General features: G+C 35.8%; 1 protein-coding gene across 1 annotated transcript; it reads left to right on the top strand.

The window, feature by feature from the left end:
• The first annotated feature begins 4,514 nt into the window (after positions 1 to 4,514).
• Positions 4,515 to 12,222, top strand: RAD51AP2 (RAD51 associated protein 2). The gene is made up of 3 exons (XM_058550688.1): positions 4,515 to 7,785; positions 8,403 to 8,486; positions 12,104 to 12,222. The coding sequence occupies exons 1-3, from the start codon at positions 4,515 to 4,517 to the stop codon at positions 12,220 to 12,222; spliced, it is 3,474 nt and encodes a 1,157-aa protein (XP_058406671.1).
• The last annotated feature ends 59,867 nt before the right edge of the window (positions 12,223 to 72,089 follow it).

Below are 72,089 nucleotides of genomic sequence, written 5' to 3' on the forward strand. Positions count from 1 at the left end.
AGACGCTTGCTTTTATTTCAGCAGTAAAGCATCTTTTAATTGATGCAAAAATTTATCAGACCATCAAATAGATGTTGTAAATAGCTGAACATTCCCACCTGGTTTTCCAACACTGAGGGCTCAGGAAAAAGGTGATTTTTGACTAGCTAAACATGCAGAAAATATAATAGTCCATTAATGAGGTAAGATTTAGAAGTAAAAGAATGGGAGCAGATAAAACTGTGGGTGTCTAAAGATACAAGATGGCTGTAAACTTTGGAGTCACTTCAGAAGACTTTAAGTAAGGCTTGCCATTACACTTTAGGCAAAGAAACCAGCACATGCCCAACACTGAAACTATGAAAGGGCCTTATATATTTATGGCGAGAAGTTTAGCGCTGCAAGAAAGCAAAGTTGTGTTGTGGAGGTAGACACAGAAGCTGAAAAAACAGTTTGAAGATGAACCATGAGGAACTTTGTATGCCAAAATAAAGACTGTATTTTGTTCTCTAAGTATCAAAGAGTCAAAAGAAGTTCTTAAGTAAGGAAGTAACAAAATGGTTAATATTTTAAGAGGAAAAGTTTTGTAGAAGTGTTGGGTAGAAATTGAGGGAGACTAGTAAAAGATCAGTTTATTACAATATTCTCAGCAAGAGATGGTGAGGGCCTGACATAAAGCTGAAACATTATGGGTAAAGAATAGAGGATTAATTTCAGGGTCATACTTGATGTAGCATCAACAAGATTTGATGAATATCTACACAGGGGTTGGATGTTGGAGAAAGACAGTGAAAAAGAGAAAAAGTTAAGAATAACACTAAGAGTTTCTAGTTTAGGAGGCTGAGTAGATAATGATGTTGTTGATGAAGATTGAGAATAAGGAGGTGGTTTACAGTTTAAAGTATTTGCACATACATTGTCTCATTTGAGATTATATTTATTTTATAAATTATCATTATTGCTCTGCTGAAAGGTTAATTGCGTATGCAGATATACACAGCATCATGGTTTTCTGAAATATTTTTCCACCTAGTGCTTGTTAGTGACTTGATGAAAAGTGCTATTTGTGTTATTTATAACCATTTTTATTTTAAATATTTTTAGTAAGTGATGATATTTTCCCCTCTAACGCCTTCATTTGGTTTAAATATTTCGTTAGTGGTTCTTATTAAGTATTTAAAATATATTTGTTTATCTTGTCAGTCTGAAAAAAAGTTTTAGGTTTTGAGTATTTATTCACCATTTACATGATTGATTAAAAGCCATAAAAGAGAAAAACTGCCGTGGCAAATATCTGATCCTACCATGAAACTTAAGTGATGTTAAAACCAGGAATATTTAAAGTCAGCGTTTGGCTTTTATGGTGGTATGGTCTCAAGCAAGTCTCTATTTTAACATATAAAACCAAAACCAAAATAAGAAACTTAAAACACTCTCAAGACACAACTAAATCCATTTGGATTGGTAAAGGTATAGTAACAGTAATATTATTCCATTTTTTCTCATTAAATGAGATACTTAGCGTGAGGCACTGGGGATGTGAAAATGAATAAATCTTTGCCCCCATTAACACAGAGTCTAGTGGAAGGAATGTAAACAACTCAATACAATAAGGTGTTTTAAGTATTACAATACAGTTGAAAATAAAGTTCTATAGGAACACAGATGAGGAGGTGAGTAATTATGCCCGGGGATTGGATAGAGAAGATTTCACAGTGGAAGTAACTTTGGGGTAGGATCCTTTAAGGCTGAATAGGAATTTATCAGGTGGTAAAAGAGAAGGAGATTGAGAACATGTATGGAAAGGCAAGCAAATTACAGTCTGATGTAGGCAGCATGGGGCACATTGCAAAAAAAGACGAAGCTGAAAAAATTAAGGTAGGACCTAGTTGTGAAGATCTGCTGTACCATGCTAAGGACATTGGACTTGAGGCATCCTGAGGTACTTACTGAGCGAATATCTGATTTAACTCTAACAGGGGCTTGTGTCTTATTTTCAATATGGGGTTTATCTCATGAACCCATTCATTCTGATCTGAACTGTAATAAGACACCAAGCTGACAGGAATGACACGTGCTGCCCTTAAAGCTCGGTTTGCTGTTGTTAAAGGAGGTAGGAGCTTTCAAAGGAAGGGCAGGTAAAATGATTTAGAAAAATGTGGCATTCGAAAGGAGCTTTGAAGAGTAGGTTAGAATTTGAACAAGTTTCATTTTATATTTTGATTATGATGAGTTGAAGATACAACGTTTTGCATTTCTCACTTATAACTAGTCTATTTTCAAGGTAGCATTTAAAAAATAAAGCAAAAAACACATAAATAGTAGTTTCAATAGGCATTGATTGAAATGATGGTGGTCATTAGGGTAATGTTTAAATAAGTGCAAGAAAAGACGACTTTTTGTCTTTTCATTGCCATAAGTTTCTTCAGGATAGAAAAAAATAAAAACAATAACCCTATACATTTCTGTATACCTAACAGTGCCCTATACATAGTCTTCAAACAATTGTTTAATTAAATTGAATACTTCTGAATTTTATTTGAATTCTAGTCCTTAAACAATGCATAGTTTTAAAATAACGGTGTAATGGAGATCTAAAACATAGCGTGTTCTTGGGCAAACTAGCAAGATGAAGAAACAGTCAAACGCCAAGTTGCAGATCAATCTAGAACCTCAAAGCTATGGCATTTACTTTACAGATAGAAATCTTGTTCCTACTATCATATTAGTGCACCAATTTCATCCACCTTAGCTTTGCAAGTCAGTCCTTATGGGCTGATCACAAGCCCAGAACAGATTGCATTAGAATGGAATGTAGAATTGTGGAAACTCTAGGATGAAAAAGCAGTGGAACTTAAGATATATAGAAGTAGCACTTTGAGAACTCACTGATGCATACTCTGAACCACTGCCACATTCTTATTTATAGTGTTGATGAAGTGCTTATACTGCAAGGCTTTCTTCAAATTTAAGTAAACATTTCTCTGGAGGAATTTACAAGCTAAAGTAATAGCAAATGCCCAGAATTGGAATTACAATATATCTAGGAGTATTTACAAGACAGGAGGCTGATGAACATCTTATTACCTAAAGTACTATGCCAGTCATATCTTGCCATTTATGCTCCTATGGGTTCTGAGATTAGGATTTCAGTCACATATTATTGTAGTTCTTATAAATTTTTATTGGGGAACATACGACTTAACTTTGAAACAATCACCAAGGGGATTGAGGTTTTTTATTTCTGAGCAGTAATTACATATTTCTTAATAAACATGTATATAATAATAATACACGTTTTGAAAATCACTTTCTTCTTTATGATCATGGAATTCATAAGAATCAAAATTGACTGGAAATAAAAAATTATCTGCATTTTTTCAAAGCAGAGGGAAAAGAAAAATAACATTTACAAAATTTATTAGGTATGAGTCAGAACTGTATTATTATTTATGCTTACAATAAATGGAATAGTTGAAACATATAATTTTTTTTTGTGTGTGTGTGTGTGAGGAGATCAGCCCTGAGCTAACATCCGCCAATCCTCCTCCTTTTTTGCTGAAGAAGACAGCCCTGGGCTAACATCCGTGCCCATCTTCCTCCACTTTATATGGGACGCCGCCACAGCATGGCTTACCAAGCAGTGCGTCCGTGCGCGCCTGGGATCCGAACCAGCGAACCCCCGGCCGCCGCAGCGGAGCGCGCGCACTTAACCGCTTGCGCCACTGGGCCGGCCCCGAAACATATAATTTTTATCTTTGAGTAATTTTATCCACAATTATGAGGAAGGAAGTCCCACAGCTCATATGAAAACTATTTTTCTACAGTCATAAAGTGAAGATTAATAATTATCTGGATAATAATTTCCACACACTTTTTCCTGAAATATTCAGATTGTTAACTACTAGTGCTTTCTTCCCCCCAAACACACTTCCTAGTAAGTGGAAATCTGATTTTAAATGCCACTGGGATGATTAAGAGCATTTAAAAAAAAGTTTTTCCAGTCACAGAGATTCGGTGCTTACAAAACTACACGATTTTGCTGGACAAGACGCTCGAGAGCAACTGAGGAAAAGGAGAAACCGCTTCTGAGGAAAACACAGAATTTTAGAATTTAAAAAATAAAGCTGTTTCCATTCACAAATTTTAAAAAAAGAGAGATTCTGACTTTTCTTCTTAATTCTACCTGAGGGAAGAAAATATTTAGACCAGCTACAGTCGTGGCATTAGCGGGAGGCGCTAAAAATAGACAAAGTAACGGCCCCAGGCGCTCTGCGCTGTGAGGGAGAAACTACCCCGGGATCCAGTGGGGTGGGGGCGGGGTGGGGGTGGGGGCAGGGCTGAGGGAGGGGCGGAGAGGGGCGTGGTTGGGGCGTGTCCAGGGCGGGGATTTCCCTGAGGCTGGGGCGGAGGTCGGAGTCAAGAGGCGTGTCAGGGGCGTAGCCAGGGCGGGTCGGGGGGGGGGCGGAGCCGCCTGAGCCTGTTGAGACTGGAGCCTGGCTGAAAGCTCGGACAGATCCCCTGCGTTCGCTGTCATGTCGCTCACGCACCCCACGCCGCGCGTTGCCGAGCTCTGGGAGCCTCCCTCCCCTTTACTGCCTCCTGAGGACCCTGATTCTCAACCACCCAGTAGTAAGCGGCTCCGTCTTGAGGAGCCTGGCGGTGTCTCTGAGGCAGGGTGGAGGCTGCCTTTGGTGCCTCGCTTGTCTAAGGTGGAGAAAGTCTGGGAGTTGTCGCCCAGGCCCTTCACAGTGCCCCGTGTTTCAGCGAATGCGATTTTTGATAACTCCACAGACTCGTGTGTGGAGAAATCAGTCAGTGGGAAGCAGCTGCGTAATCTGGGATGCCAAAAGAGCAAATCTGAGATGAAGAGTTGTTCGCAGTCTCTTCCCTCACAAAGTTTTGATTCTGGTTTGACGGCTTCCAGAAGGTCTTCTGAACCAGGACCGTACGTCAGAGAGGTTTTCAGCGTGCACTGCGGTGACAGAGCCCAAGCAGCGGCTGGTCAGCTTCTGCCCAACGCCTCTAGACGCGATGTGCATGGAGTTAAAAACGAGGATGGAGAACGATGTTTAGTTCAAGGGAGAGACGATAGTCAGAAAGACAATAGTTATATAAAACAGACAGAAAATCTATTTTTAGATGTTACCTTCTATAAGGAAAGGAAATCAACATTTCATGAAATTAAGAACAGATGTAAAGCTGACAGAGTTATGCCATCAAATAAGAAAGAAAATAACATTTCAGCATCTACACTAAAAATATCAAAATCTCAAAACCAGCCCAGCACGGAAATTGTCAAACCCAGCTATTTTGGAGATAGCAGCACAATAAGTATCCCTGAGTTCCCAACTGATTTAAATAGCAAAATGTCCTCTGTCTATTTAAAGGAAATAGCAAAGAAAAGGAATGACAAAAATGAGGCATATGTTAGAAATTTCACAAACATTTACTGGTCCCGAAATAGACCTGATGTTAAGAAGCAAAAGTTACAGAATGATAAAAAAATTGTGGATGCAGAAAATGTTTTTTCTGAATGTTCTGAAGGTAACCACCAGTCACTCAGCAACCAAGATATTTGCGTGAAAAAAAAAAACTTGATCAGTTTAAACTACTATAACCACAGTAGTATCAAGTCTGATGTAAGAGACTCTGAAAAGAATTGCACTATAATACTAGAAAATACAAATTGGGAAGAAGCAGAAACATGCTTGGACAGTTACATATCTACCAGATTGGAAAAATCTCAAAGGTCAAACCGTAATATTAGACATATTTTGAGAAACAGCGAAAATTATTGGATTAGAGATAATTACAAGACTAAATGTGAAAATATGAAAAAAACTGGAGAAAAAGGGAATTTGCTACAATTATTAGAAATAGATCTTTTAAGCAAAGAAGATTATTACGATACAAAAACCATGAATATACATGAAGAACAATCAAAGCTTCTCATGAGAGGAACATTGGGTAACCAAAAAGCTGTAATAAAATTTTTTTGGTTAAATGGTAAAGGAGAAAACAATAATGTACTACAATCGAGATATACTACACAAAAAAACTGTCGCTTGAGCAACATTTTTGAAAGTTGCATCCCAGAAATTTTTTATTTCCACAAAAGTATATCAGGAAATCAAAAAGATAACAGTATTTTAACCTGGTATGAAATTTTGAAGCGTCAAAAGCAAATTGATGTTCAAAATCTAATAATTAGGAAGATGAATGTCAATAGAAAAAATATTTTAAGCCTTTATTTACAAACCAGTGTTTCAGACCCTCTAAATATCATATTGAAAGCCAACATAGCTTCTTTGCTCAATAACTTTGCTTCTTTAACAAGAATTGAAAATGATTCTAAATTAGAAGAGGGATTTATTTTCAAAAGGATAGTGTATTTGAATTATTCAAAAAATATTTTAGTGGAAAATCATACTGTATATCTAGTAAGGACTTTAACTTTTTCAAGATTATTGGAAAATAATATGAAACCTATGTTAGAGAAAAGAAGGCTATTTAAAAATGGACAAGTTTTTGAACAGTCTAAGAAAAAAACCATCAATTCCTTCCGTAAGACAACTAAAAATATGCATTTTCCGATTTTTGAAACATATGAAAAAATTCTTGTGTTAATGGACTTTGATGACATGGATGAAATTTCTTTGACAAAAGAAATTATTTACGAGAATAAGAGTTGTCCTGAACATCTCATAAACATGGAAAATTGGGCTCACTGTAGTATTAATATTGTTAAAACACATGTTAAGTCTAGTCCTCAACTAATACAGAACAACAGTATATATACTAATGAAAAATTTTGTGAAATAAATCTGCGCAACCAAGATGTCGATACTGAAAGAAAACAGGAGCATAATAAGATCAGTAGCTTTAATTTAAAGTGCATATTTGAAGATTTCTTCAGTATTGGGCAACAGGCCATACCGACAAGGCATGACACAAAACATAGTGAACAAACCAATCCCATGATTATAACTCCCATGCTAAATTTTGGAAACTTGCTAAGCAAAATTGAAGGAAAAAAGCATGACTTAATTTTGAAGGAGGAAGTAAAAGTCACAGCACAAAGTTTAACAAACAGTTGGCAAGTTCATAAAGATATTAAGAAAGAAAAGGAAGAGAAAAATAGTTTTTATTCAATGGATGGCATGTTTTCTATGCAACCAGTTTCATTAATGAGTAAGAAAGTAAATGTGGAAGAAACTAAATATATTAACCAAAATAACATAGCTGACAGAAATGAATATGAGAGTATTTTGCAAGGAAATGAGTTAGCTAATTCAAAGCATTTTCATCCAAAGAATGACTCTACAGAATGTGTTAATCATCACTTTGAAACTGATTTGAGTGTAGGGAACAATGAATGTTTTCAGAACTTAACTTCCAAGTGTTTATCAACAGAAGCTCTGACAATAGTAAAAGATTTTGAGATGAAGAGTAAATTTGATTTAGTACTTGAAGAACTTCGTATGTTTCATGAAATTAGTAGGGAAAATGAAATTCTAAACACTGTGGAAACAAACAATGGGCAAGAAAATTACTTTGGAGAAAATAATGATGTTGAGGAGGTAAAAAGAGAGATAAAAAAAGATTTGAAAATGGTTACAGTCAAGAAAATATGTGCATCTTCTTCGTTCTGTGATACTATAGCAGGTCCTGATATGCATAAAAGACACCAAAGTTTATTTAAATGGAAAACAGTATCCCAAAATTGGGAACAGGAAGTTTCTAATGAATATTGCTGTCCAAGAAAATCAGAGGAAGGATTACTCTATTCTACTTCTGAGGAAGGTATGAAATTAGTTTTAAAATGTTCTTTCTTGGGGCCCGCCTGGTGGTGCAAGCGGTTAAGTGCATGCACTCTGCTGCAGCGGCCCCGGGTTCGCTGGTTCAGATCCCGGGTGTGCATCACCGCACAGACTGTCAAGCCATGCTGTGGCAGCGTCCCATATAAAGTGGAGGAAGATAGGCATGGATGTTAGCCCAGGGCCAGTCTTCCTCAGCAAAAAAAAAAAAAAAAGAGGAAGATTGGCAGATGTTAGCTCAGGGCCAATCTTCCTCACACACACACAAAATTGTTCTTTCTCATGATAGAAAAAATTGCTGCTTTTTTTTGTGTGTGTATGTAGGCCAAAGATATAATTTTGGCAAAGAAGAAGATAAAGTGTAAGACACTATTTATTGATACACATTATTTTCCTATAAAGGGCTGTTCAAACATTGAATAACATACTGAAGTTGGAGGTAACATGTGATGAAACTTTTAAAAGGAGCTTTGAAGAGTCCTTCATCATTTCTAAATATTAGGAGCCAATGGGAAAAAATAGTTCTGAAAAAATAATTTGTTTATAGTATTAACATTTTATATAAAAGTTATTTTGCTATAACAGATTGATCTTTATTTTCAGACTGTGAAAAGCTTTCACCTGAAAGACCTGCTTTTTTCTCTGATGAATTTAAAGACGGAAAAATTAGTTATTTACTGAAGGGAGGTAAGAGTTTTGGTTATTTTCTAGAATACCTTCTAAGATGATTATTGCATTCTGCATTTTTAGCATGAGGAAAATATACTTAGGTTGTTAGAAAATAAATACAAAGATTAAATACTTTTTAAACCTTAAAAATTTACTGATGAAAATTCCAATAATTAAAAATTGGTTAAAAATTATAATGCCATTTAGAATACTATTGGGAAATATGCCCTACAAAACTATGTTTAAATATTTGTAGTGATTCATTGCAGTAACTATGTGATAAGATAGGTGTTATATGTGTCTAATATATACATCTGATGTATGTAACATTAATTGGCAAAACCAAGAAGGCATTTATCTAAATTGGATTTGCATTGATGAGATATTACTTCCAATTATATATTTATTATAAATGTTCTCTATCCTTTAAATATTATGAGGACATATATATACATTTTATTTAGTAATTTAAAAATTTAGTATCATTTAGATATATTAACATCATTTATTACTATGGCATTTAAACTTTTGATTACTATTAAAATATAAAACTAGAGGCTGGCCCAGTGGCATAGTGGTTGTGTTTGCGCGCTCTGTGTCCGTGGCCTGGGGTTCACAGGTTCAAATCCCGGGCGTGAACATGTGTGCCGCTGATCAAGCCACGCTGTGGCAGGCGTTCCACATGTGAAATAGGGGAAGATGGGTGCAGATGTTAGCTCAGGGCCAAACTTCCTCACCAAAATAAATAAAGAAAGAATAAAACTAAAGAAAAGTTAAATAACTAACCTTATCCTTTGCTTAAGAGGTCTACAATATCAGAATAAAAAATACATTGTCTAACGTCTATTGTAACTTGTAGCACCAATGGGGATGAGGTAGGGGTAGGATTGAAATTAGGGAAATGTTTTGTAGAGGACTAAATTTTCATATGGTCAGAAATTGCTGGTATTACACAACAAGACTAGATCTAGAAGGAATAATGATGTAGGTAAAATATATTTACCAAAACATCTTCAGTCATGCATCATTTCACAAAACATTTTTCCTGGCTTCTTATCAGTAGGATGCTGTCCCCGGTACCTTTATTCAGTCACTTCAGAACTGCCTCTTTTCCTCTTGTCTTAGTTTACAATGAAATAATCTTAAAAATTAATCCATGTCCTTGGAAGACCAAACGCCCACAGATAGTCTTTTCTCCCCTGAATAAAGGGAATAATTGAGGAAATAATGCTCCATGAGGCTAAAAGCAGGGTGGCAGACTTAGCCTGGAAAGGATAGGGGTTGTTTCTTCTAGAACAGAAAGAAAGGGAGAAATTGGATTTAGGAACATATTTTGAGATAGAATGGAGGAAGATTTATTCATATTGTCATCATGATTATAATTGTGATAATAAAATGAATATATGAGGAAGATGAAAGTATATGCACGAATTGGAACAGAAATGTTACGTTTGTTGGAAATATCTGAACCCATAATACTCTATTGTACTTTTACAAGGAAAAGTGCCTCATTGTCATGAAATATGAAAAATAATGTGTGTAATGAAATATGAAAAATAATATGGTCAACCAGAATAATTTAATACTATGTTAGGATAGTTGTCTTGGATTCACTTTCAAAGTGTATAAAAATGGAATGATGTTCCTGAGGCTTGTTAAAGTCCGTAACGTAAGGGAAAAGTTGGAAGATACTGGGAAGTGGGGATGATAAGAAGGGACTAACTCTGCCTGGGTGGAGTGGGTACCTGCTTATGCAGCGTGATTTTAAAGGCATTGGGAAACCTTCATTTGTGCTGAAATGTACCCATCCACTTGCCATCATGATGCCTACAATTAAAGTTTCTACCACTAATGTCTCCATTGTATCCTGTCTTCCTGCTCTCTGTGGTGTGAGTAGGCAAATAGTTTGAAAGTATTTTGAGCATGTGTTATGAGCCAGCCAATGCACCAGGTGCTTTGTGTATCATTTAGCACCAATACGTCCCTAACTTGAATATAATGTGAATCACCTGGGTATCTTGTTAAATGATTCTGATTCTATTGTGGAGTAGGTCCTAAGATTCTGCAGCCCTAACATGCTCCTCGCAAACGTAGATGCTGCTAGTCTGTGGGCTGCACGTTGAGTTGCAAGCATTTAGAAAACAATTGAGTTAGTACTATTTCTAAAGACCACTAAGAAATTTCATGACTTTTAACACTGATTTTTAAAATGAACAATTGCTAGTAGTATGCTTGAATGTTTAGAATTGTTAAACAATACAAAGCAATACGTTAATCCAGTGTATAGCAATAATAAAAGGGATCGTAATTTATTTAATAAAAAGACAAGATATCCAAGGAGACAAAGAAGCACATCCTCATAACCACAATTTAATGATTAAGGGCATACGCTTTGCAAAAGGCCTGCTGTTGATACAATTTTGTTCAGCGATTTCCCACCCATTGCAAAATTACCAGAAGTATCTGTCATATTAGAATATGAAAGAGGAAGCTATACTTTGAAAAAGTAATCAAATAGACTAATCATGGCTTTGTTCTGAAACAATAATCTCATAATGAAGAAGTACACTTAGCATAAATTGCTGAAATTATCTAATTTATAACCAAATCTAGTGTATCAGACATGATCCAACAATTTTGTTTAACTTGGACAATTCCTTTTTGTTTAAAAAATGAAAAAAATCTAGCAATAAATTTTTCTCTTATTTTTTATAATTAACTTTATAATTTTAATATTGAATAAAGTATCATAAACTGATTTATAGCTATTTTTATGTTGTTTTCTCCCTATTTACACGTAGCTAAATTTTGTATTTTATTCCATTACTGTTTGTGTAGATACACAAATTCTGTTTGGTTCAACTTAGTAGAAATCATGCTGTTTACCTTTTGTCAGATTATTAAATCTGGTTAGGTTGATTGCACTATTTTTAGTATAATGTGCTGTTATATTAAGGTCATACTAATTCATTAAAGCTTGATTAAAGCTTGATACATTTTTAGCTTTACGTATTTACCCCACTGTTTATTTATAAAAAAGCACTCTGAAAGTTGGAGGTATTTTTGTATTTTATTATCGAGTAGTTGATCCTACCTGTCTGGTTGATTAATTTAGGAACAGATATACATTCGTGAAATTTTTTAAACTTTTTTGAAAATGATAGCATGATGTTAAATAAAAACTTCAAAATCAACAGATGGGATACATTTGTGCGCTATTATTGATAATAATCTCTATTAGAAGCCAAACATAATCATCAGCAGTATAGCCTAGTTGTTTGGCTTCTAATAGAAAAATGACGTGGTCTTTAAAAGCCACTACATCAAGTTAACTTTAAAACTTATAAGTTTTGTTGTTGTTGTTAAGTCAGATTGCCTGACTGGAATGCTGATTTTATTAAGTTTCATTAAGTTAAGCTATTTTATACTGGACAATTTGCTTAACGTTTTTGTGCTGAAGTTTCCACATTTTAAAAATGGAGATAGGATTAAGCGAACTACTGCATTTACACCACTTAGCTCAGTGACTCGATGTGTTGCTATTATCATGATTATAAATTAGTAAAAATTTTTAAGCTTAGAAACTATGAGTAATTTTTACTCCCTTATGTACTTTTATTGTCTTATATTTTTAGGTAGTAATTTTTCACATGGAATTTCAAGAATACTACCTCTTAAGACATGCAGTCGACCAATCAGAGTTGGTTTGTCAAGAAAAGCTAAGCTTAAACAACTTCATCCCTATCTGAAATAAATATATTACAAGAACTTGAAAGAAGATATTGGACTTTCATATTTCAAAACATTTCACAACATCTGTAAATCTCTTGTTTCTTTCTTTGGATAAATGGCTTCTTTCTGCTTGGGAGTTTTGGGCTTTCCTTGTTATAAAGTATGGAGAGGTTTTTTTGTGTGGGTTTGTGTGTGTGTGAATTATCTAACTACCTTTAAATGTTATAAAATGTTTCATTGATGTTTTCATATCATATTAACAATATACACATTAAAGGCTTTTTATGATCTTATAAAATATGTTAACTTATTATTTTCATGATATATGTGGAGAAGATTGATAGCCTCCATAGTTTTCTCAAAAGGCTCTGGAACTCATAAAAAGGTAATGAACCACTGTTATAATCCGTTCTCCTGATATTTCAAGTGAAAAAATTAGAAGTGCAAGAGGAATGGGTAAGTTTTTCAAGATCACATAGTTAGTGTCAGGATTGGGATAGAGGCACTCTCCTCTACAGCATTCTTTCCCACTTTTCTCTGCATTCACTTTCTAGTTTTTATTTCCTTCTCCAGAATCTGTCTTTGGCCCCAGAGCAGAATTATGAGCATATTGTTAATAAATACTATTAATTTATTCACTCATAGAATAAATATATTTTAATATTCTTACTATCGTGTGAGGCTCAGTGATAGAATACAAAAGACGTGTACAAGACCTTGCCTTAGGGAGCTTACTCTCTATGCTTGAGATTGGCTTAGAAATGTAGGATATACATAATTTAAAGGTAACCATCAGTTAAGAATAATACTTTTCAAAACACCAGATAGAGAATTCACAATAAAATGGTCTATTTAGCAAACAGTCAGGAAAAAAGGAAGCATCAAGAAAACATAAAAAACAGAAAGCATATAATGACAGAAGGAAGACTAAATCTAGCAATTCACAAAATAAATGTGATTGGATTAAATTATCCTATTACAAGCCAAGGTTCTCAGACACACTAAAAACCATTTCAAATTCAGCTCTATTCATTAATTTCCAACCCCACCATCTACTTTCCAGCTTCAATTTCCTGCTCTAGTTTCTTTTTTTCTCTCACAGAACTCTTCACCTGCTCACACACTGTATAATTTATACCTTGCTAGAATGCAAGCCTTTTGGAGGTAGGATTCTTTACCCTCCCCCATTAATATGTCCCATGCCTAAAATGGTACCTGCCCCTTTAAGTACCCATAAAATATTATTTGAGTGAATGAATGAATGAATTTCTACCCCTGCTCATAATAACTATGTCTTTTTGAATTCTTAATAGCTTTAAGACCTTGGGTGAGTCCTCATTTCTAAAAAGGGGATAATGGCTGCATGTTACCGTGATGCTGAAAGCTATGCCACTGGTCTTTCAAATACTAGCAGGGTCACCCATGGTGGACAAGTTTTGGTGGAGCTTCCAGAGTAAGACTAGGAAGAAGGACCTGGCCACCCACTTCCGAAAAAATTGACCATAAAAACCCTATGAATAGGAGTGGAGCATTGTCTGATACAGTGACAGGAGAGAGGATGGTGCAAAAAGATTGGGCAGGGTTCCGCTCTGCTGTCCACAACGTCATGAGGAGTCAGAATGGACTTGACAGCACTAACAACAAAAAATATCTCATGGGATCATCGTGAGAATTAAATGAATTAACATGGTATGTATTTAAAACAGCTCTGATATATAACTACTCAATAATGAGTAACAATTTACTGATACCCAGTAACTACTCAATAATTAATAACTATTTAGAATGTTCGACTTTTTCTTTATTTTCCTCTTCCTTCTTTTTATTATTATAAGCCCCATGTTGGATTTTTCTTTTATCTTTATACTAGGCAAATCTCATCACAATCAAGTTTTGTCTTCACAAACCTTGGTCCTTTTCCCTGTTCTCTGTTGTTGTGTGTGAGTAGTGAATTCTGATCTCATATCTATTTCTTGAGGGCAAATTTATGTACTTCTAGTCTTACTCCTAATCTTTAAGAGGCTTTTAGAGATGCTTTCATTCTTTCTCTAATAAATGATATATAAACTTCCAACCACTACTAGTTCTTTCATACTCTGAACTGACTTTGTGATAAGTTTAAACTTCCAGCACATACTGTACTGCTGACAGTGGTTTTCTATGCCACTGCCCCATTACTTCTTTGATCTATAGCGCTTTTTCAATTAAAGAAATTGGGGAAGATTACACCTCCCCAAATGTAAAACTTGCTCCTGCTGGTGTCATTTCTCAAGCACCCTTTCCCCCAATATTTCTTCCCCCAGAACACATAGACACACACAAACAGACATTACCTTCCCCCTCCTACCTAGTTCTGTGAGTTCTTGTCTCTAGAATTAGAAAGTTGAAGGATAGGAGGGTAATAACATTTTAGCTCTTACGTTTTTGTGTCTTCTTAGCCAGGTTTGGAGAGGCTGCATTGGGGGCTGTGGTAGAGACATTTTAAATCAAAATCCATCCTCTTTCCACCTTGTACTTTTTATCTTTGTTCTTAAAATGTAAAAGTTGAATGCTTTCAGATAGAAGGAAAATATTCAAAGGATGAAAAGCCACTTTAAAAAATACTTGCTTTTATTTGACCTTAGACTAAATCTCTGTCTTACTTCAGTTTATAGTAACAAGCTTTTGGATGCGTAACAGTACGTGTGAGAAGAGAAGCAGGGCCTTATACTAAATCAACTTGAAAAAGTTATGTTGATAGTCAGTACCTCAAGTATGCAAACCTCTGAGTTAATGTTATTCACTTAACCTTATTTACTTAAGCAAAATGGAAAACAAAATATGTACTGAAGTGGATCTTTAGTTCCATCTAAATTGCCATATAAAAGAATATTAACAGAGTCGGCCATTATTTTGGGAAGATTTTTTTAATAACACAGACATTACACATTTACATAGATGTATAATAGTTTCTGGTAGAGTTTATACCACTAAAAAAATTATCTTTTGGGCTAAGGGTACCAGGATATAAGAGTATCAGAAGGGTGCCAGATTATATTTTCCCCACTTTGTTGTAAAATATATCATTGTTTGAAACTATCCTTGCCAGATATTCCTATTTCATTTTTTTTTTTTTTAAAGCACAGGCACATGCTATAACAGCAAATTCAGAAGAAACAGTGATTAAACTATTCCACCTATTCAAGCTGTGGGCAAAAGAATAAACTCATGATCTAAAAGTCTCTGTAATTATGTTTCTGTAATTTAATAAATTTTGTAATTTTGGAGTACATGTAATTTAAAAAAAAAAAAGAAGTCTTGCAGACCTGTTCCCTGAACTTGAGTCATATCTGCCTCCTCAGCATCCCTACTGTGACATCTACTAGGCATCTCAAACCGAGCATGCCCCAAACTGAGCTCCTGATATTTCCCCCCAAACTCCTCCTCCCACAGAGTTTTTCATTTCAATGAATGGTAACTCCATTCTTTCAACTACTCAGGTTAGAAAATCTTGGAGTCATCCTTGACACCTCTTTTTTCCTCACAACCCACAGCTGGCCCATCAGCAAATCCTGCTGGTTTTAGCTTCTCTTGCCAGGATGATTGCAGTAGAGTCCTAACTGGTCTCCCTGCTTTAGTATTTGTTCCCCTTCTGTCTATTCGGAACATATCAGCTAGAATGATTCTTTAAAATACATCATAGCACATCACAGCTCTGCTCAAAACCTTCTGAAAGCTTTCCATCTCACTCAGAGAAAAAGTTGAAATTCTTACTTTGATGTGTAAGGCTATATGATCTGACCTTCTCTTAATTCCTTATATTCCTTCCTACTATTTTCCCCTTGTTCATTCTGCTGAAACCATACCTGTCTTGCTGTTCATTGGATACATCAGGAATGTCCCTGCCTCAGGGACACTTGCTTTCTTTTCCTGGAATGCTTGTTCCTAAGATATCTGTACAGTGTCCCCTACACTCCCTTCCTTAGAACTTTACTCAAATAACACCTTGTTAGTGTGGCTTTTTCTTCTTGCCAGCATTCATATGCTCCTTCCCTGCTTTTATCTTTTCCTCCTTAATACTTCATTATCAACATACTATGTATTTTACTTATTTATCTTGTTTATTGTCTGCTTTCCCCACTAGATTTTAAACTCCTTGGTGGTAAAGGTTTTGCCCATTTTGTTATTGCTGTATCTCCAGTGCCTAGGATGCTGCTTGACATAATGAGTATTCAATGAATGTTAGTCGAATGCAAGAATGAACAACTTGAACATGAGTAGGTATGTCTTAAATGTATCACACTGATTAAACTTTTCTTCTTGAGGCATACAGTTCTGTGCCCTCCTGGAATTTAAAGGTCTCTTCCCTCGTGGCTTATTCTTTGTTACGTTTTCTCCTTGAGCCCAGATGTGAACACGAAACTGGGATTTAGATCAGTTACTATGTAACTTTCTTCAGAAATTCAGCTGCTTAACTTGTCAGAATTTTAAATCTTTTTTTTAATGATGAGAAAAATAAGGTAAAGTAATATATGATGCATGTATGATTTTAAAATAATTTTGAAAACTGTTATAAAAATGCTTCTCAAAAATCAATGTCCTATCTCTTATCCCATTTAAAATCTTTATAAATAAAGTCAGTGTAATAAATTTAAATTTTTTAATTAGTTATTCCCTTTGTGTTAGTAAAAAATGGCTATTAGGGTACTCCAACCTTTTATTTATTTTTGCCTTTTTACTTCTATATTTACCCTTTAAATAATCTTTTAAATTTTATTTATTTTTCAAAAATTAATATCTAGACATGGTACAAAATGCAAAGGATTAAAAAGAAAAAAGAAACAGTGAATATAAGTACCCCCTTCCTCTTTGACACTCAGCTATACAATTTTCCTCGATGGAGGAAACATAATAGTTCCTTGTCCCTACATATTTCTACGAAACAGTATTTTATTATTAATATGCATATAAGGTGTTTTTAGTTGTTGCCTATTTTGCGCCTACACTTTTTACAGAATACTTAATAAATTCAGTAACTTATGCATTTCAACATATTAAAAATTTAAGATTAAAGACAAAAATTTTTGTAATGCTAAAGAAACTGAAACTTGAAAAGTCAAATAGGTTTAGCGAATCTGACATTTTGATTAAAATTACATTAATTTTTAAAGCAACTTTAGAAATTCTGATTTTTAACTTTTTTTTTTTTTTTTTTTTTTTTTTTGGTGAGGAGATCAGCCCTGAGCTAACATCCGCCAATCCTCCTCTTTTTTTTGCTGAGGAAGACGGCCCTGGACCAACATCTGTGCCTATCTTCCTCCACTTTATATGGGACGCCACCACAGCATGGCTTACCAAGCAGTGCGTCGGTGCGCGCCCGGGATCCGAACCAGCGAACCCCGGGCCGCCGCAGCGGAGCGCGCGCACCCAACCGCTTGGGTCACCGGGCCGGCCCCTGATTTTTAACTTTTAAAAATATTCTTAACACTACTTTAACATAATCTTCATATTTCAATAAATATAATTTTATTGACCTGCTTAGTTACATAGTCCATATGTCTCCTTCTTAAAAAATCTTTGCGATTGATTCTGCTGCCTGGCTAATTGCCATTCCAATTTCTCTCCTTTATTTCACTTCTTTTCATCCCGTAGTTCTAATTCTCACACAATTCTTTTGTAAGCTTCCACCTATATGTACACATATCCCTTCTCTACTCTCCTCACAATTCTTTTTCTCTCTTTGCCCTGCCCTGCCTCCTGTCACCAGAAAGAACACTCAAAGTCACTGAGGACTTCGGCCGTTTTCAGTTTACATTTTCTTTTATTTCTTTGCATTGCTAGTGGCTTTCCATCCTTGAAACCTTCACTTTGTGATAATACACTACCTCTTATTTATCTGACCATACTATTTCTTTTACTTTCTGATTCTTAGATATAAGCAAACTCCAAAATTTAGTCTCTGGACTTTTGTCTTTTACTTCCGCATTGTATTCCTTAGAAATCTCATCGATTTTCATGGGATCATCTACTATACCAAATTTATGGTTTTGGCACCAAATTATATCTTTCTCAAATTCTAATTTCAATCGTGTAACAATAATTAAAAAAAGCTAGTATTCATTGAATGCATGCTATGAGTCAGGAGATATTCTAAGCTCTTTCTATATATTAAATCATTTAATCCTTAAATAGTCAGACACTGTTTCTATCTCTGTTTTACATTGTGAATTTAAAGGTCATAAAGTATTAATTGGTCTAAGGTCTAAGGTCATAAAGTATTAATTGGTCTAATGTCTAAGGTCAAAAAGTATTAATTGGCAGAATCGGAATTCAAACCAAGGCAGTCTGCCTCAGGGCAAAGCTCTTAACCACTACTGTATACTGCTTTAGTTTCCACATTGCTACAGGTCGTAACTTCAACTCACTCTATCTAAAATCTTATCGGTCATCATTCACTCTCCTACCTGACCTTTATTCCTCACTATCAAATCCTGTTGCTTCCTTCTCCTAAAGAGTTTTCTGACCTATTCATCCTTTTCCATTCTTTCGAGCCTCTATAATGTGACCTGACTTAATGAAACTTTCCGGATGACTACCCCACAGCTTCCCTACAACTAAACTAGTCTAATAATGCTTCACTTTCTAAACTAATTTTTTCCCATTTTGCTCGTAGTCTTTCCTCTCCTAAGGCGTTTTCCTCTTTTATTTATTTAAATCTTACCCATCCTTAAACTACAACCTCTATGATGCTTTCTTCAATTACTTGAACATTTTATGATTACCACATCCCATGAATAACAATAGTGCTTCCTTTTTAAATTCACTCATAAAACACTTTGCATACCTCTCTGTATTATCTCTCTACCTAACTAAGCTTGTGCATAGGCATCGCTTAAAAAACTTCTTTGTAGTCTCTAAAGCACTTGATCAGTATCTTGTACTCAAAAATGTTGATTGATTATACGCTGAATATTAATATGACATTTATTTCATGATTTCTTATGCTTAGCTTTCTATTTTTAATGATAAATCTACTAAGTTCACAGCCTTTTTGGGTTTGCGGAGGAGAATATAGCTAAATCCAGTGGAGCTTTCGGCATATTTTTGTCTTTGGCTCTTTGTTGCTTATCCCATCTCCCTCGGTATTTGGGCCAGCTTCAAAGCAGAACCCAATTTTTTCCTCACAAGGCTTGTATAAAATGCCTTTTAATATGACTAACATCTACTAAAATTGATTTACACAATTATTTTTTATTCTTTGATAATATTGATTTTCCACAAAATTTTATGAAATTATTTATATGTGCTTTCATCTATAGGCAAAAACAAATGTTTTATAAAATTATTTTTGCTTGTCTTTTAAAGTTTGCTTCACAAAATAATACCTCACATATCTATTGCTATTCTAAATGCTACACTTGGCATGATTATCCTCATCATTACTGTCATCATCATTATGAACCATCAAGTGCCTTTATGAGCAGGATAACTTGCTATAGGACATATGGAATTAGTGTCAGTAATCAAAATATATTGATTATTACTACTTGTAGTAACAGTTTCCACATTGCTACTTGTTTGCAATGGGGCAAAACCAAGGGTTCTTTCCTAGCCGCTGTGTTCTGATCACTTCAGTAGCATGTTGCTCAAACATTTTATATACTTTCACAAAATTTCTTTGCACATCTCAAATATCCTCCTTTTTTCCAATATGATAAACTGCAAACTTATTGACAGAAAATTTTAATTTGCACGAGGCAGAGTAGTATAGACCTTAGCTCAATGTGTACTTTTGAAGTGCATACTGATTTATTTCTCTAAAAATTGACTTAATTCACACATATTTTTCAACTTTTTATTTAATAATAAAAACTTTTTTTTTTTAACAGGAAAGAAATTTATTGAAGTATAGATATTTTGGTTAGAACGCCACAAAGTTGGAGTTGGATCTAGGAATATTTTTGAAGGTTATGAATACAAAGAAAAAGAAGTTTGGAAGTAGTTACAAAGAAATAAAATGTAACAGCATCAATAATTCATAAATATATAATGTAATAAAGTCGTATAGAGCTGAAAATGTGATAAAGAGATATAATGCTCTCACGCTAGATTAAACTCTTGTTAAGAAATGAGAGAGCATAGTTTTATAAACTATTAACATTTTTATAATACTAACTTTAAAAAAAATTAATAGGCTTTATTTCTTAGAGTGGTTTTAAATTTACAGAAAAATTGAATAGAAAGTAGAGAGAGTTCCCATCTACTACCCCCTACTCCCCCATACCAGTTTCCTCTATTATTAGCATCTTGTATTGATGTGGTACATATGGTACAATTGTTGAACCGATATTGATACATTATGATTAACTAAAGCTCATAGTTTATATTAGTGAATACTCTATGTATTGTATGGTTCTATGAGTTTTGCCAAAGGCATGGTCATGTATCCACTGTTACAATATCATATATAATAGTTTCACTGCCCTAAAAATTCCCTCTGCTCCACCGCTTTATCCCTCTTCACTCCTCTGCCCCCAACTCCTGACAACCACTTATCTTTTTACTGTATTTATAGTTTTACCTTTTACAGAATGTCGTATAGTTAGAATCACACAGTTTGTATTTGCAGACTGGCTTCTTTCACTTAGTGATATGCATTTTAGATGCCTATAATCTTAACTTTTCTAGTGAGGGATCTTCTCCTAGTAGAAGACTTCAGTCTCAAATGTTTTAGGCCTTCATCTTCTATTATTATATATATTTTTAGAGAAAGAAACAATAATTATAGTTCATTTTAAATTGTGGCTGTGTCCACTTATCAACTTCTGAAAATTTTTCTCATCGATTTTCCTTACAGAGATTCTTCAAAGGAACTACAATGTCAGCATTGGCAAAAGCTTCCCTTTGAACAGAGACATTTCAAAGCATTTTAAGCTGTGATAAAATGACTCCAAAGGAGGTTTTAACGCTATTTCGCTAGCAACAGCTGCACTCAGGAGCCAAAATGCACCATAGACTAAATGGTCAACATTAAGATGGTGCTGTAAAAGTCTATGCTAGTCTTGGAAATTTTCTAGTAAGTGGAAATCTAAAGTACTAACCAATATAAGGGAATATTTTAACATGTTACTCTAGTGATATCTTGTATAATGCACGCCCTATGATGTGCTGCGTGGACATGAGAATATTGTTAGTAATTCCAATTCTGTGACCACACGAATGTTAATAACCATCAAGTATTTATTTAGACTCAGTAAATGTCTAGCAGTTTGCCAAGTACTTTGTGGGATGTGCTTGTATATATCATGGTTCCTGATTTAGAGAGTACACAAATTTAGTTGACAAAATCTAGGAGGCAAAACCCATTAAATAATTAAAAGAATAGTTAGGAGATTTGAGATTACATTCTGACTCTCTGCATAACCTTGAATATGTCATGTAGCCTCATTGGCTTTCAGATGTTTCCTCATTTGGCATATTGTAATAACTAAAATAACTTCTGATACTCTGTTGTTCTGCAAATGAAATACCCTGTGGATTGGAAATAATAAATGGAAATAAAAGAGGTAATACCAAGAAAGAAAGACATTAAATGTAAATAACAAAGAGTGTGTAATATTTTTACATATTTTAGCAACTTTTATTTGCTATTGAAGGATGATGAAAAAGGAATAAAATTAGGGTAGTTATCATTATTTATCTTTAATGTATGTCAAATAGGAAGTATCTGATGTGTTTCCTGACTCATTCATTTATTCATTTATTTATGCCCTCAACAAACATTTATTGAAAGCATATCAGGAGTCTGGAACTGAACAAATGACCTCATTTCTATAAATTCTCTCATTTATAAAACTCAGATCATATCACTCATTGTTCTTTCTACACAGCAGCCATCCTTTTAAGGGAAACTACCACTGGAATGGTTTCCATGGAATGGTTTGGGCCTGTCTGACTTATAAGGAACTCTCTCTTAAATTCATTCCTATTCTAGATCAATAATATAGGATGAACCATAAAAATGGTTGCTTATATTTTCTGAAGTCTGTTATAAAGACAATCCTATGGATGTGACCTATTTTCCACACCTGGAAAAAAAGAAAAGAAGTTTTAATAGCCCTAATATTTGTGATTATGGGGACTTGGGGAGAGGAGTAGGGATTGTTTGATTGATTTTCATGGTACTAACATTTGAGATAGTATACCTGAAGTGTGTGGCACAGCTCTTGGTACATAGCAAGCATATGTATAGCTTACTATAATAAATAATAGCAAGCTATTATTTTTATTAATACTTTAGAAAGGAGCTTTCTTATCCCTTATAGGTTATAAATAAAATTACAGATATGGTCCCCTGCCCTAAAGAATCCCACCTATGAAGTGTGGGCTGAGGAATATTTACCTTTATGCTTTGAAGTCTCTATTGTATGTTTTGAATATTTACTTTTTAGAATAGTTACTTTGTTAAGGCACAATTCAAACACTAGATAAGTTTGGGCCAATTTATTTTAATAAGTGTAATGTACTGTGCCAAGTCTCATGGAAATCCTTTTACTGTAAACAAATTATTAAAAAGGAAATAGCAGTATTTTATTGTAGTAACATTTACATAACACAAATTTACTATTTTAATAATTTTTAATTATATAGCTCAGTGGCATGAAGTACATTCACATTGTTGTATATAGCACTGTTGAACTTCATTTTATTTAAAAAATACATTTTGCTCAGTATTCCTTTTTTATCACAAGTGACATCATAAATACATAATAACAGAAGGGAGAAAACTCTCACTTTGCAACTCTTTCTAGTTTTTGACTCAAACTGATTTTATGGTAGAATTCTTAGCTATGGCTAACACATTCCTATGTGTCTTTGAAAACTGCTTGGGAATTTGTTAGAACTTGGATGTAAAGTTCCTTTGCTTAACAGCTTTTTCTTACAAAGATAGTACATCAAGGAGAAAGGTTTTAAATTGGGATATAATTATGAAAGTAACAGATTATACTTGAAGTGCAATTAAATTTACAAAATTCTTAGTAATCTTTAGGCATAGAAAAATATTGCATATTGGTAAATTTGAAAGAAAGCATGAAATATTATTAGATTAAAATAGGTAAAACACACTATTCAGTTGAATAAAATCTCCTTGAGGATTTGATATATAAAAAGCACTTGGTAAGCATTGTGGGATTGCAAAGATAGATGAGATATGGAGTTTTAATCTAATTGGAGGGAAAAACATATTGACAGGTAATACAGAACAGAGTGAACAATCTGAGTGCTATGGGGGTGTAGAAATTTGAAAGATTGATTCTGGCTAGGGAGGGAGAATTTATATAAAACATGGAGAACTGAAGCTAAATCTTAAGATTTTTAATAGTTATAGATTAGATCAGGGCGGGGGAAGATTCTTTTCAGAACAGCATGAAGATGAGCAATTTAGTTTAGCTGGAGATTTATAAATTTGTTAATGGTACAGTTTTCATTTTATTATTTTTTATACAGAATCATGGGGGATTATAGATTAAAAAGAAAATATATTGAAGGACTTAATTCTCTACTTATAGTGAAAAATTGTTCCTTATTTCATAATCTGAAGTCCCTTTTAATTTTGAAAATTTGATTTGTGTTCAATAAAACAGAAGATTAATAGAGGCTTTCTGAGATAAGAAGGCAGTATACTGAAATTCTAGAATTTAGAATGAACTAATGTTTAGTATTTCACACATTATAGCCCCGATAAAGAATAACGAATGCTCTCATTTTCTAGTGATTCATATGCCTTTGGAGAAATTCTTTCTCTAAACCTTCTATGCTGAGGGTAATTCAAGGGTAAGGCATGCTACTCAAGCTCCTTCTTTCCTTCTTTTTTTCTTTCCTTCCTTTTTTCCTAAGTATCTCTTCTTTCTATCATGATTCAGTTTCTTCAAAGGTTTTACCTTTGTTTTTTTTTCATGTTCTCACTTTCCCAAATAACATTCCTTTTCTAAAACACCCATAGCTCCCACATCTACTATTATAATGTTCCTGATGGAAACTGTTTGTCCATGGAATCAAAACTTTTAGGACTGAAAGGGACCTCATGATCAATACTTCCATGGTAGTATAAGATTATTCCCTCAACTGTTATTATACACTTTACTGGACTGTCAACCTTACTAAACCATGAGGTCATTGATAGTAAGGGTTTAAATTTTGTCTCTGAATTACCTTACCCCTAAGTACTCAATAATTATTTGAGGAGTGCAAGATGAATCTTTATTTTAGACATCTCTCTTTAGGATATCTTTTTCTCCTTTGCTGTCCTATTATAAGAAGTCAGAAAATTTAACTTTATCTCTTAAACTCCTCCTAATTTTCATTACCATGTTTGTTTGCATAATTGTAGCTAGTTTATCATTATCATCCTTATGCATATTTGCACAGTTTTTAAAAAGTTTACAGTCCTTTCTGTATTTTGCCTCATTAAATCCTCTCGCCAATCCTTTATCATCCCCATTCCAGACAATGAAATTAATATTTAGATTAAGTGACTTTTTCAAGTAAGCAGATTGTAAGACTTCAGATCCTAACATAGTACCTGGCACATAGTAAATTCTTGTTGAATGAAATGAGAGCTAATGTTCTTCCCATCGACTTCATTACTGCTACCTGCTTTCATATTGCTTTTCTTCTTTTCTTCCCTTTTCATTTTTCTCTGAGTACTACAGTACACAAGACATCACGCTAACTCCTGAGTATTCAATGAATATAAAACATGGTTGCTCTCATGACGCTGATGGACTGGCTGGGGAGACACAGGAATCATACATTAAAAAGTTAAATAAAAAGAAAAGTTTATTCTCATTTTTCTTAAATCTTATAGGTAAGAAGTAGAAAGGAAGAAATCCAAAAAACTAGAGATATTTATCTATCCTTAGTGCATAATATCTTAATTAATCTTTTCAATGTTAAAAGCATTTCTTCATGTTTACAATTATATTCATGAAACTGTATTTTGAATTTTCATAATTTAGAGAATTGGCTTAAATGAAAAACATTTTAATGGAAAAGTTAAATTTAATTTCCTTAATTAAAATATTTATTTTTTTATATTAAACATTAAAAAAAAGGCATGGCATGACATTATTAAGTGATGTTAAGGTTTATGGGTTCTTGATGAGCAAACTCTAAAAATTTAGTGTGTATTACTCACTAGTTAAATTTTGGCACCTTGCTAGTTCTGTGTTTTAAAAATATGATCGCAAAAAAATGAGACATTAATAAATATATTACTATATGAATATTGGCTCAGGACTATAAGATTATGTAATAGTTAAAATGTTGCACAAAATAATCCATTTACATTCATGTCCACATTTCTTATCACTTTAAATATATATATATTTTTTCTTTTCTTTTCTTTTCTTTTTTCAGTTTTATTTATTTTTTTGGTGAGGAAGATTGGCCCTGAGATAACATCTGTGCCAATCTTCCTCTACTTTGTATATAGGAGGCCTCCATTGCATGGCTTGATGAGTGATGTGTAGATCCATGCCTGGGATCTGAATCTGCAAACTCCAGGCCACAGAAGCAGAGCACGTGAACTTAAATACTATGCCACTGGGCTGGCCCCTATATATTTTATTTTTAACTTTAGTTTTATTTATGCTGAAGCTCAGCTTGCCGGATTGGTGGGAAAACTTCTAAATTTACTGCATAGAACATAAAATTTAAAAAATTAAAATACAATGTTATCAAATTGTTTTTCAAGTTGTCATTGAATAAGATTAGAATAATAAGGTCATATTTGACAATGTTCACAAATATGTAAGAAAGGATTTCATTTAACATTGGTTAATCTGTAAAAATGAGTTCATAGTGAATTGATTATTAACTCATCTGATTCTTAATTGCAGACTATTAGAGGTAAAATGTGTTTAGTGGTAGGAGTTAAACAAACATTTTTAAAGGATTGTTTGATACACAGATTCAATAAAGTCTTTAAATTTCTTAACATTACTGAGTCTTCAGCCATGAAAGACTTCTCAGTTTTGGAAATTATGGAATTTGATAAAATATGCCTGCCTCATGTTTCTATTCTAAAGCAAAATGGAGAAATAAAAATCTTTCTCCTAATAAGGATGTGCTACTTTTCAGCATCATTGATGTTTAAGAGTCTATGTTGGATTTTCTTCTTTCTGACCTAACATTTAGTTCTTTAAATATTTCCCTCTGCTTTGAGTACTATGGAAAAATGTGGACTAGTAGCTCTTTCTCTGACATATGGAGTCATAATCAGCAGATTGAGTTATAGTTTTGTGGTGGAAAAAGGAGTCAGGCATGGATGGAAATAAATGCATCGTTATGACTTTTGGTTACATCATACCCTGCATTTCCAAAAAGAGTGTGAAACAAATAAACTGAAAGCAGAAGCAGCATATTGTAGCAGAAAGAGTATGGGGTTTTGGAGATAGAGAAATCTGGCTCCAACCCACAATAACTTCTTAAATTCTCTGTTTCTTCATCTGCGAATTGTTAATAGTAAGACCTAACTTTCAGGGTTTTTTCAGAATTATAGATAAAGTTTGTAAGCTGTCCAACAGGGTGCCTGGTATTAGTAGGCATTTAATAAGTGATGGCAATTAATATTTAATAAGCACTGTCATGAATAGTTGCTCAAGTACTTATTATTATTTGTTAATATAAGAACTAATAGAATTAATTTACTAATTCATCCAAAAATATTTATTGAACACTTTCTATGTATAAGGTACTGTTTTAGGCCCTTGGGATACATCAGTAAACAAAATAGACAGAATTTACTGCTGTTGTGGACCTTGCATACTAATTGGGCAGACAGACAATAAATAGTAACCATAACAATTTAGTAAACTATACAATATGTTAGAAGATATTAAGCAAAAGCAGAGTGGGGTAAGAGAGAGGGGTAATGTGTCTGGGGGAAGAGGTTGTAATATTAAATGAGTGGTTTGGCTAGGACTCTCTGAAAAATTAAGATTGAGACAAAGACTTGGAGGAGATGAGAGAACAAACTCTGACTTATGATTTAAAAGGATCACTCTGATTGTTGGGAAAGAGATTGCAGAGAGGCAAGAATAAGATAAAGACCTGTTAGAGGTAAAATAGAACAGAAGCTTGGACTTAGGTGGTAGAAGAGTTAGTGAGAACTGACTTTATTCTGGATATATTCTGAAGGTAGAAGCAAAAGGATTTTCTAGCATTAGATATGCTGTGTGAGAAAAAAAAAAAGTCAAGAATAACTCCAAGATGTTTGGCTTCAGTAACTTAAAGGATGCTGTTGCTATCAAATTAGAGGTAGTAGGCTGAGGGTGAAGAAGTCTTGGGGGATGGGTGCTATGGTGTGAATTGTGTCCCCCCTCCAAATTCATTTGTTGAAGTTTTTATTTTCCTTTCTTTTTTTTTTTTCTTGATGAGGAAGATTGGCCCTGAGCTAACATCTGTGCCAATCTTCCTCTATTTTTTTGTGTGTGGGACACCACCATAGCATGGTTTGATGAGTGGTATGTAGGTCTGCTCCCAGGATCCAAACCCATGAACCCTGGGCCACCAAAGTGGAGTGCACAAACTTAACCACTATGCCACTGGGCCAGACCCTGTTGAAGTTTTAACCCCCAATGTGATGGTATTTGTAGATGGGGCCTTGGGAGGTAATTAGGCTTAGATGAAGTCATGAGGGTGGGGTCCTCACGATGGAATTAGTGCCTTTGTAATAAAAGACACTAGAGAACTTGCTTGCACTCTCTCTCTCCCCCTCTCTTTCTCTCTCCACCTGCATGTACTGAGGAAAGGCCATATGAGGACACAGTGAGAAGGCAGCCATCTGCAATCCAAGCAGAGAGCTCTCACAAAACACAGACCCTGCTGGCACCCTGATCTTGGACTTCCAGTCTCCAGAACTGTGAGAAATAAATTTCTGTTGTTTAGGCCCAGTCTGTGGTATTTCATTATGGCAGCCTGAGTAACTAAGACAGTTGGTATCAGTAATTTGGTTTTAGACATACCAAATTTAAGATGTTTATTGGATATCTAAGTGGAGATGTTGAGGATACAATAGGATATACTAGTCTGGAGTTTTAGGGTGCCATCTGTGTTAGAGATACAAATCTGGGAGTCATCAGTTTGTAGAAGGTATTTAAAACTATGGGAATAGATATGATCACCGAGAGAGTGAGTATTGATAGAGAAGAAAAGAGGATCAAAGATTGAGGGTTGGGACACTCCAATATTAAAAATTCAGTGAAAAGAGGCGAAATCTTCAAAGGAAAGAAGAGAAATGAGTGAGATAGTAGAAAAAACATGGGAGAGTGATAGCCTGAAAGCCAAGTGAAGAAAATGTACCACACCCTTCTTAATGCAGATTGACAATTGAACTTAGCAAAGTGGAGGTCATTGATAATGTTGAGTGGAACAGTTTCAGTGCAGTGATGGGGCAAACCCTGGCTGGCATGAGTTTAAGAAGGAATGGGAGAAGAATAGGAGACAGTGAGTACCAATAGCTTTTAAAGGAGTTTTGCTGCAAAGGGGATCAGATAAATGGGAGTGACAGTTATGGGGGATGAGGAAAAGAGGAGTTTAAAAAAAAATGGGAGAAATAATAGCTTCTTTGCATACTGATAGGAAATTAGTAGAGAATAAAAAATTGATGTAGGAGAGAAAAGGAAGAATTGCTGGAACCTTCTCTGTGAGTAGGCAGAAAGGGATGGCATCTAGTGAACTTCTGGTAGAATTGGCTTTAGATAGGAGCTTGAAAGTTTATTACTCCTGGTAACAGATGAGAAGGCAAGTGGGTGTGGATGTGGTGGTGAAAGTGTTCTCTTTTGATTATTTCAAATCCTTTGTAATGTAGGAAGCTAGTGATGTGCTAAGACTGATGTTAATGAAGGAGGTGTTGGTAGGATTTCCAAAGAGAGAAGAAAGTATGAAATAGTTGTCTAAGAGAGTAGGAAAAGAAGTAGACTCAGGATCTGTGGTATGTTTGCCTGGCAATATTAAGGCCCCATTTGAGGTTTATGGTCTTGAATTTTAAAGTGAGAACAGTCATGTGTGGAATTGCATTTTTCTCCAGTCAAGTTCAGCTTCATGTGTTCAGACATAGAGTAGGTAGAGGATTGGATATAACCAGGGATATAAATCACACCAAGCAAATTCAAAGCGGTGAGAGAAGGCCAAGGAAGTCAAGGGTATAAGCAAGGAGTAATTTTCAGGATTAACTATGTAATTTAAACTAGGTGAGGAGAAGAGGAAGGACATCAGGAGGGGTGAGGGACATTGAAAGAGTGGTAAGATTAATGGCTTGGAAGTCCACTTGAGAACCACTATTTTAGTGCTACCTTTAAAATTTCAACATATATATATATTTAAACATATTTTCCTATTAACATAGATAATTGAACATTCACATAAGACGAGATTTTGTCTTATCCATTCAAATAAGATGAGATTTAGGATGCCTTTTCTTCGCTCTTGATCCCTTCCTTTCCCCTCCACAACAATCTTCAATCATCTGGAATTTTTCAGTTTTTTAAAAATGTCTATTCTGTTCTTAGAACTCCTTTCTTAACAATTTTATATACACACACATATATATGTATATATATATACACACACACACATACACATATACATATCAACAATTGTGTTTTACTTTATAAGCATGTTATCAACAATTATTTGTATGGAACTATACATTTTGCTTGTTTCTTTGCTCACTCTTACATTTTCTTTTTCTGAATCTTTATTCTGCTGTTTTTGTTTTGTTTTGCAGAATTATGTTCTCCAGAATTTTTTTTCAGAATGGATAAACAGGTGGCATAGTGCATTACTGTCGCTTTAGTTGCCTAGTATCTCTTCCACCTTCCTCTGGCAATAACATGGTTTTGTTTAGAAAATTGCTTCTCCAGCACTAGCTGTTTGATGTGATCCTCATGGGGCTGTTAAGTCAGAACACTCTATGTCCATTACCACAGACAATACTCTATGACCATGACCACAGACATGGGTATCTGATCGATGTTTGGCCAAGCATAGTACAACATCACCAGGAGCACAGGGATTTTTTTAAAAGAGAGACTTTTACAAGTCTAATCAGTCTTTCCAGGAGATTTATATGTACTGGTGTAATTCTTTTGTTTTTTACAAATGGGATGATATAAAATCAGAGTTGTTTCAACCATGTTTCCTCTTTCTCCCGTGATATGGAGGAGGGATTATTTCGTAGGAGAGAAAATAATGCCAAAGGTAGAAAAAAACAGATTTAGAGGAGGTGGGGGCTTGGGGGAGAGGGAGAAAGAGAGAAGGAGAGAGAGAGAGAGAGTCCTGATGATAATAGTTGAGACTCTGGATGCAGTCATGCCTGCATGACCCCTCTTCTTCCCAGTTATATGAGCCAATAGAGTCCTTCTTCTATTTAAACTTATTTGAATTAGATTTATTTCACTTGCACCTAAAAGAATTCTAACCAATGCAGGTAGAAAATTTTGTTAGTTCTTGCGTGTTAGAAAACATTTATTTTGCTCTCATATTTGAATGACTGCAAAGAATTTTATGTTTAGAAACCTTTTCCCTTTAGCCCCCTGTAGACATATCTCTAGTTTTATTCTTCTCCAAGCACCTATTGCTGTCTAAAAGATTACTGCATTTACTTATTTGTTATGTTTGTTGTCTAACTCTCCTCAGTAGAATGTGAGTTCCATGAGGGCAGGGATTTTGTCTATTTTGTTAACTTCTGTATCCTCGGGATCTACAATAAAATCTTTTACCTAACTGCCCAAGAATTGTTTGTTGAATGAATGCGTTGGAAATTCACTTCACATTGTAGTTGTATACCTTTAAATAGTTTGATGTATATCATTATGCCCAAGTTAACTGAGAAATAAATTATATGTAATTCTTATTCCATTATGTGGATTTGTTATCAACCCTCTATTTGTGTTTTTATAAAGAACTGGGCTAAAGAAATTTTCTGTAAGTTATTATTGAATTTTTAGCTAAAAAATAATGTCAAGATTCAAATGCCTAGAAGGACAAACCAAATAAATATCACCTGTTACGGATTTTTGGTTTAACAAGACGTTTCTACCTGGCTATACATGAAATAGGTTCACTTATTTATTTATGGTTTTTACCAGCCAAGGTGATTTAAACTAAATATTTTCAAGCCTATATTCAGGTTTTAGCTCTGAATGCTTTGTAAGTTTGTCACATATTTCTTTGGATTTTAGGACTTCAGAATTAGGTCCAATATTTGAGCATCTGACTGATGCTGAATGTAATGGGAAGATTATTTTATAATTCTTAATTCTTGTATCTTATTTATGAATTTCAGTTGTGCTTGATTTAAAAAACAACTGATATTTTGTTGATTCTTACTCACCTTTTTATCTTTTGTGGTCTCTTGGTCTTATTCTAGTATACGCACGCAGATCCTGTCCTTTTCAACTATCTGTTAACCCTCAAGAAAAAGCTACACTGGATGGTCTTGGCTCCTCCAATATTAGCTAAACACATTATAAGCCCGAAAAGCTGTAAATCATTGATATAGAAGGTTTTGATCTACCTCCTGGTGCTCTGGTGAAAAGTTAAGAAAAGACAGTAGAGCAAGTCCTCTTTTGGTTTTGTTGTGGTTTAAGGAACACTATAGTGTAATAAGGAAAGATAATATTTTAAATGAAGCTAGATCTTATTCCACTTAGCTTTTAGCAGCTAATAATTGAATTCATTTGTAAAAAAATCGCTGATCCAAAGTATTTCATGCAACTGATGAAATATATTATTAGACTTGGGGCTTTGGCAAAGCTATAGTGAAGGAAGTGACCAGGGTTTATGGGCCTTAATTGTCTTTTTCTAATTACTGAGAAAAAAAAAATCTCTCTGGATAAGCAGGGTGGGTCAATGTTCCTTGGATAGTCACTAGCTCTTAATAGGCCTGGGCTTCTTTTAGCACCAGGCCTCACGGTAGTCATAGCCCAGACCAGTGATACTCGAACTTGAGTGCATGTAAGAATCATCTAAACTTGTTGAAAATGCATAATTTTGAACATTAACTTTAGAGATTCTTATTCATTAGGTTTGGAGAGGATAACAGGAATTTGTGCATGTGTGTATGTGTCTGTGTGTGTGATAAACATCTTAGGTAATTCTGATACTGATTTTTAAAAGACCATGGTTTGAAACCTGGCTTAGATGTTAGCACCAGGTGGATTTTCCCATGCACCACAAAACCTTTCTTCCTGTAATAATAAGCTTCAAATGCCAGCTGGTGTTCAAGGCAATTCTGATTGTGTTGACTTCCATCTCTTGACATTGTACCACTAACCTTGATTCTTATCTCTGACATTGCTAGACTTGGTGTTCATATGTGCTTTTTCCAGGATTTGGATTTTTACTTCTTCTCTAGTGACTATGGCTTGATTTATCCAGTAATCTCAGTGTCTTCTGATACCTCAGGTAGATACTTAGTATGTCACAGAACCAAATACCTATCCTGGGCCACTGGACTTGGCTCAGTTTCCCTTAGAGAGTGGTGAGTCAGACAGCAATAATGTCTTTATAAAATCTGGTGAGATCATGGATGATTATCATTTACCTTTTTACACTTGGTACTTTCCAAATGAACATATATTACTTCTATGGAAATTCTAAAACAAACAATAAAAAAAAGAAAAAAAATATTCACACCCTAAAATATCACAGACAATTCTAGCCACAGGAGGACATTGTGAGAAGAAGAACTTTAAGAGTCCTGGTACAATTGTTTAGGTCATTTTTCCAATGTAGCTTCTCTATTCTGAGCATTTCCTATCCTTCATTGCTACATGAGATTTCTTAGGGCACATAATAGACGCATTATAATAGTTTATTGCCCTTTGCTCAGTTTATTTTGACCTTGAAAGTGAGTCTTTCTCCCACTTATCAGCTCTCCTAGGACCATACATTGACCTTTATATCTTCGCTATGGTTTCTGAGGTATCAATTTGATCATGTTGCTTCCCACCTCCATCCTCTCTTCTCATCCTCAGTTTAACCTATTTTAATGGCATCTCATTTTTCTTAAAGACTGAAGTCTTTAACATGGTCTTAAACATGTGTATTCTCATCTTTACCTCTCTGGCCTTCATTTTGCACTCCCGCCATTTTCTTTCCTCTCAACAGCACGCACAGGCTCTTCCTTTTGCTTGGAACTCTGCCCTTCCCACTCTCTTCTCTGCCTATTTAATTCCTACTCATCTCTTCAGTTCTCATCACATCTTGGGGCAAATGTTCCCTGACTTCTAAACAAGCAAAACCTTCCTATTTTAATTGTCACATTACACTGTACCCCTCCTTGATAAAACTATAGTTTTGTATTTATTTGTGTGCTTATTTTACTAGTGTCCACCAGCCCACCTAGCAGTCTAAGATGTGTGAGGACAGTGATTATGTCTGTTTTTCTCAAGATTGAATCCCAGCTTCTAGAACAATGTCTGGCACACAGCAGGTGCTCTTTTGTATTTGTTGAATGAATGATTACACTTTCTGAATTAAAGAATTACATTGAATTAAAGAATATATATAGCAATTATGATTAAAACAAAATGAGCATGGCTATAGTAGCATTCAGAAAGGGAGGGGGATTGCTCACCTGACTTTGCCTCTGTAGGTCCCAGATCCTTACATGTTATGATTAGATAGACCCTACAGACACTAGACCAGATATTTAACAACAACTGAAGAAGGTTTGAAACTCAGACTTTATAAAGATGATCAGATGATTTGTTTAGAATGTCAACCTGGAATGAGCACTATTTACAGTTTAAACACATGTTGTTAAGTATAAATATTTGCCCACTTTTAATTCTAGAGTATGAAAATTGTCATATTATTTTTTTTTAAATCAAGTTCAATCTACTCCAAATCTACCCTCCTCACCTCCGCCCATCCTGGTAGGCCGGAAGTTGGATCCTAGTCAAGTTTTGACTGCAAGCACTTCCAGAGACTCTTGCCCTTGCTCTAGAGGTTGCAGTGATCCTGCTGTAATCTCCCCATTCATGGTGTCTTTTCTAAGCATGCAAGGCTGTTTTGCATTTAGAAAAATCAGATACTCCTTTTTTTCTCCTTCATCTCCTTGGTCTGGCTTCTTTCTCCTTTCAATACCACCAGTAGCCTCCGTCTCTTTTTATTCTGGGTCCATCTAGCACATTCCCTGAAAGGGACTACTGAAACACAAAACTCTTTACTTTATGCTAGAGGTGAGGAGGTAAGGATTGCTTAGGCTCTTAGAAAGATAATATTGGCTTCCTTTTCCTTGTCTAGTACTGGAGAAAGCAGATATTAATATTATTTAATTTTTAAACTCATTTTGTACATATGTGCATATATAATGACTAAAAAAGATTTTGATCTCAGCCTCTATTTCCTTTTGCTTACCAGGGTGATAAGAATCGATTACTACAGTTTCCTATACAGTAATTCTGATCTAGTCTGAATGCTATACAGTGTGTTGGACTCCACTCGTGTCCTATGTTATCAGGAGTGAGCTGGGATGTCTATGTCTTCCTTCAGGATTTTTATTGCTAACTCTGTGTCCCTACCTTGGCATTTACTCAAAAAAATCTTTAAGAACTGATTTTTTTTAACCATTTGATTTCTATAGAGATTTGATTCTCTTAAACAGATGGCTGGATCAATCTGAGAGAGTAAAAGGGACACTTCTGTGCTACAAATGAATTTTGGAGTCAGGCATTTCTGGAATTCAAATTGCACTTATGTTGCTGATTGCAATTGTGACTTTATGCCAGAGATTCCTTTTTTAATTTTTTTTTTTGCGGGGAAAGATTTGCCCTGAGCTAACATCTGTTGCCAATCTTCCTATTTTTTTTATCCTCCCCGAAGCCCCAGTACATGGTTGTATGTGCTAGTTGTAAGTCATTCTAGTTTTTCTTTGTGAGCCGCTGCCACAGCATGGTAACTGTCAGACAGGTGGTGTGGTTCCACAACCAGGAAGTGAGCCCAGGCCGCCAAAGCAAAGAGCCCCGAACTTTAACCACTAGGCCATCAGGCCAGGCTCTAGGCCAGTGATTCTTAATCGGGGGTGATTTTGCCTGCCAAGGGACATTTGAGAGACATCTTTGATTCTCACTACTGTAGAGATGTGACTGGCATCTAGTGTGTGGAGGCCAAGGATGCTGCTAAACATCCTACAGTGCACGGGACAGCCTCCCCCCATTCCCGACAAAGAATTATCTGGCCGAAAGTGTCAAAAGTGTGAAGGTTGAGGGGCCAGCCAGGCCGCGTAGCGGTTAAGAGCACGCATTCCGCTACGGAGGCCCAAGGTTCGCAAGGTTGGACTCCGGGCGCACACTGATGCATCGCTTGTCAAGCCATGCTGTGGCGGTGTCCCATATGAAATAGAGGAAGATGGGCACTGATGTTAGCCCAGGGGGAATCTTCCTCAGCAAAAAGAGGAGGATTGGCAACAGATGTTAGCTCAGGGCTAATCTTCCTCACACACACACACAAAAAAACAGTATGAATGTTGAGAAACATCACCATAGGAAAATTACTTAACCTTTCTAGACTTAGTTTTCTAATCTATGAAATAAAGATAACAATATCTACTTACAAGGTTGTTGTGCAGCAAAAATTAGAAAACAATATAAACAGAGGGATCTCTTTAGTAGAAACTAGCTAGATGGTAGTTATATATATTAGTATTAAATATTATTAGAGCTGGAAGGTTTTTGAGAGCACGTTGACCAAGTGTCTTGTCTCATGCACCTGTTGTGCACTGATTCAAAGGCACTTGACTTTCCTTTTACTTGGCGAAGGTGACCACTCTGTGCAGGCTTTGACCTGGTTCCCTTCAGTGCAAACTGACAGCATTTTGTTTCAGGCTTCTCTTCTCACCTCTCACTTCTTGACTAGGGCTTCTCTGGTGGACATCTGCGAGACCCTGCTCTGCACTCATGCAAGTGCAAACTGTAAATGTGAGGCCTTTAGCATGCTTAGGGCAACGCTTGACTGATGAGGCACTGAGCTGATGAATAAGTGCTTCCTTCCTCCTTTTGTCCTATGGATGGACTGCTCTGAGCAGCTCATTTAATGAGGTTCCCAGAAGGTTCTGAGCACCAGTAGCTCAAGAGTGTTCAACTCGATACCATGCAGATCCTTCTATTGGTTTCTCTTTCTTCCCTGCTTCACTTCTCTTATCCTTCACTTCTGCTCCCTGGGGTCATTTCCCAAATAAACTGCTTGCATGTAGGTGTTTGTCTAGATTCTACTTTCAGGAAACTCTGTTGGTGACACTTCTCATCCAAGTGATAGGGAAATAGAAGCCCAGAAACATGACGTAATTTGTCAAAGTTCACACAGTTAGTGCTAAAGCCAAGACTAGAAACAATACGTCCTGACACTTTATCCGTGCTCTTGCCACCGCACCATGCTTTCCCTCCACATTATAGTTTGGCTCAGCTTATCAATGCTATTTGAGTGCTAACTGTTTTGGTTATTATTAGGGACTGTTAAAATATGACAGGGAGGCATATGCTAATAAAATGAGTGGGTTTCTAGAATGCCAGAAAAAGCTGCTTAAGCCATTGTTTAAAAAATTATTTAAAGATTTTTAGGTGTTCTACCATCTGGAATGTCTACAAAATATAAAACTACATCTCAAGTTTACAGGATACTTAATTATGCTTATAAATATAATTTTACTGCTATGAGGTTTGCATAAAAAATATTGTTAAAAACTTTCACCAAATTTCTATGTTATTCAATATTTTATAAAATCTGCAGGCCATTTTAAGACATGAGAAAGCCAGTGACTCTGTCAAAAATGAAATCATACCTAATAGTGCTCAAAATTGTTGATCAAATGCATTGTAAAAAAAGGATTTAGAGGTAGTTCTTAAAGCATCTATAATAAATCTGACGTATTATGGATAGGCAGAAAGAAATATATTGCCACTTTATGTGATATTTACCTTAGCCTGTCTGTAGCATTACATTTTCCAGAAGTTGGAAAGAGCATGGTGTTCTTCTGCATAGATAGATCATCTGTCATAGTCTAATTTGCAGTTGCTCTTAAGGAATTGTAAACTCATGCCAAGTGGGAGTTGATGTATTAATCCAGGTTAATATTTGTGAAAATGCATATGAACACAGTGAATGAGTCATCCTGGAGTCTGGATTACCTTGCTCAAGAACAAAAATATCAGCAGAGTTTCTGCGTCTGTAAGCTCAGAAAAGCATTAAGCCTCAGCTTATCTACCTCAGACAACACTGGACTTATCCCCATAGTGCTGGGTCAGCGCTTATTTTGTATCAAAGTGGTGATTTTGTTCTAAGGGGAGTAAGAAATAGGGATGATTTTGGAGATAGACAATAGGATAACCAATTCTGGGGGATGGAGACTGGACTGTGCTATATTAGAAAGTATTCACGTCTCTCACCCAAACAGGAGGAATTAGTTGTATTTTTTTTTTTTTTACAGGTTTAGGAAGGCTTTCCAAATCCAGGATTACATTTTAGGAAAGTTTAAGTGATGCTGTTGGCTAGGTTGAAAATTTGCCTCAGAATAGAGATTTTCTTGTTGGTGCTGGCCCACCCCATATCTCCAGGTTGCTTACCTTTCCCTTAAGACTCATTTAATATGTGACAAGGCCTTGTGTGTCATGCTAAATAACTTGGACTTTATCTTAAGAATGCTGGCTAGACAAAGGCAGCTTAAAGCAGGGAAATGACTTCAGATATTTATTTAACCAACTAGCAAGTGTTGGAGGAAACTGGCGGCAGGAAAGACAATTTTAATGTTATTGCTATAATACATTTAAGAGATGATGGAAGATTTCACTAGAAAGTTTAAGTGGCGGGGGTGAGCACATATTCAATTTGAGAGTAAGAGGAAATTACTCACTTCACCTGTTGATTGAAGGAATATAACATGCTTTCACATACATATTTTGTGTAAGTTCTTTCTGGTAAGCATTGCTGGCTTTTCCTTGGATACATATTGTGCTTTTAACATTTATTGGTGTTCATTCATTCATTCATTCATTCACTTACTCAAATATTTATGGAGCATCAACCATATGCTAGATTCTATACACAGCAAGAGGAAAGAAATATAAAGACTACATGAAAACTGTGCTGAGTGTGGTGACAAATACAGATCTTGATTCTTGTTTAGAGGATGTTGCTATGAGCTGCTCAACATCATTAGTTATTAGGGAAATGCAAATCCAAACCACAAGGAGATAACATTTCATGCCCCTTATAATGACTATAATAAATAAGACAGACAATAGCAAATGTTAGTGAGATATGGAAAACGTGAACCTTCACACATTGCTGATGGGAACGTAAAATAGTGCAGCCACTTTGGAAAATACTTGGCAATTTCTTAAAAAGTTAAACACAAAGCTACCATATGATCCAGCAATCCCATTGCAGGTATTTACTCAAGAGAAATGAAAACATATATCCGCACATAGACTTGTGAGTGAACGTTTACAGCATTATTCCTAAACAGCCCAAAACAGGAAACAATCTTAATGTCCATCAACCTGTGACTGGGTAGACAAAATGTGGTCGATCCATATAATGGAATACTATTCAGCAATAAAAACAAACAAACTACTGACATGGTACTTCATGAATGAACCTCAAAAATGTTATGCAAAGTGAAAGCATCCAGGCACATGAGACTACATATTATATGATTCCGTTTATATGACATGTCGAGAAAAGGCAAATTTATAGAGATAGAAAGTAGATTAGTGGTCATCTGGGCTTAGAGGTAGGATAAGAGTTTAAATGGCATGAGGGATCTTACTGGAGGGATTAAAATGTTCTAAAACTGACTTAGGATCATGGTTATACCACTTGGTAAAGTTATTAAGAATCATTGAATTGTAAACTCAAAATAGGTGAATTTTATGATTTGTAAAATATGCCTCAGTCGAGTTGTTTGAAATAGGCTATGAGCAATAGGGAATGGCCTCTGATTCCAGTATCCTTTGAGAGACATGCAGACAAGAGACACAGTATGTCCAAAGTCAGCACATTTTCTGAATGTGATTTCTTTATTCTTGCATAGAACCATTACTGGAAGTTTTATAGTACTTTTCCTTCAGTGCTTCTCATAAAGTGATTTGATGTGTTTTACTTCAGACTTTAATATTTCAGATCCACGAAGCATTTACCCAAGGGGCACCATGTTTTCTTTCATTTCCCCAAAAGGAAAAAGGGGTTCTGGGATGTAGGAGTTGGCTTGGTGTACTCTAGGGGGATGGCTCTGTCTTGAGTATGAGATTCACTCCCTTGTACTGAAGCTGGCTGCTTGAATAGCTAAGGAAATACTAACATAAAGAGTTAGCACCTGCAGAGCCACCCAGGAATTTGTACAAATTGTCTCTAGATGTTATTCTCTGTAAACTAACTAATAGGTTCATAGATATATTTTCATTTTTATTCTGCTTCCTAGCCATTTTTTCCTTTTAAAGTTTTTCATTAATTTCTCTTCATTCACTAAAAGAATGACATGTTAACTCTTCTTTTCTAAGTATTTTTATTCTTTTCGTAAATTTTCTTTTCCATTTTGTCTGTTCTTGTTCAAATTTCTTTTCCTTTCTGGAATTCTTGATTCCTTCTTTTTGGCAGTAGCATCTGACTATGAAAATCCTTGGAAAATGTAAACTCCACTAAAGAAAAATATTATGAAGAGAAATAGAATCTCAGGAAATCAATTTGTTTTTCTTTCTCAAGTGCTTGTTGAATAATGACTCAAGAGAAATCACAACACTGCAAAGATTTTAACAAATCACTTCTTGACTGCATTTCCTATAAAAATTTTAAAAATTCTTTTGCTTCTATGTTGAGCATTCTCGTTTGCTGCTTTTAGTGACACAAGAATACCAAAGTATTTAAGTTAGGATAGCTAACATTTAGTTTTTTTCTTCTTCAAAACCAATTATGATCCATTTTGTATTCTTCAAAGAAAAGAGATGGGAACCTAAAATGTGATTGTGAAGAGCTCAGATTGAAATTTTTCCACTCAGCACAATAGGTTGTCTATGTACACTGCTAGCAATTCCCTACTTATTTTAGCACTCTTTTTGTCAAGTTTAGATTATAATTCCCCTGGACAGGGCATTATGGGCTGCATGGCACATAGAGTTTTGTTGATATTAATTAAGTGTTAAGTAGGCATTAGCTCTTGATTTTGTAGCACATTGCTGTGAATAACAAATTTGTAGATATGTGCTCACTTAAGGGGAAAAAAATGAAGCTTTTCACAGAATAAAGTCCCACCTAGTAATTTACCACATCTTAAGAATTCTAGGAATATTAAAGAGTTAATACTCTTGGATTCACCAAAAATATTTTGCATTAGTTTGTCTCAGGCAGGTATAACACCATAATAAAACCGATAACAAACTGAACTCTAAGGGAAACAAACCCACCCTACAAACAGCAGTCGCTTATTAAAGCATACCTGACCAAAGGCTGACTTTTACTTGATAGCACATGCAAAGTAGAGCCTTAATGATAACAGCAAACACTTACTCAGTGCATACTGTGTGCCAGTACATCAAGGAAAAACTCATTTAATTTTCTCAATTTTATAGGTGAAGAAACTAAAGCAAAGAGATGTAAACAACTTACAAAGTTCATTGCTAGGAGGGAGCAAAGCTGGAATTTGAACCTAAGCAGCCTTGCTCTAGTCTATGTGCTTAACTGCTACACTGTACTGCCTTACTAAGGATGTAGATGCGATTCTGCACATGGTTCATAGTTGATGTTCAATAGATGCTTAAAAAATGAAAAAATACCATACCAAGTAATTAAGACTGGACCTACTGGAAGTATACTATTATAAACTGGCCAGAGAAAGACAGGGAGCAATGCCTTCAAGAATCTGATGGAAAATAATTTACTACTTAGAATTCTATAAAAAGACAAACTTTCAATCGTGTGAGTTTATAATAAAAACAATTTCAGTTTCAAATGCTCAGAAAATTTACTTTCTATGCAGTCTTATTAGAAAGCTACTGGATGATAGAAACTAAGTTTAAAAAAGAAGAATCATGGGATAGAGAAAATAGTTGATCTATCATGGGATTTTCAGAAGAGATCAAGGTGAAGGGAAAAAGAAGACCCAAGAGGACAACTCTGTTGTAGGCCTAGAGAGCAATCTGTCTGGAGTAGAGTAGGCAACTGGAAGGCTCTGGAGAAAGATTATCAGGGAAAAAAGGAATTTATATGTTTTTTAAATCTTTGAGCATTTGAAAATAATACAGTAAGTATATGACATATCTAATGGGGCTTTTGGATATAATCAAGGAAAACAACCAGAAAATTAAGCAAGAGAATAACTGGCAATTAGTAAAACCAAGTAAAGAGGGAGCCACATACAAAATAAGGGAATAAAATCCTAGTACACTATTTAGCTTGATAATGAATAGGTACAAACTAACAGTGATTTAAGACTGACTGTTTTAAGTTAGCCAAAAGTAAGACATAACTTAAGGATGGAGGGTATGTAGCAGATGTAGGGGTAGCAGTTTTGTGTGTTAAATATTGATCTACCATAATTGAAAGTAAATACATAATTTTATAAAATTAATAAATCAAGAAACAGCAGTATATACATTTTATTCAGAAATATGGATGAAAATATCAGAAGAAACAGATGAAATAATTGGAAGTGTTTGCTGTTGGAACTAGGGAGTGTTGAATACCAGAGAAAGGAACTTGTCTTAGTGGGTGTGGGGTGCTATAACACAATACCAGTTTGCTGTTGGAACTAGGGAGTGTTGAATACCAGAGAAAGGAACTTGTGTTAGTGGGTGTGGGCTGCTATAACACAATACCACAGACTGAGTGGTTTATAAGCAAAAGATATTTATTTCTCACAGTTCTGGAGGCTGAGAAGTCCAAGATCAAGGCACTAGCAGATTTAGTGTGTCTTAAGGGCCTGCTTTCTGGCATACAGATGGGGCCTCCTCTCAATGTCCTCATAAGGCAGTTCTTCAGAGTGTCTCTTATAAAGGCACTAATCCCATTCATAAGGGCTCCACCCTCATGACCTAATCACCTCCCAAAAGGCCACACCTCCTAATATCATCACAATAGGAGTTAGGACTTAATATATAAATTTGGGGAGGGGGCATAAAACAATTAGGCTATGGCAGAACTGCTTTTTTGTTGCAAGCCTATTATAGATTTTTATTTTGACAATTATGTACATCCATTACTTTAATAAAAAACTTAATAAAAATATTCACAATAAAAAATAGATCTGTTGAGGATCAGGACCTGGCTAAAGAAGCTGATAAAGAAGATTGTAAAATATTGGAAAAATTAAAGAGGAAAAGTCTAGAATTATATTCTTTGGGTCTATTTAAATTAGAGAAAAATATCAATGTGGTTTGGACAAAGCTCTAAATAATTATAGGAACAGATCTTCTTAAGGGTTCTACGATCCCTGCCTCCATTTGGTTGTGCTGGGTCAGTGTTCCTGCCTTCCATTCGCTCACTCTGGGGTCTTAGACAAGTGACCCAACCTAAAGCAGTCAACCTAGGCTCCTAAACTGACCCTCATCTCTTCTCCTGGGTGTTCTTTATGTTGGGGCCTGCCTTATTATACTCCATCAAGTCACCTGATCCATGTGACCTTTCCCAGCGAAGAGAGGGGAAGGTGGAGTAGCCACACTAACATGTACTGACTTGTCAGGACTCTGACAGCTGATGTGAGCGTCCATGGAAAATTTTATAAGACAAATATTGGCTTCTACTTTCAATGATTGGAATCATTCTTGCTTACAGTCCCTCTATCCCCTCCATTCCTTCTCTTTCCTTATTCAACATAGGCAACAATGTACAGAAAATATATAGGCTTTAGAATCTGCTTAAGTTCAAACACTTACTAGCTGGATGACTTCTCTCACTGAACTATATATCTAGAAGGCAATGTTACTGATAAAATTAAATGAGGTGATTTATATAAAATACCAGGCACAAAATTGTAACTGCTATTATTTTATTGTTAACCATTATTGTTAATGGTAGTAGTAGACAATTAGTAGTATTTTCATGTCAGGAGCTTAAGGGGCAACTTGGCCTTTAGATATCATATTCTCATCTCAAATGGCTAAGTTACAGTATGTTTTTAAATTTTTTTGTCAGTTTACCATCACAGCACTCATCTCTCAATCTGTGATAATAAACAATGACCAACTTGTTAATGACCTACAAGATGACAAGTTATTCTCCCAAAGGTAGTTCTCAGAATATATCTCTTTGTATATTTGTCATGAAAACCTCCAGACAGCTCCTTCTCCTACATCTTCTACATTTCTATCAGTTTAGGATGAGAGGAGAAAGGCGCTACTTTTATGTGGAATCAAATTCATCAAATTCTTTTTGTGCACCTAATACACAAAAGACCCCATCATATTCCATCCCTAAATGTCTCTTCTGCTTCCTGGTGTCACCTTGAGGAAGATGTTATTGAAAGAAGTTATTACTTATGCCTTTCAAGCTTTTTTTTTTTTTTTGCTTTAGTAGTTCTGATTTGACTAGTCACCCTACTTTTCCTGTAAGAAGTGATCCTCATCATATGGAAAGGTACATGTAATTGCTTGCCTTGGCATGGGTGTAATATTGAATCAGAGCATTTCAATTCATTCGTGTGATAAATAATAGTAGTTATCTTTGAGATTTTATTTTATTATTCTTTATTATTATATAAATATTTCAGCTTTGAGATAAAAATATTTCACAGCATGAGAATTTAGGTTTTTTTCTTTCTCCTGAATAATTTAAACTAAGCATGGAATCTTTTAAATTTATACTATTTGCTAAAGCAAGCTCAATGAGAGTAGACACAATTATTCCAAATTTTATTTGTTAAAGGCCAGACTAGTCTTTAATTTTATAAGGTCTACAAATTGAAAGCCTTGTATGATCAAATCCAAGCAGGATTATCTAGATGGTGTATCTGATGGTTAATATAAGTAAATGTGCATTTATTTCCCAAATATTCAGAGCCTCTTATATCTTTTGGAACACTTTCAATTCCAGCTGAAAAAGCATTTTAATATCTGCTTTCTAATATCTACTTTGTTCTGAGTATGCATGGAAAATGTCTTTTGAGAAAAGTGCCTTTTGTCGACCTTTGCAGGAAACTCAGTTTGATAGAGGTATTTGGGATGGTCACAGTTTAGATAGTTCTGTTATTTTGGTTTGTGAATTTGGATGGGCAGTAGGGCAGGAGTGAGCATTAGTGAGGAGACAAGATTGGTTAGATAGGCTGAAATCATTAAGCTTGATGTTGAATGCAGGCTCCATATAACTTTGATGACAGTGCAAAAAGGCTGAGGAAGATCATCCAGCACATTGGAGCTGGCTTCTTTAATGATCAAAATTGAAAATTTAGAAAGCATTGCTTAAAATGTGCTACACTGAGCATTTGCGTGAATTGATGGAAGAGTGCAGGATTCATGAATTCATTTTATTTTCTCAAAGAATTTGATTTATAAGGAACCAGAAATATTAGTTTTTTATTTCTAGTTTTCTATGAACGGTCAGGAGGGTAAGCCAAATATGCTGTGAGTACCTTTATGTATTTGGCACTCTTCTCTACTCAGCGGCAGATACAGTTAAGGTTTCTTCCCTCTTTTCTCAATTGGGAAGATAAAACATATAAGTATGGAAATATAGTAATAAAACAAGATGGGAAATTATAAGTGCCAATTGACTGATAGAGATAAAAAGCATATTTAGGAGAGAGTTCAGAGGAAGGGGAACTAATCTCAGGCTGGGGTGGCCACTTATGCCTTCACAGAACGATTGGCATTTGACCTGGGCTTTGACCTAGAATTTTTAAGAGTGAAAAGAAGAGAAGAATATATTTTTAGTGGAGGAAAAATATAAGTAAACTGAATTGACTGGAGAGGAGAATGTAATTAGAGGAGTAGCAGAAGATAAGGTTTAAGGCTAGGAGGGTTTTTACGTGCTACATTGGAGAGTCTGGATATTTTGGAGGGATACAAATTGTTAAACAGAGAATGACATCATGTAACTATTATGAGAGATCTAAGAAAGAGGGACAAGGGAATCTGAAAGAAGGGGAGACCTACTTGGGTGCTCTTTGTGATAGTTTAGAATTCAGTTTGATGTGAGGTCCTGATCTAGGGTAGTAGCAGTGGGAATGTAAAAGAAGCTCCTAAGTAGGAGCCATGCCCGGGCTTGTGGATGAGGAAGGAGGATTTGTTAGAATACTGAGGGTGAGTAACCGGGAAATGATGGAAATGAGGAAGCTGAGTCAGTTACCGGGGAGAAGACTAGTTCATTCTTAGCCTTATGAGCCTATAGTCAAGTTGAGTCTTTCAGGAAGAAAGATCTGATTGGCAGTTGAAGATGTGAAGTTAGAGCTTGGAAGAGACTGCACTACTGATACTAAAGTAGAAGCCAAAGCTATCTCCAAGGAGAAGAATGTTTTCAGCACTTAGATAAATAGTATTTAAAAAAAATATGAATCAGATCATATCAATATCCAGATTTAAATGCTTGGATGGCTTCCCATTACACTTAAAATTCAAATTCTATAATGGCATTGGGCTCTATTATCTGCTCCCTGCCGCCTTTCTTACCCTTCTCGCCTTTACTCTCTGCACGCCAGTAACACTGACATTATTCATCCTCGAACATGCCAATCTCTTTCCTATCTCAGAGCCTTTTTTGTACTACTTGTTTCATTTTCCCCCCAGCCCTTATCACGGCTATCTCTTTCTCTTCTTTCAGGATTCAGTTGAAATGCCACCTCTTAAGAAAAGTCTTCCTTGGATGCTTTTCTAAAGTAGCCAACTCCTTCCACATCTTCCCTCCTCCTCCTGCCACCACAGCTACTCTCTGTCATATCACCATATTGATTTCTTCATAGCAATTAAAAGAATCTGAAATTATCATAGAGCTGCAAAACTGTAATGATTATTAGGTAGAAGACTCTGAAAACACTTATACTCAAATCAGGGAGACACTTGTGTATACTCAAATCAGTAACATGAAAGAAAATATGAAAAGTGGCTCCATCAGAATAATGTTAATTTATGGCAGGAGGAGGTGGTTGGGATTAGGATAGGGTACATAGAAGGGATTTCTATTTCTTGACCTAGGTGGTATTCACTTTAAAATAATTCGTTAAGTCAAACATCTGGCTTATATGATTCTTTTGTATCTTTGTATAATTATACAATAAAAAGATTATTCGAAGTGATTGGAAAGACAAATAGAATGCTATAGCAATTGGAAGGAAGGAGAGAACATTTCCAGGTACCATGAAAGGTCTCCTGCAGGGTGTAGCCTCTGAGCTGCGATAAACTTTGTAGGATGAAAAGGATTCCTATAAGGTGTGATGTGAGAGAGCCTTCCGGGTAGAGAGAAAGGAAGAAATAAAATTTCAGAAGTGGGAAAACATGGAGTGTGTTTAGGGAATGGTGGTAGTCCAGATATGGTTACTTGCAATTGCCTTTGATGGAGGGATGGAAAGCAAAAGCTGGAAACATAGACTGGGAGCACAGGGAACATAAGTGACAACTTGCTATAAGTATGATATGTTCCTGACTTGCAGTAGTCATCTTGTAAATATATATATATATATTTTTTTTTGTGAGGAGATCAGCCCTGAGCTAACATCCGCCAAGTCTCCTCTTTTTTTGCTGAGGAAGACGGCCCTGGGCTAACATCTGTGCCTATCTTCCTCCACTTTATATGGGACGCCGCCACAGCATGGCTTACCAAGCAGTGCGTCGGTGCGCGCCCGGGGTCCGAACAAGCGAACCCTGGGCCGCCGCAGCGGAGCGCGCACACTTAACCGCTTGCGCCACCGGGCCGGCCCCTGTAAATATTTTTTGAATAAATAAATTCTCTATTAGGTGGTATACAATTGGCTTAGTGCCTAGGTTGATCTGAATTTTCTTCTTGAGCAAAGAGAGTTGTCATACATTTTAGCCCATCACTGATGTATAAGCAAGCACCTGCAGAAAAGAGGAAGGAAGAAATTTAACATCCATCAGCAGCTGTTTATGCAAAGGACAGTAAAGATTGGGGAGCTTTCAAAGGCAGGATAAGTGGTACATGTTAACTCTACTGGTAAAATTTTATTTAAATTTCGAAATGTTTATATATTACATATAAATCAGGAAGTGAGGTAATTTGGACGTGGCGATGAACATCAGTGAATATTGAAATTAGAAATCTGGGCAAATAGAAGAAGAGAGAAAGGTTTTGGTTAAAAGTTGGATGGAACAAATTGGAAGTAAAGAATTAAGAGTGAAATGGGAATTAGTGAGCTGTTGGTTGAACAAGAAAGTACATATCACCTAAATGGAAAAAAGAGATACTTTTGAGTTAGACAGACTGGATTTTGAATCTTGGTCACTCAATGACTGAATCTTGCTCGTCCAATGACTGGATGACATTGGTCATTCAGTGACTTGGGCAAGACACTTGACCTTACCGAACCTCAGTTATATTCAGGTCATAAAGTTGTTGGGTTTAATGAGACATTGGATATAAAATATCTGGAACTATGCCTGGTACCTTGTAGTTCTCAATAAATAATGGTAACCTTCCACTATTCATTCCACTTTCCCTTCACCCTCCCCATAGTAGCATAGCTGCTGAACTTCCACACTAAACTTCAGTTAGTAAAATGCAGAAAATTTCGACTCACAAAGTCACATAGAATTGACTTGCTAGAGATCTACCCTGGTGCCTAGATGTCTTCTCATATTTGATCTGAGTAAAGACCAGATTCCATCTGGAGTTTATAAAACATCTTTCACTTGTCGTTTTCAAACAGATTTTTTGCATGTGTCTACTAGATGGTTTGAAAACTGTAAGGAGGAATAAAATGGTGTGAAAGAATTCCAAGGTGGTATGTAAATTCCTCCATTGTAACAAATGGTTTCTTACTGTTAAAATCACCAAAGTCCATAATCCAAATTACCAAATAGACTTTCCACAAAGAAGGAAAAATATGATTTTTATTAATATACTCAATTTCCTCACTGTTGCTAACAAACAGAATAAACCCAAAGTTCTTAGTATGACAGTTATGACCCTCCATCATTGTTCAAGGCTTTTGTTTCATCCTTACACATATTTTTTCAACTTTATTTGAAAACTGTTTCATATTCTCACCTAAATCTCACAACTTCCCATTACCCATCTATTAAGTAGTGAGGGTTGTGATTCAAACTTGGTCTCTGTGATTCAAAATTCTTGTTCTCTTTCCACAACAGAATGCTCTCTCTCTTTTGTGCTCTCTACTAGATGTGCTTTTTCTGATATATACTCTGTACCTTCCCATATCTATGCTTTTGTCCACAATATTCACTCTTCCTGGAGCACCTTTTTCCTTGCCTATTGTTCTATTTATCTTTCATGGCCTGAGTGATACCTTCTCAATGAAGCCTTCCCTGATGCTTCCAGTTGGAATTTTAGTTCCTTTCCCTGTACTCTGAAAGTACTATAGATCTTTATTATAGCACAGTATCTAAGTTTATTCCATTAGATTTAATTATTATGGCAGAGACAGTAATTCATTCCTCTAAATATCTACTTTTTCAAATAACATATAGAACTCCCAATATTTAGCTGGGCACATGACTGCCTGAAATAAAGCAATATTCTCAGTCTCTCTTATAGATAGAAATGGCCAAATGACTCAGTTGTGGTTATTGGGATACAAGTGGAAGTGTCATGTCATGTGCATTAAAGGGACATGGGAGGGGAGGTTCCTTGCCCCTTTTCATCCCCTCCTGCTGGCTACAATGTGCTTGTCATCTCTGGAACTCAGATAGCCATATTGGGTCATGAATTAGGAGCTGTACGCCGAGAAACAAGGAGCAACAAGAGAGAAGCTCAGGTCCATGATGACTTTAAAATTATCTTACCAGTTCTAGTCTACTACTAGATTTTTTTCTCTATGTGAGAAAAACTTCTCTGTATTTAATCCATTGTCATTTTAGGGTTTCTATTATTTGAAGCTGAAGGTGATTCTACTTGATATAATTGTTATTACTCCTAGATGGCCCCTCTTCTCTACCTCAACTGACCTTCCTCTCCCTCCTATCATGATCAAGAACTGCTGGAGGGTAGAAGCCATGTTTCATTCATATTTGACATTTGAATAAACATGTGTTTGAAGGTTAGACATTCACTCAGTTATTCAACAGATACATTACGATATGTCAGACACTATGTTGGGTAGGAACAATTCAAACATAGTCCCTGTCCTGATAAAATGCAAAATCTAATGGGGAAGACATCGTCTGAATAAGCAATGTTAACAGTGTGTCTCAACATTTGTTCCACATTTTATTTACCTGGGAGATTTTAAAAACTACTGAGAACCATATCCCTCCCTTATTAAACCAGAATCTCAGGGGATGGGGCCTGGGCATCTGTGTTTTAGGAGCTTCCCAGGTAATTTTAAAGTACATTGAAGGCTGAGAACCATTGAATTAAACCAACAGGAAGGCATAGCAATGACTTGGACCTAACTACTAACAACTACCGTGTGAGACCTGTATTAGTTTCCTGTCACTGCCATAACAAATTAGAAACTGCATGGCTTAAAACAACAGAAAATTTTTCCCTCACAGCTTTGGAGGCCAGACCTCTGACATGAAGATGTAGGGAGGACCTCACTGTCTCTGGAAGCTCTAGGGTAGAATCCTTCCTTGCTTCTTCCACTTCTGGTGGCTTGAGGAGTTCCTTGGTGTCCTTGGCTTGTGGCCACATCATTCTAATCTCTGCCTCCATCTTCACATCTGTGGATAGTGACTCTTTCTCTTATAAGGATACTTGTCATTGGATTTAGAGCCCACCCAGATAATCCAGGATGTTCTCTTCATCTCAAGATCCTTAACATAAATCTACAAAACCTTTTTTCCAAATAAGGTAACATTCACAGCTTCCAGTAATTAGAGCATGGGCATGTCTTTTTGGGAGCCACCATTCAACCCACTACAAGAACCTACCGTGTATCAGTCACCAGAATAGTTTTCATGTGTTTATTCTTACTTAATCCTAATGCTAGATCCATCAGGTTAACAATATCCAAATTTTATAGATGTCGAAATAGACTACTTAACTTTGTCCTTTTGATAGAAGACAACTATTTTGATATTGCTCTTGGGCCCAATTTTTGGCTTTAAAAAATTATATCTACTATTAAAAAAGTCTTGGGCCGGCCTGGTGGCGCAGCAGTTAAGTGCACGCACCCTGCTGCGGTGGCCTGGTGTTCGCAGGTTCGGACCTGGGCGCGCACCAATGCACCACTACTCAAGCCATGGTGTGGTGGTGTCCCATGTAAAATGGAGGAAGATGGGCACAGATGTTAGCCCAGGGCCAATCTTCCTTAGAAAAAGAGGAGGACTGACAACAGATGTTAGCTCAGGGCTGATCATCCTCACACACACACGCACAAATCAATAGTGTTATTCATGAAAGTGTAATGTAGTATGATGGGCAAAGATCAGCCTAAAACAAATGATTATTTCTGGGATAGTGCTGGTACTTCCACACACAGTGGGAAGTCTTGACACATTTTTTTGGGGGGAGGGGTCAAAGGCAATGTTGGAGATGGTTGTACAATTAATTTTTCTTTAGTTATTGACATATTCTAGGTATTCCTCTTTTGATTAAACATATAGAAATGTTTCTTTTCAACTCATAACTGTTTTTATTTCTGAAAAAGCAAATGAGAAGAAGATCACTGCGTGATGTTTCTCTGATGGCTTGAGAGAATGAGAGAACGCTCCTGTAGTTTCACTGTGTCTTGTCCCATCAATATTTAAGGCAGGCTGAAAAACATCTGTTTTGATGCTTTAATTTGTCTTGTTGTGATTTCTTACCAGCAATAAAAACTGTTTACTTCACATTATATGCACTCAAATATGCAGATACTTGTAGATGTGGTTTATTCTCATTTTATCTTCTAAATTTTAATTTCTAATGATGATAGTTGATATTTCAGAAAGAACGAGTTTTAGAATCAGACAAGTCTTATGTATATTTTAATCCCAATCCAAGTACTTTCTAAAGTGGAGAAAATAATACCTATCTGGCAGGGCTAGCATGAGAATTAAGTGAGACTATGTATATAAAAGCATACAGTTGGTACTCAGTACCTTAGTTACCTTCCCTGCCTTTATTTACCTCTCCCAAAGGCTGATTGATAACAATGGCTAAATTTGGATTGCCAGTAGAGACAATAGTTTTTGCTTCCTAGGTAAGGAGACCTTATTTGCATTAAAATCTATGATTCAATTTAGAAAGTATGTTGATACTGAAAGAATATAATCTTTCTTTAAGAAATGTTTATTATTAAATATCAGATGACTATAAAATTATTTTTACCATATGCTCTCGAGAAACTCCACTGGTTATTATTAAAAAAATAAATAAATAATTCTTAAGTATTCATAGTAATGGTGAAGATCTATGAAACTTTAACCTAAACATCTATCCACAGATAAAAAACCTGGAAAAAATGCTATTTTATTAAGTTCACAAATTCAATTCCTTAGAAAATATTTGTCTCTTAGAAAAGTGTGCATATTTAGATGTACACAATAGATGATGTGGCTTATTATTTCACAGAAAAATCAGAATGGGTGGAAACTAATTAAGAAAGAGTCAGGTCTCTAAAATCATAAACACCCGCACATACCCAATAGCATACAAAAGAATGAAAATAAAAGCTTAGTACCTAATTAAAACTCAAACTATCTAATTATGCTTTAAACAGTACGTAATTAAAACATGCATACATTTAGTAGGCTATTTTCTTAAAGTGAAATGTGTTTCAAATAGGAAGTAAATAAAACTTCTTGGGCTGTTTTATAAAAGAGACTACACCAAGGCTAACACTTTTTAGTAATTGTGTTATTTATTTGGATTTTAAAACTACATATTTTTTATTTAAAAAGACCACATGAAGCTACGACCTCTCTCTGGATCTGTTATAAATTGTTTGAATGGATGGACACATTTGCTCTATGCTTTATGGTGAGTCCTCCCCTGATTTATGACAATGTCACCTAGTGACAGGAGGCCTCTTTCTAAGATTTGGGTCTCTGATTGCATGTGGTGGTAAAAATTTATCTATGTGCCCCAAAATGCCCTAGGAGAGGATTGGCCTTAATAAGGGTGTGAAATATGCATTAAACTCTTGTTTTGTTATCTTTTTTGTCCCATTACTTTGAGCATGCTTCTTTTCTTTTCCTCAAGTACTTGGTACTCTGCTGTTATCGCAGCCCTTCTTGTGAGAAATGGTTTATAAGGCCAGAAGGCTTTAACTGAGTTCCTCTGAATGCTTCAGGGGGCGCTTCGAGTCCCCAAGATTTTGTTTGAAGAAACGTTTTAGCTGCTAAAGAGAAAGTTTGTAAGCTACATTAATAAGACTTTGACTTCCATTTTTAAAATTTTCTGACATACAGAAAAGTTTAAAGAATAGCATACCATCTTTCTAGATTCAACAGTTGTTAACATTTTAGCCTCTTTACAGAATCATTTCAGAGAAAAGCGCACACCTAAACAGTTGAGCATACGTCTTCTAGAAATAAGGACATTCTTTCACATAGGCAAAATGCTGTTATTGCACCTAGAAAATTCACAACAATTCTCATAAATTATCTAATGCTTAGTGCATATGTAAAAGCTTCCCAGCTATCCCCATATGGCTATTATAACTGGCTTTTTTGAACCTTAAATCTATCAAATTTCACATTAAATTTTGGGTTATGTCCCTTTATTCTGGAATATCACCCCCCCCCCCCACACACATAATTTTATTTTTTGTGACATTGAATTATTGAAGAGACCCCAACTACAGTTGCCTAGTAGAATGTCTGCATTTTGAGTTTGTCTGTTTGCTTCCTACGGTGTCCTTTAACTTGTTTCTCTACCACCTGTATTTCCTATAAACTGTAGATTAGGTCTAAAGGCTCAATTAGATTCAATTGTCATTTTTGGCAAAGAGTTTATAAGTTATCACTGTATCACATCAGGAGATAGAAAGTGTCACTATTAGTGATGCTAGGTTTAATTACTTGGTTAAGGAGGTAATCGCAAGATCTCTCTACTGTAAAAGTAAGTTTTCCCTTTTGCAATTGGCGGATAATCTTCAGGGAAAAACTTCAGTGCAATGTGAATATCCTGTTCCCCTTTAACCTTCCATCTAATGGTTTTAGCATCCGTTGATGATCCTTGACCTAATTAATTATTTCTTTTAATACATTATATTTGAAAACTATCGTTCCTTCTACATTTATTACACATCATTCTTCTGTAAAAAAGAGTTTTCATTCAACTGGCAGTGAACTGTAATTCATTAAAAAGCAGGGTAAATGCTTAATTCTTTCCCTCCAATCACCAATTTTCAGAGTCAGAAGTTGGAGTAATAGTTACCTTCAGTGGAAGCAAGTGATTTTCTTTCTTTCCTTTCTCCCTCCCTAGTTTCCTTCTTCCCTCTTTTCTCTCTCTCATTTTCTTTATGAGTATCATATCGTTCTCATGGATTTTTATTTATTCAATGTATTAAAATCAGTTACAGTTACTAATTTTGAGGCCCAAGTTTTGATTGCCAAGTTATCCTTGACAAACTGGAGTACTTTTACATTGGCTCTATGTCCACTTGATACATTCCTATTAGTCTTTGAGTACTTCCTTGCTTTCTGACACTGGGTGACCCATGTTCAACTTGTAATTTCCTTGGCTGAGACCTGGAATCAGCCATTTCTCCAAGGAGAATTTGTCCCTTCCTAATTTTTAGAAACGATATATAGATGGTGTTATACAGTTGTATTCATTTGTATCTGAAGCAGGGCAGGATTCATGGGGGTGTGGGCAGTCACATAGGGCCCATGTTCAGAGGGGCCCTGTGATTGAGGTTGCCTCTGTGGTTGCTATCTTGAAATTCTTAATAATTCTATATTTGAATTTGTGTTTTGTAAGTGAAGTCTGATGGGACAATTGAGTATGCACTGGGGTTTGGAGCCTTGGTTCATGATGAGTCTCACTTTCTGCTTGCTTCTCTGGAATGAGATCTTAACTGCCCACTTGGAGGCCCCTGTTGTCCTGGCTGCAGAGCCTCCCTCTCAGTACCTTTGCCCAAGACCTGTAGTGGTCTCTGCTCATAGCAGAGGCCTTGGTATGGACATATGGAGGATCAGGACCTGGTGTGCTTGCCTTGCAGCATGGGGCCCGGCATAGTAGCCATTCTCACTGCCCCAGCTAGCAGCATTGTAATGCATCTGATGGGCTGCCAGCTTGAGGCTTCGCCTCTGGGGGGACAAGCCTTTCACTCACCCTCTAATCCAGATACCAAGCATGTCCTGGAGTGGAGGATGAAAGATCCTTGGGAGTCTCTTGTCTATCTGGATTGCTGTAGCAGACCCTTGGAAGGGGAACCACCTGACTTCCTTAGACTCTATCCCTAGGTGGTGCCCAGAGTGTCAGTACAGGGACTTGTAAGAGGGGGAACCTGGCAGCTCTCAGGCCCAAGAGAGCACCTGTCCGCTCCACATTGCAGGGGTACCCCTAGGGACCTCTGCACTCATCCCACAACTATCCCCTTGGCCAGGAGCACTCTCTCGACCAGCTCTGTGCCCAGAGGATATTGTCTTCCTCTTTCCAGCTTTCCAGAGTCTGGCTTGTGTTTTCCTTTCTGGCCAGCTCAAGGCACCCTCTGAGGATGAGCCGTGAAATATAAATTGTGTAACTCTGGTGATTCTACATCCGAGTAAAGTGTTCTGATATTTGTACTTAAAACTGTCATTGCACAATATAAAGATGAATAGTAAAAGTCGTACTAATAATTAAAATTTTTAATTTCCCTTTACTTAGAATGACATTACATACCAATAAAAATCTCATGACAAGAGAGAGACAGCAGAAGAAAGGGAGAAAAGTTTATTTGTTCTTTTAAGGACACTTTTTCCTCATTTTAAACAGGGGGTCTGTCATTTTCGTTTTGCATAGAGAACTGCAGATTATGTAGCCAGCCCTCATCCGGAGTCTTTTGTTTAGTATTATGTCTGTGAGAGTCATCTATATTGTAGTGTGTAGCTAAAGTTTATTCATTTCCATTGCTATAAAGTATATTCCATTGTGTGAATGCACTGTTCATCCATTTATCGTTTTCGACATTTGACTTGCTTGTTTTAGTTTTTGTATAAAGAATATATATGAACATCCTTATATTTATCTATGGGTGCAAAATTTCTTTTAGCTGTATACTTAGAAGTGATATATAGGGTATACATATATTTAACAGTATCAGATAACACCGAAAAGTTTTCCAAAGTGGTTGTAACAATTCATACTCCCAATCTATGAGAGTTACTATTATTCCACATTCTTACCAACATTGATATTGTGAGTTTTTTAAATTTTGTTTTGAAATTGCAGCTTGCTTGTGGTTTTAGTTTGCGTTTCCCTTATCGCTAAAGTAGTTGAGTAGCTTTTCGTATACTTATTGGCTATGTAGATATACTCTTTTTGTGAAGAGTCTGTTCAAGTCTTGTGTTCATTTTTCTAATGGATTGTGTGTGTGTGAGTTTTTCTCCTTGTCGTTTTGAAGTAGTTCTTTGTATATTCTGGATACGAATCTTTTGGTTCTAAATGTTGAAAAAAATCTTCTCTTGTTCTGTATCTTGCTTTTTAGGAGTCTTTGTGGTATCTTTTGAGGAATTGAAATTTCCTCAGTAACTAGATCGAGCAACGGGAGTGGATGAAAATTTAATTTTTATTTGCTAGTCATTTGAGAAATTTGTACAGATGAATGCAAGTTGCTTTTTATAATTTAACCTACAGAGATAATTCAAATGTCATTTTAATGGACAATCGCTATTTATCCATGAATATGAATTTTTCTAATTTAGATTACGTGATAAATTGAACAGGTAAGGCTGAATTTATTTTAATTAAAATAAGGGTTTACGCAAGGTAAATAATTTCTTAATCTTGTATCAATTCCATCCCTGGTCAGTAAATCTGGTCCACTCACACAATTATCTACAGGATAGATGAAAGCCTTGATGGGTATCGATTTTCTCCAACATTGATGCAGACCGTGGCTGGTTTTACCCTTTTTGTACCATAGTTTCCTATTCTCAATTTACTTATTTGTTTGGTGCCTGTTTAGCTTCATATCTTGAATTCCAAATTTCAAGATCTCTTGGCTTTTATGATCCATTCTGACAAACTTTTGGCTCAGCCTTAGCACTTTCTCTCAGTCAGCATTCGGGTGTATATATATTTTTTTATCCGCAAGCATTCATTCTGAGGTGAGAGGTAGATCCATTCCCCACTCCAACCCTGCCTGATTGAACTTTTCTTGCTCATTCTCATCTGCACATAGCATGGAGGCCAGAGCATTGTAGTCGGCATTTTTGTAGCAACTTATATTGAAATGATAAATGTGTTAATTATGAAAAAAATCAAAAATATTTGGAAAAGTCTTGGAAGGTATTCAGAAACAATATTTCTTTCCTTCCTATCCTTGACAGCTCTGATGTTGTTTAAATCAATAACATTTTGTTTTTTAAAAATTTTTTAGGCCCAGACACTATATACTGATCAGAGGGAACATATTCCAGTTAGGGTTAACTTCACTGCAAAACGTAAATAAATGTTTTTATTTTACTCAGTCTACTTCTTGACAGATTAATAATAACATAAATATGGATCTATCTATAGAACTATCCACAAATAAGACAGACTATAAGAAAACAGCCTATTTTTTTAAATGGGGAGAAAAGTAGCCTCACCAATTCAGTGGTGATAAAAATGACCAAATTATATTTCCATCTTGAATATGTTTAATAACACCATCACTTTCTTCTAGTCCCTCCATATTCAAAGTGTGGTCTGTAGACAAGCAGAATTGGCATCACCTGGGAGCTTGTTAGAATGCAGGTCCCACCGCTATTTCTACTGAGTCAGAATCTGCATTTTGACAAGATACCCAGGTGATTCCCATGCACATCAAAATCTCTGAAGCACTGATCCAGGCAGTCTAGTTTGGAATAATTTCTTTCTCAAATTTATAGATTGACTAGTGACTGGGAGTGATTGCGTGGCAATACAAACTCCAAGTGACACGGAAGCCTTGGAGGGGTAGATTTTCCTAGAGAGAATCAAGTGATTTTTAAGCAAAACATTTGTAGTCATTATACATTAGTGGTGGAGTTTGAGAACCATGAGTACCTGAGCTTAAATTCCTTTAAAATACACGTCTTACTCAGAGATGAGAGAGAGAGAGAGAGAGTTCACTGTATGAAATATTTACCAGTGGAAAGATTAGTGTATGCCTGAAAAATTTTATTCATCACTGGGATGGTGTTTTGATGATGAGATTAAAAATGCTTTTGCCAGTGAGTCAACTAAAATATATTACAGCTAATTTGTGTTACATGTATGGATGGTTCTAGAAGGAAGGACACATATGAAAAATTTGTACAGAGAAATTGTGTGTGAGGGGAGAAAAATATACACATTAAAAATTATAATATTCCAAGTTCAAAAGATATTTAAATCTGGTCTGAACTCGTCATTTTAAAAATGAGGAAACCACCAAGACAGTGGTATATGACGTACCAAGTGAAAGAACTAGAACTAGAGTCCCACACTCCTTTCTCAAGCCTGCTGTTTCTAGTTTACTCTACTGCCTATGGCAATATAAGATAGTATATGAGAAAAGCCAATTAAATAATGCAGATTGTCAAGTAGTACTCTATTGGTTCATAGGATGGAGTAATCACTATAGGTTGGAGAAGTTGCCAAGGGCTTTACTGGAAGCCAAGGGCTTGAGCTGAATCAATTGCACCCCTTCCCCTTCCCATATACTCCTGATAGTCACTTATTCTGATTAACATTTTCCATAATCCTTGGCTTCTGACCTATCATTTATAGATTTATTAAATTTATACTTTAATGTCTGTCCACCCCTGACCCCACAAGATTATAAGTTCTACAAAAGCAGGAAATTTTGTTTGTCATTTCACTGATGTGTCCCCAGTGCCTAAAACTGTGCCTGATACGTAGTGGGGATTAATGAATATTTATTGAATGAATAAATCAATGAATAAGCAAGTGAGGAAAATAGTTTCCTAGAGTTAAAAATTTATTTATGTTGGAAAGTAATGAGAGACAAGAGAGGCAGAAGAGATAGAACATGGAATTAAGAGAACTTTAAATGCTAGTGGAAAGAATTTGGAGCTTAACCTATAAGCAGTGGGTGTCATGAAGACAAAATTTTGCCACTACCTCCATTAACACACAGGGGTTCACATTTATCAAATTATAGTCTGTTTAAAATAATGAATACTTTCCTCTGAGGTTCCAGGTGATGTGAATGTTTGTTTTAATTATAAGATATACTGGAAATATTATTTTGCCATGCTGGCTGTTGGAATAGTGGAAAAATCTCTGGAAAAGAACTTTTATTTAGATTCTGTAGATGTATATGCACCTGTTTATAAATGGGTATTATGCATTTGGAATTAACAAATACTTAAGCCAAAGTACTAAGTAAGCCCTCTTCTTACCTGTAATATACTCTGCTTTCAGCAAATGTTGTTTTTATGTCCCAGAAGGCCTTGGTCAATTCAAGTTAGAAATTGCTGAAATGTTTCTAGAAGACTATACCACGTGTAGCAATTCATATTTTTTATTTTTTTCTTAGTAAAGATTGTTTTCTATCGCATTTGGATGCAGAAGGCTTTTAGTTTTATTGTGTGATAAAAGCAGTCAACAGGCAAATGCAAATACACTGGGAACATTTGGAGAATTATAATTGTTTGGCTTTAACCCCACAATCTCTTTTTTCCCCGTCTGGGGAAACTGTTAATATTTCTCTTTTAATTTAACCATATCTAGAAGATCTTTTTTATTAACAAATTACAAACAATTTTTGGCAATCTTACACAGAATACAGATGCCAGAGTGATACACATTTTTAAATAACTGATTCTGAATTTTTCTGAGATTTCTAAAGCAATTATAACCCATATGAAGAAGGAAGAAAGGCCTATTTAAAATACTAGTAGGTGATTCATACTTCAAGTTCAAGATGGCAGACTGAGCACATATTTTCTTCTGCTAAGGCCCTGTTTTGCACAATCCCCTGAAAAGCAAGTCCAACGTAATATGAATGGTATCTCCTTGACTTAGGCAACACGTTGGTCTTACTCAGCTCCCTTCTAAGATCCAGCTCCCTCCTAAGGTGCCAGGGTCTTGTTGAAATTGCGTGCGTGTGTGTGTGTGTGTGTGTGTGTATTCTATAACGTTGAAAAGCAAGAAAGGACTCCGTAAGCCTACCAGATATTTTGCATAATTTTTGAGTTATAGAAAGCAGGCGGAATCAGATTGACAAAGGAGATTGTAACCTGAAACAGACACAGACATGGATAGAAGAAGCTAGCTACAAATGCAAGAACTGTTTTTACCAGAGGAACCCCAAAGAAACTCAATATAAGGTCAAGTACAAATCAAAAATGTCCTTGGGACAATTACCAGGTAATTGAACGAATGATTCCTTATAGAGGAGAGCCATCTTTACTCAAAGCAGCCAGAGGCTAGAGTTTGCTTCAAGTCAAAATCCTGAGAACTTCCCTTTTAATAATGAGCAAGACAGAGGGCTCCTAGTATACTAAGGCCAAAGAAACAGAGTTAAATCTAATAATAGATCTAGTCATACATAATTGTGTTTGTTCATTTCATAAAATATAAAGTCAGAATCATCTTTGAAATTCAGTTTCAACTGCATAATTTTAGAAATAAATTTCAGCCCACTAGTTTCATTTCTTAATATTGATTGTATGCAGGAAATTGTGCAAGATTATCCTTATGTGTTTTCCAAATACATAGTTGTGCTCGAAATAAGTAATTTGAATGATACATTCGTGCAACTTCTTTTGGACACCCTGGAATAGTAAAGTCATATTAATGCAAATCTTTTTTGTGAAGTGTTTAAAATGGTTTTGCATTTCTAAAAATGGCAGATCTAGAAGAGAAAGCAGAATGTAAATTAATTTTAAAAAGCTCAACTTAATTAAAGAGCTCTCATTTATACTGACCTTATTGTCTGCCAGGCAGTTCGGTACTTTCTTCATATTACTTCCTTTACACTCCCTATGAAGTGAGTATTATCTCCATGAGTAAGTAACTTGATTATAGTTAAGACACCCAGAAACTTTTTAAAAAAACATGTTAACATGAACTTAATAAAATTGTGTCTCTACTTAAGCAAATCAAATATAGGAAATATTTACTTGTACTATATGTATATATGAATCTAAGAGTTTAAACTATTTGTTTTAGAATACTTTTATCTTCTAATTTTAGTCATCTAGATTGGTATTATTTATAATTATTCTTTTCTATAGTTAATACAAATCACAAGATTGTATTGTATATAGTAACTTTTGTTTTAAAGTCTTTGTTACACAATCTGCTGTTGTGGAAACCATATTTCTGATTGAAGGTCCTATTTAAAATTTTACTACCAATAAAATTTTAAATATTTTCATATTACCAATAATGTGAAAAAAATAAAACCTTTTATGATAAAATAGGTGCAATTTATTGTAAAAAACACAACGATGAAGCAGAAGAAAATAAAATGTTATCATTTAGGAAAAGTGGACTTTAAATTAAATGTGCCAAAACTCAGGGCAATATTAAACACTAAATGAACAAGAATAAACAAAGGAGAAAGTACAGTTTTGAGTCCTTTAGAAACCTTTTAAAACCACATACCCCACCCACTCCACAAAAGAATTCTTCCATGACTAAGTCTAGAATGAAAGACTTGAAGTTTCTTTGGAAATCAGTGATGTGAAAACATCCTGGGACACGCTTTTGTGAGGATGATACATCAGAAAATATTGCCTCAGCCTTGGCCCAGAAGATCCCTTTTTAATAAAGCAGTTCTCTGGCACTTTCTTCTGGATAAAGCAGACCCAATGGGGAAATCTGTCCAGTGGGCATTAAACAAGTAATGAGTCAGAAGGCATTTTCTTTTATGTTCAACCTAACTTTTAATCATCAATCTAAAACCTTTTTACAAAGCCATTGTATAGTTTCTTGTGGTTAATATAAATATATCAAAGTAAAGTATTATAAGATCTTTCTGAACAGTAGTGGGGACACAGGGGTGGGAGTACTTGAGGAGTTCAGATGTCCTATTTACCTTCATTAGGGTCAGGATAGCTAAATTCAGGTCACCAAGACTGACTGTCTCTTTTTTTGTGGTTCCTCTTGCTTTTCTTTCTAATGTGAATGCACTTTTTATAAGTCCTTGGAGATAGAGCTCTACCTCCTTGATCCATCTAATGAACTCAGGACCGTAAACACTATACTTGACATTAACGTAAAACTCCAGATGTTTCAAAGACTTTTATATTTACGATTTCAGGAGCTCCTGCTACCAGCCTTATGAAGTTAACTTCAGATATGCCATAGGTGTCTGAGACCTGAAGAACACATGGCTTGAACAAGGACATAATACTCAAGAAAGTAGAATAACTGGGATTAGAACCCAGGTATTGTCACTCTTTCCAAAACTATACCGAGCCCTCAGTGTTAGACAGCCTGTTCTAGTTGAATGCTTTCATCCTGCGCAGGTTATGGGATTGGGGACTTGTTTGGGGAACTGAAAAAGGCCATTTCTCTGGAGCATCTGATTTTGTGAAGTGCCAAGAAGTACAATTTTTGTTATAAATATGAAGTGGAGAATGTTTGTATTTTTTAACTTATCTAAAATTTTTTTCTTTTAGTTTTCTAAACTCAGATAATTATAAACAAGGTTTTAACCAAAAGAATGTCAAGAAAGATATTTACAACTTGTGCAGGTCACAGCGAAATTCAAAATTGTTTAGGATTGTCCCATACTTTGCACGGTATTTAGCATAGCTAGTTTCTACCCACCACTACACCGTGTCCATTTTCCCCCACTGTAGCATATATTATGACTTCCATCACAGCATATCTATCACTTTACTGAATTCGTTTACTGACAAATTTGTGGCTTCTGCTAAACTATATGTTTCTTGACAATGGGCAATATGTCTATTTTTCTATTAATAAAAGAAAACACAGTTCTTGGCCCTTAAATACCATTTAATATATAAATATACAATTACTAATATACGTGCATACTTTATTTTTTAGAGCAGCTTTAGGTTCACAGCAAAATTAAGCAGAAAGTACAGAGAGATACCATATACCTCCTGTCCCCACACATGTACAGCCTCCCCCACTATCAATATCCCCCACCAGAGTGGTACATTTGTTACAGTTAATGAACCAACATTGATACATCATTATCACCCAAAGTCCATAGTTTACATTAGGGTTTACTCTTGGTGTTGTATAGTCAATGGGTTTGACAAATGTATAATGATACATATCCACCATTATTGACTCATACAGAAGAGTTTCACTGCCCTATATATCCCCTATGCTTCACCTATTCATCCGTCCCTCCTCCCAAAGTCCTGGCAACCATATCTTTTTACTGTTTCCATAGTTTTGCAATATATACTTTTTGCATATTGTTTCAATTGTCTCTTGCTGTGTTACAAACCATTCCAAAGTTTACTGGCTTTTGACAACCATATGTTACTGTCTCTAACTTTACTATGGGCTGACTGGGTTCAGCTGGACCATTTTTGCTTGGATTCTCCCAGGGGCTGCAGTAAGGTGGTAGCTGGCAATGCAGCCATGTAAAGATTCAACTGGGCGAATAGTCCAAGACAGCTTCATCATTCACATGTCTGGTGTCTCAGCTGGGATGACTGGAAGAGCTGGAGGCTGGGCAGGCATCGCTCTCTTTCAGTGTGGCCTCTCCACGTGGCTAGCTTGGGCTTCCTCACAGCATGGCAGGGTAGTTGGGCTGCTTACATGGCAACTGGCTCCCCCCTGAGCAAGTCTACTGTGAGGGCAGATGCAGAAGCTGACATTGCTCTTAAAGCCTAGGTTCAAAACTGGCACAATATTATATCTGTTGTATTCTATTGGTCAAAGTAATCAGATTTAAGGGGGTGGATAAATAGACCCCACCTCTTGGTAGGGGAGTGGCAAAGAATTTATGACATCTTTAATCCACCACAGATGGATAGAAAGATGGAAGGCATAGCATTTAAGTCTGGAATGAGAGAGTGATAATTATGACAGACAAAAATAAGATTAGGAAAGGACATTCTAGGCAGAGGAAACTGTGGAATTATATACGGGGAAAGGAAAGTCCAGAATATTCTAGTTTCCTTGAGTGTAGTAAGTAGAAAGTGATTTGGTGAAACATAAAGCTAGAAGTATAGGTTAAAGCCAGATAGTGGAGGTTTTTTTTTTTTTTTTGGGGTGGGGGAGGAAGATCAGCCCTGAGCTAACATCCATGCCAATCCTCCACTTTTTGCTGAGGAGGACCGGCTCTGAGCTAACATCTATTGCCAATCCTCCTCCTTTTTTCTTTTTTTTTCCCCAAAGCCCCAGTAGACAGTTGTGTGTCACCACTGCACATCCTTCTAGTTGCTGTATGTGGGACGTGGCCTCAGCATGGCCAGAGAAGTGGTGCATCCGTGTGCGCCTGGGATCTGAACCCGGGCCGCCAGTAGCAGAGTGCGAGCACTTAACCGCTAAGCCATGGGGCCGGCCCTCAGATAGTGGAGGTTTTGAATATCACACCAAGGGGTTTCCACTCGAATCAGCAGGCAGTAACTATAAAAGAATGTACACTTTAGCCATCCAACTTGGTTAAATCTTGATGCGAGAAGAGCTTACTACCTGTGCAGCAATACATGGTTTTGTAGGTAATTTTTTAATTAACTTAGTCACCACAGCAAGGGATAATTTGGACAGGGTAGTAGAAAAAATTACCACCCTAAGTCGTTTCTTACCCTTGCCTCATTACTCCCAACCAAAAGTAACACCTACTTCCTCTATTTTCCCTAGTACTTTTTCAGTTATAGCCCTGCATCCCGTCACAGCACATTGCATCATGATTATTTCTGTATGTGGCTGTTGCTTTACTTCCAAGACACACTCCACAAGCGTCTTTTCTTATTTTGTGTCCTATCCTTTTGAACGGATGATGTGGCTCAGATTAACAATTGGAAACACTATTTCATTTTTCATTAGTTGGCTGGACAACTGATGCCTCTTATTCCTCTCTGTGATTACTTGAAATGTGGATTTGGTTTAGCTAATTATATCTTATCCTTCCTCATTGTAGTTAACTAGGAAGATGAAATTAAAATAACAATCATTTCTTTATCTTTAAAAAAATATTTTCTTCTAATTGAGGGCTAAAGTGCTTTTCCTACTCTGCCTTATTATACACCTGCATTTTCTCCTTCTAAATGTCATTTTATGACAGGATCAAGAATGCCTCATGGATGACAGGATCTACTTTAAGGCAATATGCTTATAGAAATGTTATGCTCAGTTAAAATTGAGGTACTCTGTAAGAGGGGGAGAGCGCATAAGGATTTTGAGTATAGTACAATGTAAAGTTAAATGATAGGAAGAGAGATGTGCATGAAAGAAACTCTATGAATTTTTCTTTTCTTGAGCATGAACCCCCATGCATCTACTCAAACATTTGTCCTTTATACTATTTGTAATAAGAAAAGTAAAGTAAAATGATAGCTGTTATGAGTGATCTAGAAAAAGACTCATTATAAGTAATACAGCAAAAAATTCCTCATCCATTTAACTATGTCTATTTCTGGAACATGTTTGAATTTTTTTCCCTAATGTTAGATTTGGGGCATTAATAACTAGATAAAATCTCATCTAGAATTAATTGCATTCCTTCAGAAGCAGCTGCTGGGTCAGACACACAGAAATTAGCACTTAGCAGCTTAAAATCTGACTCTTTTCCTCCTTTTATATGTGATTCTGACATTCTTACTTAACCTCATTGCTCTCTAATTTGCTCGTCTGTAAATCAAGAGATTCCCATGAGGGAAAGGCATGCTATATATGAATATACTTTTGCAAATAGTTGTTGGGAATTCAAGTTAAAAGTGAGAGAGAAGTTCAAGGTATATTCTGTTTTCCAGTCAACCACCAGGGTTCAAGAAAGATGCTAAGTATGTCTTCCCTAAATATATTATTAGCTAAAAATGATTATTTTCCCTCTGTATTTTAAAAAATATATAGTCTTAGGATTTTTGTCTTTGTTCCTGTAATTTAGAGTGCCCCGGGGTATACTAGATTAGTTGAAATAAGAGAGTCTTGAACTCTTTGTTTGAATAAAGAATTCAGCATTTTTATGGTATTATTGTGACATTTATGTATAAAAAGAGAGGAAAGGGGATTTCGAAAATGCCCTTCTGGCTTAAAAAGGAAACCTCACAACTATTTATATTTTCAAGAAAAAAGGATGCCAGTTGACTATCATTAAAAGGGCAAATAACCATTGAAATATTGACAAACAATCAGAATCACAAACTTGGAGGGCTAACAGGTCATATTTCTCTGGGCAAAGCAGTAATCTCTAAATTCCAGGCGTCCCAAAGACTCCTTCATGCAAATAACACTTCCAAGGACAGTTTCAATAACCCAATACAGAACAAATTACACTTTTCCATGTATATTTCATAGGAGTACAAGATCGATACTTTTGTAGATGTTCTCCATTCACTGTTTCATCAGAACTAGCTGTATGAGGTAGAATAAAATTTTTTTCTGCAGCTGTAGGGCAAGAGAAACATTTTATCTTTCCTATATTTCTGAATTTTTTTTCATCAATATTTAGGAGCACATTCAATTTCAAATCATAGCACTGTGATATCATTACTTAGCACCAAGAAGGAAATAAAAGGGGTGGCTAAGAAAATTACAACTTAAAATATGGAAAGGGAAAAGCCACAAAGAATTTTTACAAAGGGAACCGTGGGACAGCTAATGTTTTGCATCAACAATTCTTCTCTTTGTTGACTGTAATTAACACTCCATCTTAAATTTGGATCCAGGTAGTCTCCCTTAAATATCTTATTGCAGTGCAATACTTAGCATCCCAGTGAGAACAGTTGTGATACATCCTTTTAAAGCTACAGTGCTTGTAGCATTTCATAAGCATTACTCCCACGTGTAAATGAACGCTATCCTGTTTATTTTATTTTGTGTTTCTTAATTCCCTACAAGGCTACCAGCTGATATAAATAGGTTCTTAGCCTCAATGTGGTGTGACTTGCCAACTTTCTTCTGTTTGGGGCTTGATAAATCATTAATACACTTTAAATGGACAGGAATATCATTGGAGAGTTCCTTACAAGGAGTGAACATATCATTCCTCTGACAGCTAAGGTGAAACTCCAAGTCACTCTCTCCATGGAGACCAGGTTCAGAGAAGCTGTCTTGACATTACTCCTTTGTTTTAGGAGGTTGGTTGGGTTATTGATCTCTCTAACAGAACAGGTAACTCTATAGGATGGATATGTTGTGTTCCGAATCCTTTTGCCTCAGCCCTTTCACAAGGAGGGTGAAACTTTCCCTTGTGGATCCCTGAGAGCTAAAGCATTGCAGAATTTTTAAAACTTCAAGTTTTATAGAGAAACAAAGTTGTCATATACTTTCCAAGGGTAACATTTTTAGTGCAACGTTGGATATAATTACTAATGCTAGTTTTCAAAAGCAATTTCATCATTCCTATGACAAAAAGATTCAGAGACAACAGTCACTAATTATAGGTCAGGTACCCCGCTCCTTCGCTGGGGCTAAGTAGGACTCTACTAATTCTGTAGGTATTAATTCTGGCCACTATCATACCCAGAATATTTAGAGAAGGAAATATTGCCCTGTGGATAGACTGTTACCTCAGGTGAAAGACGCTGTTATCACAGGGATTTCTCTTTCAAGTGCTATATGCCGTGGAGAGCAAACCCAACATTCAGAAACATTTGCGGAATATTTTGTTGCTGTATCTTTGCTATAGAAAAGAATACAGTGGCAGTAACTAGGTGGGGGTGTATAATTTTTGTGTGATTTAGTTCCACACAGTCCTTGAGAATAAATTCTTTTCTTCTTACACTTGATACTCAATGACCAAAGCAGTAAGGTCAGACGGGGCAGTGCAGTAGTTGGAAGTTATTATAGTACTCACTGAAACACACTGGAGCTTTTGGTTTTAGAGGCATTTGTAAATGCAGTCTTTTACATTGATGGAAGTGGATTAACAATCCTGTTCAGTCTCTTTATTGGGTGACTTTTCTCAGAAAAGGCTGTATTTTTCAATGAGAAAGCAGTCAAATTAGTTCCTGGAAGGAAGGGGTTATCAGAACATTAGTTGAGATTTAAACATTTCTTTTTTCCTTTTTTTTTTTTTTTAGCTTCTAGACAACAGAGAATGCCAGGGCAATATATGAGGGCAAAGGTAGGACTGGATTTATGGGAGCACAGTTAGAATCTAGTTAGGAACCAATAAGTAAAGTCAGAAGCATGGCTTTCCTATTGACAAACATGTAGGTTGAATGCTGACTCTTTTGGCAGTGTTAGTCTCTCATGTAAACTAGGTCAGCAAGTTGGGTACAACTTTGACACAAGTGCTGAATTTCTATTTTTAGGATTAGTTTAGGATTGCCAGGTGTCTAAAGAGTCTCATATCTCTATAAGAAGATTTCTATTTGTTGTCATCATGGGTCTTGGCTCAAGGAAATAAAATTGATCATTGGTCCCTGTGTTTGGGGAGAAAAAAGCAAATTAATAGCAAGAAGCCTATTATTACAGGAGGCTTGAATCTAAGACAGTAGGTCTTGACACGTAACTATCTACTAAAAGTAAGCAGGATGTGATGAAAACCTTTCAGTGTGGTTCGAGTGATTTCTTCCTCTACTGAAAAGCCAAATGAACTCACTTATGTCTTGATGTCATAGCACTGTTTGTCCAGGGCTACTGGTAGAGCTTCTTGTACTGCAAATGGAATATGTTCATATGATTTGTTAGTGTTTTGCAATAATAAAGCACAACATTATTTGGCACTTAAATGTTTTTTCGATGAATGGTCACTAGAGAAGTAATCAGAAGCATTATAGACTATTCATTAATATATTATGTGAGAAGTTCCTAGTCTTCTGTTTACTATAGATCTCATGTTCTTAAGAACTTTGAGGAGTACATCTGATCACTTCAGTTTTGTTTCTCACAAACTTTGGTCATTTTGGTCAAACTTTCGGGTTTCATTTTAATATTCTGTTCCCACTGATGTGGGGAATGAAGTCATTGATGGATCTATAGGAGTTTATACACTTCCTTTAGAGTCTATCTTTTAAGCTGTGTACCCCAATAACTTTTAGTAATAAGTATTCCAACCACGAGACAAAGTAATTTAAAAGTGTTTTGCTGATAGTCACTGTCAGCTCTTTCACATCCTGAAATATACGTATAATTACAAAAATGTTTTCACGTGAACATTTAAAAAAATGTGAATAAAGTCAGTGGCCCCCAAGGGGAAAGATAAGGCTGTCCTCTTTGTTTTTAGAGCTCTCCTACATTGAAGACTTGAAAAAGGTACAGATTTTATAACACTGTTGAGCAATGCTGGAAAAATTTGAAGCATACTAATCATGCTAAGTATTCTTAGCATCCCCTTTTGTTTTTGTGTCGGTGTCATGAATTACAGGAGCAAGATGAAGGACTAAATTCTTTGGTGCTACTAAGTGGCTGTCTGAGAAATGCCAAAGATAATCTATATGTAAAAGACACTCAGAGTACATTGACTCTAAAAATCAATGCTCTAAAGCTCATGTATATATATACACATATACAAAGATCGCATATAAAGGTTACATGTACATGTAATAGATATATAAAATATATCTTGAATTCTTTCTCTGTCTCTGTCTCTCTTTCTCTGTGTGTGTATATATATATATGTATATCTATCTATTTATCTGTATATATGATATGTTTATTCAAATTAGAGGCCTAATTTTAAAGGACAACATCCAAATGAGTTGATAAAGTAGAATTGTTAGTTGTCAAAGGTAAAAGTTCCTGAGAATAAAAAATAGCCACAGCTCTGGTTACATAATTAGTCAGAGGAGACACATTTTCTAACAACCAAGCAGAAGCAAAGATTCCTCTCTGAAGCTAATGAAACTTAAGCATTAGGGTCTTTCAATTTCAGCCCGTATGGAACATAAACACCTTAAAATATTTCTGCTCCTCTACAAGTGAGCAGTCCACATTGTTTTTACACTTGCTCATAGTTGTGAGATACCAGCAATGCACCATAAGGGCCAGTGTGAATGTTGACAGAGCTTTGAGAGGTAAGAGAAACACTCTGGCAAGGATAACAGTTCTGTCAGTCGGGCAACACGCACGCTGGCGTGTACACTTGCATGAAGGCAAAGAGGAACTTCTACTAACTCATTTGCTATCATTTACTAACTCATAGACAGAGGCCAATTTTATTTTCTCAGAGCTACTGGTTTTCTTTTTTTATTACACTAAATATTTTAAATTAACTTTAATATAACTTGAACTATACACACACATATTAAATACTATGTTTAAATGATATTGTTTAATCTCTAACCTGATGACTCTATCAAGTACCTTATCAGAAAACATTTACCATGCCTTGATTTTCCCCACTTGAATGTTATGAAGACTGAACATGTTTGTAGATAGAAAATATTTTTTTTATTTTTTATTTTTTTAAAATTTTTTGTTTATTGCAGTAACCGGTTTGTAACATTGTAAAAATTTCAGGTGTACATCATTATACTTCTATTTCTGCATAGATTACATCATGTTCACCACCAAAATACTAATTACAACCCATCACCACACACATGTACTGAATTATCCCTTTAACCCTCTTCCCTCCCCCCTTCCCCTCTGGTAACCACCAATCCAAACTCTGTCTCCATGTGTTTGTTTATTGTTGTTATTATCTACTACTTAATGAAGGAAATCATACGGTATTTGACCTTCTCCTTCTGACTTATTTCACTTTGCATAATACCCTCAATGTCCATCCACGTTGTCACAAATGGCTGGATTTCATCATTTCTTATGGCTGAGTAGTATTCCATTGTGTATATATACCACAGTTTCTTTATCCATTCGTCCCTTGATGGGCACTTAGGTTGCTTCCAAGTCTTGGCTATTGTGAATAATGCTGCAATGAACACAGGGGTGCATGTACCTTTACAAATTGGTGTTTTCAAGTTCTTTGGATAAATACCCAACAGTGGAATAGCTGGATCATATGGTAGTTCTATCCTTGATTTTTTGAGGAATCTCCGTACTGTTTTCCATAGTGTCTGCACCAGTTTGTACTCCCACCAGCAGTGTATGAGAGTTCCCTTCTCTCCACATCCTCTCCAACACATGTTGTTTCCTGTCTTGTTAATTATAGCCATTCTGACGGGCGTGAGGTGATATCTCATTGTAGTTTTGATTTGCATTTCCCAGATAGTTAGTGATTTTGAACATCTTTTCATGTGCCTGTTGGCCATCTGTATATCTTCTTTGGAGAAATGTCTGTTCAGGTCTTTTGCCCATTTTTTAATTGGGTTGGTAGTTTTTTTGTTGGTGAGATGCATGAGTTCTTTATATATTTTGGAGATTAAGCCCTTATCAGATGTATGGTTTGCAAATATCTTCTCCCAATTGTTAGGTTGTCTTTTCGTTTTGTTGACGGTTTCCTTTGCTGTGCATAAGCTTTTTAGTTTGATGGAGTCCCATTTGTTTATTTTTTCTATTGTTTCTCTTGCCCGATCAGATGTGGTGTTTGAAAAGATGTTGCTATGACCGATGTCAAAGAGCGTACTGCCTATGTTTTCTTCTAGAAGTTTCACAGTTTCAGGTCTTACATTCAAGTCTTTAATCCATTTGGAGTTAAGTTTTGTGTATGGTGTAAGGTAAGGGTCTACTTTCATTTTTTTGCACGTGGCTATCCAGTTTTCCCAACACCATTTGTTGAAGAGACTTTCTTTTCCCCATTGTATGTTCTTGGCTCCTTTGTCAAAGATTAGCTGTCCATAGATGTGTGGGTTTATTTCTGGGCTTTCGATTCTATTCCATTGATCTGTGTGTCTGTTTTTGTGCCAGTACCACGCTGTTTTGGTTACTATAGCTTTGTAGCATATTTTGAAATCAGGGAGTGTGATACCTCCAGCTTTGTTCTTTTTTCTCAGGATTCCTTTAGCTATTCAGGGTCTTTTGTTGTTCCATATAAATTTTAGGATTCTTTGTTTTATTTCTGTGAAAAGTGTTGTTGGAACTTTGATAGGGATTGCATTGAATCTATAGATGGCTTTAGGAAGTACGGACATCTTAACTATGTTAATTCTTCCAATCCAAGAGCACGGAATATCTCTCCATTTCTTTGTGTCTTCTTCAATTTCTTTCAGAAATGTTTTATAGTTTTCGGTGTACAGATCTTTCACCTCTTTGGTTAAGTTTATTCCTAGGTATTTTATTCTTTTTGTTGCAATTGTAAATGGGATGGTATTCTTAATTTCTCTTTCTGCTACTTCGTTGTTAGTGTACAGAAAAGCAACTGATTTTTGTATGCTGATTTTGTATCCTGCAACTTTACCATATTCGTTTATTACTTCTAAAAGTTTTCTGGTGGATTCTTTAGGGTTTTCTATATATAAAATCATGTCATCTGCAAATAGTGACAGTTTCACTTCTTCCTTTCCAATTTGGATCCCTTTTATTTCTTTCTCTTGCCTGATTGCTCTGGCTAGGACTTCCAGTACTATGTTAAATAGGAGTGGTGACAGTGGGCATCCTTGTCTGGTTCCTGTTCTTAGAGGGATAGCTTTCAGTTTTTCACCACTGAGGATGATATTAGCTGTGGGTTTCTCA

The sequence above is a fragment of the Diceros bicornis genome, chromosome 12 (assembly GCF_020826845.1).
Source record: "Diceros bicornis minor isolate mBicDic1 chromosome 12, mDicBic1.mat.cur, whole genome shotgun sequence".
Lineage (NCBI taxonomy): Eukaryota > Metazoa > Chordata > Mammalia > Perissodactyla > Rhinocerotidae > Diceros > Diceros bicornis.

Excerpts from the sequence above, each read along its gene's own strand:
- RAD51AP2 (XM_058550688.1), top strand. The coding sequence starts at position 4,515 with ATGTCGCTCACGCACCCCACGCCGCGCGTTGCCGAGCTCTGGGAGCCT. Across the intron at positions 7,786-8,402 it reads CTATTCTACTTCTGAGGAAG|ACTGTGAAAAGCTTTCACCT; the intron begins GTATGAAATTAG and ends CTTTATTTTCAG. Across the intron at positions 8,487-12,103 it reads TAGTTATTTACTGAAGGGAG|GTAGTAATTTTTCACATGGA; the intron begins GTAAGAGTTTTG and ends TTATATTTTTAG.